This window comes from Scleropages formosus, chromosome 7 (genome assembly GCF_900964775.1).
Source record: "Scleropages formosus chromosome 7, fSclFor1.1, whole genome shotgun sequence".
In the NCBI taxonomy this organism is placed as follows: Eukaryota; Metazoa; Chordata; class Actinopteri; order Osteoglossiformes; family Osteoglossidae; genus Scleropages; species Scleropages formosus.
In genome coordinates this window covers 22,413,635-22,485,334 of record NC_041812.1, presented here as the reverse complement: position 1 = coordinate 22,485,334, position 71,700 = coordinate 22,413,635, and the positions used below count along the sequence as shown (strand labels likewise).

The window sequence follows — 71,700 nt, the reverse complement described above, 5'->3', positions numbered from 1 at the left end:
ATTTACACTGTGATTGCATCCATTACTTATAGCATTTCTGGAGCTGATTTATAATCATTCACAGAATAAATGAATACACATGGGTGCTAAAATGATTAAAAGTAGTCAAGCATGCAAATTTCCTGTAATTGATGGATGGTTTAGGTTCAGGGGTACTTTTCTCTTTGTTTTCTGTGTGGCTCCACATCTGGAGCGGTGACTGTGCCTCTGCACAGTCCTCAAGTACAGCAAGGATATTGATAATCATTCAGGGTCATCATAGCCATTATTGCAAGCATGATATGAGTGAGAAAACATTAAAAGAAAATCCTGTGACCTCATACTGAAGATCCAGGTTGTCAAAAAAAAGGAGTGAAAAATTGTCTTTACTGAGCAAAACCAGCCAAGTGTCACGCGGAACACAGGGAGCCGAGACGGCTGAACCCAAGTGCAAGCGTTGTTCGTTAGACGTTGAGGGAAGAGGCAAGGTCTCAAAACCAGGGACGGGCGAAGGGTCGGTCGATCGACGAACGGGACAGGAACGAGGATCCACGGACGTGGTCGGAGAACGAAGCAAGGAGTCAAAAAACCGGAGATCGTGGAGAGAGCGAGAGTGTAGTAACACGAGGAAGGGCGGTTGTCCCAAACGAGATTCCGCAACGGTACGGGAGCTGAAGAGGGTCTTTATAGGGTGAATGATTACTCATGAGCTAGTGCGGAGTCAGGTGTTGTGGGTGTGGACGTGACACCAAGTTAACTCTCATTTAACACTAGTTTCACTCTGTCTACTCATTTCAGTTATATATATATATATATAGAGATACTGTATATACTGTATGCTGTTATGTTTTCACACTGCCTCCTTTATTATATATCATCATAACTCGCTGCATTTGTTGCGGATTTATACAAGTAAATATATATGAAACCAAGTGCTGGTATTTATATACAGTCCTGATTATCTGGTCATTAATTATTCTGCCTTCCATATTATCTGGGCCCAGACATTTTTCTCTCCTTTGTGGCCAGAAAATTTGCAAAAGGCGCTCTGCAATGTACTGGTGTCCTGTCCAGGGTGTACCCCCTCCCTCAGCCTTGTGCCCAATGGTTCTGTGGGAGGCCACAGTTCACCATGACCCTGATCAGGATAAGCAGCGATTAAAACTGGATGGATGGATGGTTGGATGGATTTTGCAAAAGTTCTTTGACTGAAAACGTGTCCAGTTTAGAACTGGGTTGAATCATGAAGCAGAGAGGTTCACCCCTCTCTGAACCCTTAATCAGTTTGCATGTTTTCTTTGCTTTAATAGTGTGCTCTATTGTGACAATGTGATAACTCTGGTATAATTTTGCTATGTTATGCTTAGGCTGTTATGTTTTATTTCAAAAGCATAGAAATAATGATCACCGCCTCGGGTTGAAAATGAATAAATGACAGATTTTATAGTCTTTACTTCCTTCCTATCAATCAATTTTCAAATACTTCTCATATTGCACGTAATTTGGTATTATCTGCATTTTTTGCTATCCGGTGCTCTGCCAGTCTAGGCCAAATCACTGAGAGTCTACTCCATACATAGAGTATATACTGTATATGTACTCTGCATAAATAAAGTCTCAGCTGTTAGGTCACATCAAAGGAACCGGTGGGGACTCTGGACAGAGAAAGGTGAAGCATCCAGGGGGCAGAAGCCTGGTCTACAGAGTCCAGGGGCAAAGAGGCATTTTGGGGTAGGAGCCCCACGGCCCTTTGGTAGAATGGAGCCCAGTGAGATGGTGCAAGGAAGGGGGGTGGGTGAAGGCAGGCTAGTCAGAGGCTGAGCTGATTAGGCTGATTGATACTTTGCCCTACACACACACACACACACACACACACTCACACACACCCTCAAGAGGCAATACATCACCGGAGACTAAGAGGGCCAGGAAAGCTGGCACAGATGCTGTGCACACCTGTATTGGGGCTCTCATTTCCCACATGAGGTTCTTCTGTGTGTTTGTCACCTCAAACCCCAGCTGCGCAGACAGACACTCAAGAGAACTCATAAAGCCCTAACCACACGAACACTGCAGGTTCTACCAAGAGCTCCATTCCTCTGACACATTGGGCTGCCCTGTCTCTTGAACCCCGATTTTATGGTTCACGGGTTTCATAGGTTTAACCGTCTTGCTGCGTTGCGGTCAAAAATTGGACCAGCTTCGATATTTTCTATACTGTATTGTAGCTCAGTTGGACTTTCCTTTCTTCTGGCCTCCTTCTCAACACGCTTTCTTTCTTCAAACTGTCTCGGGCGGCCCTCCAGGAGCTCCCTTCCTCGACAAACATCGCTCACTTCCCGCAGCTGCAGTGCAGTACAACTTGACGCTCTGCCATAAAAGACCCGCAGCATATTTTCACACAAAGAAAAGATACGATGAAACATCACTGTCCAATTTTTATAACAAATGTGCCAGTGAGTCCAGAATACTTGAAAACTGAAGGACATTTATTGATTTGCCAGAGCCCGTTAATTTTCCATTTGTTGACTGGAAATCTCTTGTTGCAGTGCTACATAAAGTCATATAACATTTATTTAATTTCTAACCTATCTACTTCATCGTTATGAACCATTTATCGGCCTTCTTTAATAAAATAATGAAAACGCGGCGGATCTATAAAGTCGGTTTTTAGCTCACGCCTGGAAAATGTATAATGCAACGGTGCAGCCATAGCGCCACCAAGTGTCAACCTGTGGAGACAAGAGCTAGAGAAGAAGGGTTCTGGTTCACAAATGTCACAGCAGAACCACAGGCCCTGTTTTCTTTAGAGGTTTCAAAGTGACTGACTAATGCAAGACCAATCAGCAGTGAGAATTTCTCAGAACTGGTGTGACGCATGCACACATTGGCTGAAGCTGCTTGTGCCAAGCCAGAGCCTAACCTGGCAACACGGGGCGTAAGGGTGGAGGTGGAGGGGACGCACCCAGGATGGGACGCCAGTCCGTCGCAAGGCACCCCAAGTGGGACTCGAACCCCAGACCCACCGAAGAGCAGGACTCGGCCAAACCTGCTGCGCCACCGCACCCGCCGTGGTGTAACGACTGCATTCAAACACGGATTTCTACACTCCCGGGCACATGCGCTATTTGTGAACGAGTTGAAAAGTAAACTTAATCTTTGCTGTGTCCTTTATGGGATTGACTGCAATTGGAAAAGACTGCAGCTGCTGTTACCATCTGCGGGGCGGTGATGTTGTCCACGTCTAACTGAAAACAGGCAGCGAGATCTACACAAGATCCTTGTATCAAGGTGTCTGCAATAGAAGAGAGATGAGATCATGGAGCAGGTCCATTTCGTCGCGTGAAAAATGCTGCGTGACCCTGTCGGTAGTGACCCGGAGCCGAGACAAAGCGGTAAGCGTGGCCTTGTGTGACCCAGTGTGACACTGTCTGTGGTGTCACGTTGCAGACTGGGTGTTGATTCGACAGGTGAGGCCCTGTCCGTGGTGCTGATCAAGTGTCGATCGGCGAGAAGTGATGCTGTCCAAGGTGTTGAGCGCATGTAGACAGGGCAAACTGCGTAGCCCCGTCCGTGGTGCTGACCAGGCATTGATCTGACAGGTGTGATCCTGTCCGCGCACTTGTCGGCCCTTGTTCTGGAAAATCTCTCTCCATGGTGCTGACCAGCCTACGCCCTGTGAATGCACTGCCCCCTATACCCTAACCCCACTTTATAAGTGTCATGGGTTCCAGCTCAATATTGAATCCTATAATTCAAGGGATAAAGTACCATTCTTTTCAATGGTCAAATTATAATGCTTTTTCAAGTCTGAAAATTCATTCGTCAACCAAATGTGACAAATTATCTCAATACAAGTTAAAGGATGGGGAGTTATGGGCTGCAGTTAAAATATGCACTTTAACGGCATAAATAATTTCATGCAATGCCGCTCATACAGCAGCGGGTTTGACCGGGTCCTGCTCTTTAGCTGGTCTGGGGTTCGAGTCCTGCTTGGGGTGCCTTACGACGGACTGGCGTCCCGTCCTGGGTGCGTCCCCTCTCCCTCCAGCCTTGCGCTCTGTGTTGTCGGGTTAGGCTCTGGCTCGCCGCGACCCCACTTGGGACAAGCAGCTTCAGTCAATGTGTGTGTGTGTGTGTGTGTGTGTGTGTGTGCCACTCACACATGCACATAGTCAAAGTCAATTTTGTCATTCCACCTATAGGTGAGTTACACATGCAAGATAATGAAATTTCATTTGTCTTTGGACCTCTGGTGACAATATACAAAGTACTAATAAAAAGACTTACATTTAACTGATGCTTTTCTCCAAAGCAACCTACGATGTTAAGGTTACAGTTATTTACCCATTTATAAAGCTGGGTAATTTTACTGGAGCACTTTTAGGGTAAGTACCTTGCTCAAGGGTACTAAAGCTGAAGGAGGGGATTGACCCTGCAACCTTCGGATCCAGAGGCAGTAGCTCCAATCACTACACTACCAGCTGTTCCCTCCATCTAATATACAAAAGCAAAAAAGAAAACTGGTCATCTGGTTTACACTATGCAGGACGTATTTACACTAAGAGCATGAGCACTAGAGACAGTAAAACACTAGAGACAGTGGCGTGAGCTATGGGAGCAGCAATAAAATAAAACAGAGGGCAGTGTGTGCCATGACAATTTAACAGTCTGAGTACTTTTTTGGGGGGTGGTGCCCTCAAGGAGCAGATGATTCAGCTGTTTGCATAACATGTGCTAGTTTACTTAAAGTGAGATGTACTATGTTCTACTGATTTGTGTAATCCTTTTCGTTTGTATATGGGAAACAGCCCACTGTTCCACGAGAAGACATTGCTAAGCAGTCGTGTAAATACATTAGAGTACAACCTGGTCAAACAGTAGGTGGCAGTGTTATATACTGTATGTACTGTACATTATAGTGTGGCGTACTCTCCTGCACATGTCCACATCACGGCTGATGAAGGACTTTTGTGCGGAAGCTCCTATGGTATTGTGAATAGTACATTTCTTCTGGTGTGCGTCATATTCCGACCCTCTCCGAATGTATTCCACTCTGCAGTATCCCTCAGAAACACATAAACTGAAATATGAGCGATCAGGAGGAACGGCTGTCAGATCGACAGGTACAACCCGTCATGCACATCTCATCACCTCTGCTAATGATATCAAAAGTGAAAAAAAAAAAAAAACTTTAGTGAAATTAATGAAAAGAAGAGAGGACTTTTCAGCTCCACAGCTAAAGAATCAGAAGTACCAAAGGCAAAAAGGAAAAATGAAACAACCAACACACACTTTCAGAACCGCTTGTCCTAAACAGGGTCACAGGGAACCGGAGCCTAACCCGGTAACACAGGGCATAAGGCCAGAGGGCGAGGGGATACACCCAGGACGGGACGCCAGTCCGTCGCAAGGCACCCCAAGCGGGACTCGAACCCCAGACCCACCAGCGAGCAGGACTGTGGTCCAACCCACTGCGTCGCGTCACCGCACCCCGGAGACAACCAACACCAAACACAAATCATCACCCCAATAAGGTATCTATGAATAGCAGCTTCATCTCTGATATGTACAGCCGTAAGCAGCACTCAACAACCAGAGCTGAAAACATCAACTTTGCCACTCTCACTGCCAGCTGTGACACAGAGTGAGGAGGAAGAAGCGCAACACCAGGGCGGGCGCTCGTGTTCCCTCACACCTGGTGCTCATTCGCTCATGTCTCCCAGGGAATAAGAGGAGCAGAGTTTGGCTGCTGGGGAAGCACTGGTGCACTGTTTGCCTAGGGACAGTGCTTTGTTCCTTTCGTTTTCTTTAGGCAAAGCCCTGGATGCTGATGAGTTTGAGACAACAATGGTCCATAAAAGTTGCAACAAAGAGTCGGGTCTGAACTCCTAACTCCTTTGTCCGCCATACCTCAGTCCCTAAACCCAACTCTGTGTGTATGTATGCGGTATCTAAGTATGTATGTATGTACTTGTATATGTACACTTGCAAGAAAAGTGTCTATGAACCCTTTGGAGTTACCTAGATTTCTGCATTAATTAATCATAAAATGTGATCTGATCTTCAGTCAAATCACAACGATGGACAAACGCAATCTGCATAACTCAAAATACACAAAGAACTGTCCTAAATCACTAGGATTTAAACACACACAGAGTGTCTGAACCACTTGTCCCATACAGGGTCGCAGGGATCCGGAGCCTAACCCAGCAACACAGGGTGTAAGGCTGGAGGGGGAGGGGACACACCCAGGACAGGACACCAGTCCATCACAAGGCACCCCAACCAGGATTCAAACCCCAGACCCACCGGTGAGCAGGACCCAGTCCAACCCACAGCACCACTGCACCGCCGTGTCCCCCTTATGGTGTAAACATATATATATATATTTTAGTTGGTTCCCAGTGGTTAGGGAAGTGTGAAAATATGATTTTTTTTTTTAACCCTGCTGGCTCCGTTGTGGTGGAATGACCTCCCCCTCTCTCTCAGAACTGCTGAAACTCTGTCCACATCCAAGAAGGGTCTGTAAACTCACCTCTTCCGGACTCAACTCACCCATGATCTCTCAACCTCATGTACGGTGTAAATGTTCTTGCACCATAACTTTATGATCATCCCCAGATAGGCCTTTATACAGCCAATACTCTTGTATTGTACGTAAATGTTTGTGTACCTTTAAAAAAAAAATTGTAGGCAGGTCATCAGGATTCATCTATTCTGAGTTTTATGCACCTACTCGTGCGATGAACACCGGTTACTTAAGAGTCACGTGACTGCAGCTATGTCTCTCTTTCTCCTAATGTAATGCACAAATTGTCTTTCTCTTATACGTATGTCGCTTTGGAGAAAAGCGTCTGCTAAACGAATAAATGTAAACGTAACCCGTTGAAGAACAACACTAGCAATCAATTTATGTAGGGGCTCATGCTAATAAAATTGCCTTTAGTAATATTTACTTCACATTTAGAAGATCTTTCCCTACCTTTATGTGGAATCATATGAATTAAACGTGGGATGTATATCCCACATGAAGTCATTGAGCCTGATCCTCCAAGTACCAGCAGGCCGGTATCATAATGCAGACCGTCCTGTAGTATAAATTGTATTTTTACTCATCAGACACATCTGCCCTTCCCACCATATAATAAAACACTAGAATTATTTCTGCTAGCCTACAACATAATATGATTATGTTGTAGGCTAGCAGAAATAATTCTAGTGTTATTATGATTATATCATATTATGATTATATCATAATCATAATATGATTATGATATAATTCAGTGTGCCTAGACTACCTTTGCATCACCTGCTCTAGATGGGAAATGTCACTGCGGTGCCGTTAGGTCAGAGAGAGGCAAGGGAAGCAGTGAGGGACACAGATCTGAATGCTCTTATGGCGTCTTTCCCTCAACATGCGATGCGCTCTGTTCAGGGTACCAACGTGAGTTGGATGCAGCTGCACTTTGCTGCCGAGTGTGCTGAGGTGAGGTGGAGCGGTTTCAGTTCCCTCGTTCCCGTGGTGATGGGCGCCCGGTGCCGACCAGCCCCCGACTGCCCTCGCTCTGCTGGTTAATGAGGCAAAACGGCCGCGGAGGAGGAAAGCCACGGGCGCACTCTCACCACGCTCCATGGAGAGTCACACACAATGCAGTGATGTTCGGTGGGGAGGGTTGGGAGGGGCGGCATGCTAGGGATGATGGGAGTCCAGTCCTGGCTGTTGCAAAGGAGTAGAACAGCCACATCTGCTGAGTTTCAAGCCCTTCTTCCAAAGACACCCTGAGTGGGTTTGAAGGGAACTCAACTGTTGCAGCAGATCGGAGGCTCATTATTTACATTTATTTATTTTGTTGACACTCTTCTCCGTAGCAGCTTACTCTCAGATACCTACTTTCTACGGCAGAGTATTTTTAGTGTATCAGTTCAAGGTAAGTACCTTGTTCAAGTGCGCTACAGAAGGAGGGGGGATTCAAACCTTTGAGTCCAGCGGTAGTGGAGCTATCCACCACACCACCTAAAGTTCAATACTATTACAAGGAATTACACACACACACACACACACACACACACACACACACACACACACACACACATTTTCAGAACCGCTTGTCCCTCACGGGGTCACGGGGAACTGGAGCCCACCCGGCAACACAGGGCGTAAGGCCGGAGGGGGAGGGGACACACCCAGGACGGGACGCCAGTCCATCGCAAGGCACCCCAAGTGGGACTTGAACCCCAGACCCACCAGAGAGCAGGACCCGGTCCAACCCACTGTGCCACCGCACCCCCCCTACAAGGAATTATATATTATTAATTGCTTCTGAATCTGTCTGTAACTCTAATACTGCCTGTTTTTAATACTAATGATACCCAATGAGGGTGTCCTTTTACTTTACACATTTTGATCTTGTGCTCTAAGGTAACTTGTGCCCCAGGAAGGGGCTGGAAGGACTGCTGTTAAAATGAACTCGTTTAAAATGAATTTGGAATAATTTTGGGCAAGGAGACAAAACTTTGCTGTGGGGTATTATTTGAGTTTGCAGCTCTCACTCTGCTCTTTCTGACTGCAGCCCAACTTTGACTACAATTAATGACTAAAAAAGCTGCAACATCTCAAAGCCTCCGGTGATGCTGAGCCCGAGGAACGTCAAAACGGCTCCTTGTGTTGCTTCTTCCGATGCTGAACACACACACGGCGCACCGCGCCGTTTCAGAAAACCGGTAGCAATAATGACAGGAAAATAAAGATGAATGCGGAAAGCATTCAAATTGCTGGGCAATCGAAGATGCGCTCAGTGGTAAGATTAATAAAAATGCAGAATTCATGAAGTCATCCCCTTGCAATGACTAGAAAGAAAAATCCTCAAAATCATTTGGCAAAGAATGCGGCTGAGAACTGGACTCGGGGCAATGTGAACCGCTCTGATGGAACGGTTTGGGTCATGAAGACCAGCTTTGATCTGAAATACCAAAAGAGGCCACTGCGGCGGACAAAAAAAGAGCAAGAAGTGGAAAAAGCAGAGAGCACTGAGCATATAACGAACAGCATAAAGACCGAACTCTCCATCATTACAGTAAATGCAGATCTCAGACTACGTTGAAAATAAAAACAATTTTTGTCCTATAGATAGTTCTGTGCATCTTTATCAATTTAAAGATGGAAATCTAGGGGGTGGGAGGGATTGATTCTTGCTCAGGGGCACCAGAAATCCGAACGCCAGCCCTGTATGAAGCTGAGACTCAGAGTGAAGTCGTGCAATCGCTCGTGACTCGAAAATTCATGTTTTGATGAACTTATGGAATGCAGGCTGATTATTCTTGGCAAGGAAAATGTTTTATTGTTATGGTCCAGTAAATATGTGGATCAACAAAGTGTTTACCTTTCTTCCGCTGCAAAATGTCACATTTGATCTGCATAACAATTCAAATTTCTGAATTCTAGAATGTCCCCCTTCTCGAACGTATGGGAAATATTGCATCCGACCTTTTGCCCTTGCTTTATGCATGGGGATATGCTGTTTCAGTCTCCGTGTTGCTGTGACCCACCGCTGCTCTGTTACTAATAAAAAAGTCAGTGGATCGAAGCTCTTAAGAAAGTATTTATCTACACCGGCACCTAAAATGACCATCTATGTGCAGCATAGCACCCGAAGCTCTCATAGCCATAAATGGAGATCTGTGATCACACTCAGCTCCTCAGAGTTATCTTGGTAACTACAATATTCCCATATGCTTGCATGTGAGCAAAACTTTTCTTTTCAATAAATAATAAATCACCCAAGAAAGTGCTCTGTATTCCCAACACTGCATCTAGCAGCATATTTCACTTTGTAGTTTTAAACATGGCATGAAATTGAACATTTTTTTGCACAATTAACTAAACTGCTGCGAAATGTGGCTTGAGGGGTGAAAACTGATAATTAATTATTTGAAATGAATGAAATACACACACACACACACATTTACAGAACCGCTTGTCCCATATGGGGTCGCGGGGAACCGGAGCCTAACCCGGCAACACAGGGCGTAAGGCTGGAGGGGGAGGGGACACACCCAGGACGGGACGATGAATGAAATATAAGGTGGTAAACGTAAGAGGAATTAACTTTTCCCACAGTCATCCATGAATTAGTGACTGTTTTACTAAGTTGGCACTGCAGACTTGATTTCTTGCTGCCTTTTTCCACATCAGGTCAAAGTTCAAGACCCTTTGCATCCATACAGTACTGCTTGAAAGTATGTGAACCCCTTGTGTCCCTTAGTTTTTCCACGAAATCGCTATTGAATCAGAAGCAGATTCTGCAGCAGAATGCTTTTTGCTACTTGCTTAGAGGATGCTTTTATTGAAAGCAAATCAGACAGATTTCAGTTTTTACCACTTGCATTGGATATTTTGTAAACCAGTTTGTTAAACTCCTTTGCGAAAAGAAAAAAAAAATAACTTGGATACCTTTTTCTTACAAAAAAAAACAATGAATCGCCATCACCTGAAATCGCTTGTCCCATAGAGGGTCGCGGGGAACCGGAGCCTAACCCGGCAACACAGGGTGTGAGGCTGGAGGGGGAAGGGACACACCCAGGACGGGATGCCAGTCCGTTGCAAGACAGCCCCAGCAGGACTCGAAGCCCAGACCCACCAGAGGGCTGGACCCGGTCAAACCCACTGCGCCACCACATCCCCCCACATGACCTGTATTTTGCCAACTAAAAAAACAATGTTGAAACTGATCCAATCAACCTGTTTAGCATCTGACAATTTGGATGAAGTTCCCTTCCAGGTATAAATGTTTGAGGTTGAGATTTGCCAACATGCAATAAATTATATTCTGTTGGAGTTCAACAACTGGCTCTATGAACATGTGTGAAAAAATGATGAAGGTAGAATTCCCTTTAGAAAAATCCTGGGAGCTACAAAGCCATCAGAATGAAAGCTGGCAGTAAACACACTTCCCTCTCTCCTCCTTCTCACCAGCGCAGACCGTGGGCTGCTGTGTTACCTAAAGGTTTAACGCTGGCTCTCATACAGGGATGCTGGAAAAGAGGATGAACTGGGACATTAGCTACACCATTCATGAGGAAAGGTGTTATACTTCATCATACTGGGGTTATACTCATATCTCCTCCCATTCACAGATGGCTGTTAATGTCTATGTAGTTATACATTGCTATACATCATGTACAACAGAGCTGATTTAAAATGTGTTGTTTTCAAACTAGTATTTTTGTTCAATATTTGTAGAACCTACCCATCCCAAAGTGAAAGTCAATGTTCGCTATTATCACCCAATATTATTTTTACTTTACCGGAGGATTCCATAAAGTAGATACCCAAAGCAATATTTGGTTCTCCAGTACAGATGAGCAATATAGGAGTGTAAACAATCTTTGCGAGTGAAATGAGGTATGTTGAATTGCTCCCTTTGGAATTATAAACCGGTGCCAACAGTACACATTCATATCATACTGTTCTTCTAAATACATAAGAGTAAAGCCCAAATGTTTTGTATTGGCCAGATATCTGCTGGGTTCCACTGCGTTTTTAGACTCTTTCCCACGCAGGAGGCCCAGGGATTTAGAAAGCGTGCTGCAGTTTAATTCTTTTGCAGGTTCCCAGGGAGTCTATTTAAAATCATTCTCCTCCCCGTTGTCACATATACTGGGACATGTGTGCTTCTCCCTGGACTGGCTCTTACTGTATCCCTCAGTGTGAGATACTGTCAGCGCTGATTAATGTGCTGGCAAATAAAGAAATATATAACATGACTGTATGAAAAATGATACCCCAGAGTCAAAATGAAAATTCAAGGACAGCGAGAGTCGCTTATAAAAATGTGTGAGTGTTCGGTATGTCTGCTATATATTCACTTTGCAGCAGTAAAACTGATTGCAAGAAGTTTAGAGGAAACACTGGCCTTGTTTCAGAAGTTGGGACAACTGCAGTTTTGCAAGGTTTCTGAGAAAACTGATTTAATCAGTGAATCCATGTTGATGTAGTGTACTCAAGAGTCTGTTCTTCTACAGGGGCGGGGGGTTTCCAATAATGCTCTGCTCTAAAATAATGTTCTGAATGAGCACCAGTTGTCACATAGGTGTTTATCCCCAACCACACCATGTAATACTGTAATAAAGAGTAAAAACAGGTTTACTAAATATGTTTTAAGAAATAATGGATTACTTCCACCTCAAGAATAGCATATCAATAGCACAGATCATTGCTAACAGCTAATTTTTCCATGGTAGGGGTAGCAAAGGGGGTACGACACGGAAATTTTCTCTCCCCAAATTTATTTACAGAGATGGGAAACACCCTAAGCCAAATTCTTCTAGAGGGTGGTGTCAACATACCGTAGATGGAAAAACCCTACACATGCAGCTTTTGCTGACAATGTAACCCTGATTTCTTGAAACCCATCAGACTTAGAAACACAAATAAAATTAGCTAAAATTTTAAAGAGATTGGACTGAAAATGATTCCTGAAAAAAGCACATGGAGGAGAAATGACCCATGTAAGGACTACACCATATACTAATATCACTGTGACACGCGGCCTTGAAGAAACATAGATGGAAAGCACGGGTCCATTGAGCAATCGAGTCATGGGTACAAATACCAACAGGTCAAAATTGACCACTTGGATGGTTTTCAAGGAAGAGGGGGGTACAGGCGTGGTTTTCCGCACAAAGACTGTGTTTTTTTGGACTGCGGAAGGATAAATAGACGAAGAGAAGGAAAACAAATTTGAACGAAAATCTGAAAATGAGGTGTGAGGCACCAGCGCTGTTTGCCTTTATAGATGTTATGAGGCAAGTACAAGAAACGTACTGACATTCATTCATTCAAGATACACAGGACAAGATGTTATACCCTGTAATATGGAGTGATGATCCAAACGTTGATAGAACTTTTCTGTGAACTCACTGGTCCACATTGTACAGTTGGAGTGTGAGCTTCATCTCACTGCCAGCTGGCTCTTCTAGGCTGCGCCAGGCCTCTTGATCCCAGATACATGTGCCACCTCCTCACCGAGCTGCCTGGCACATTCATGGCGCCTGGGACACAACTGTGGCTTTTCCTGTCACCTCTTTGTATTTGATTCTGAGCACGACCAAATTACTGTTAAAAACATTAAGGTACTTACACTAATTTACTTATTTATACAGCAGGATAATTCTTACCGTAACAGTTCAGGATAAGTACCTTGACCAAGGGGACTAAAACAAAAGGTGGGATTCAAACCAAGATCCTTCAAGCTCAGAGACAGCAGCACTAACCACTACGCCACCTGCTGTCCCCGATCTTTAAGCACCTTACAGCGTGGGAGCAGCTTCCCAACAAGCTTTGCCATCCGCAGTTGCACCCTTCTGGTCGCCATCGTTGCAACCAACTTTGCATAACTTTCTAAAATCATATATCTGTATCGATTGGTGCTTTAAGCACAATGACAGTGCTTGGGTACTGCTTGTGTCCTCTGTAATCTGTGAGTCAGCATGCATTGTTAGGGTAGCATTATCGAGTAGATAATGGTAGGATTTTGATGAACGAAGACATGCTTCTCGTAGAAGGAAATGACCAAGTATTAATTATCTTATTATAACAGCATGGACAAAAAATGGGCCCCAGACTCTAGCACTGTTCACCCAGAACACTTTGTAAAAAAAAAATCATTGAAATCTTGGCAGTTAATTATAGAGTAGATATAATAGTAAACGCATCTTACTCATTACATCAGTGTGACGCAGGAAAGAGAAGAGTCCACATGTACTACACAGCTGAACAAGGCACCGGTTTATGACTGGTGATGAGTGCAATGGACAACTTGTTTGTTTCTTCTCTCCATCAAGAACTTCTCTCTGGGGCCTTACAGCTGTTGTGTGGGCTGGCCTGGAGGAGCTCTCTGTTTTGTTCCTCCCACCTGAAGGTCAGGGCAAAAAAATTGGCAAAGATGTGAATGGATGCGAGCAGTTGAAAAGTAAAAGGACAAAAAAGCATCTGAGGCTCCTTCAGAAGGTATCCATGATGTATTCATGTTACGAAATTAATATCATATATAGAACAATACAGAGATCAATATGTGGTTAATGGAAATGACATATGCATTTATGCAATATTTAAAATCTCCTCCTAAATGTGGGGAACACAAAAGAGCTTGTCTGACTTTTTGAGCTCCATCCTCCACACCCCCCCCCCCGTCCAGAATGACACCAGCCACTTTAAGACGGACTGTAAAGAATGTCTTTTTTTTTTTATGCCACCGACAGTTTCTGCTGAAACCTCACTTAAATTGAGGTCCAAGTACAGCGGCCGTATTTCTTAACCCTCTCAGGCCCAAATTAATACTAGCAGTAGGAAATGCTAGTATTAACAGGTAATTAGTGATTCGAATTTGCAATGTCTGCCTGGGGAAGGTTAAATACATTCGATATCGACCTACATCAGATCACACTACCGCTCATTTCCTCACACAATTATTGCACAAAAAAACCAACTTTTTTTTCCACTATCACCTGTAAAATCTGTTTACATTTCTATTTATCGAGCTGAACATATCACTGCACTTTATCCCAGAGTGATTTAGTTTTGCAGCTTGTTATTGTAAATTACACACACACACACATTTTCAGAACCGCTTGTCCCTTACAGGGTCACGGGGAACCGGAGCCTACCCGGTAACACAGTGCGTAAGGCCGGAGGGGGAAGGGGACACACCCAGGACGGGACGCCAGTCCGCCGCAAGGCACCCCAAGCGGGACTCGAACCCCAGACCCACCGGAGAGCAGGACTGCGGTCCAACCCACTGCGCCACCGCACCCCTATTGTAAATTATTGTAGTAGTAATAGTACACGCAGGGGGTGCGGTGGCACAGTGGGTTGGACCGGCTCCTGCTCTCTGGTGGGTCTGGGGTTCGAGTCCCACCTGGGGTGCCTTGTGACAAGACTGGTGTCCCCTCCCCCTCCAGCCTTTTGCCCTGTGTTGCCGGGTTAGGCTCTGGCTCCCCGTGACCCCATATGGGAGAAGTGGTTTCAGATGATGTGTGTGTGATAGTACATGCTGTCCTCTGCATTCACACTGTGGTCCAGGAGAAATGCAAATTTCACTCCTATGTACGCATGTCCTAAACATATTGTGGGAATGACAATAAAATTGAGCTTGACCATATTATTCTACTCCATACATTTATGCAGTATTTCACAATACTGCCTGGTGTTCTGAATCCATTAGCTGTAGTTACTGTACATAACTGAAATGCATAACAGGGCACTCTAAAGCTTTTATAATCAGTTATTTTGAGAACTTCAGTATGGTGAAAATATTGCAGGTGGTTAAAGAAATGAACCTTAAGGTTGTTGGTTCAAGACCCACTCTCAAGTGTACTACTATTATTAAGTACCCCTGACAAGATTGAAGTCTTCAATCAATGAAGATACTTATACTAAGTGCAAGAGTGAAAAAGCGACAAAAATAAATAAATAAATAAATAAATAAATGAAAACAGTACATACATAACAGCCACTTTGTATAAGCTCATCGGCTAAATATCAGCGCATCAGGTCTGCACAGCAGCTGTCACGTCCACCGATATGATCTCTCTGAAGGTCTGACTCACTGTGGTCACCAGATAACGGCAGATGGGCTTGCAGCCCGCCTCAGGTTTCAGTAAGCATGCGCAGTTACTGCGCTTTTGTGACACTCTTTGATGTACCTTTTGTGTGGCTTCTGTGCCAGACAGAAAACGCATATGCGCCGGCAACATGGCTCTTGGGATTGCAGTTCTTACACGAAGACATCCTATACTAGAGACGTACGGCAGAACTACACTACCCAAAAGTGCGTTCGGCTTCAAGGGACTTTAAAGCTTTTGTTTTAGCTATCTTGCAATGTTTACTTCTTTGGTGCCCGGCGTGTCATCTTCTGCACAAGCTGCCATTTAACACTGTCGGCTCGATGTCGTCTGCAGTATTGATGATGCCGCATTAATACTTCATCGGCGCGCCACTGATGTGCATTTGCGACGTAGCTGCCGAAAGAAACGAACGTTTGCGATTACTAGCTCGTGGCGGGATCGTGCCGCCGAGTCCGAGATGGCCATGTTCCGCAACTTCGTGTCGGCCGCCCAGCTCAGACAGCACCACCACCACCACCATCACCACCATCACCAGCAGCAGCAGCAGCAGCAGCAGCAACAGCAGCAGGAGCTTCAGCAGCCGCAGGCCTCGTGCGACAGCATCGAGAGCCAGTTCTCGTGCCCCATCTGCCTCGAGGTGTACCACAAGCCCGTGAGCATCGCGAGCTGTGCGCACACGTGAGTAGCCGCCTGTGCTGTGCGGTCGCATCGGGGCGCGTTCCCGTCTTTGTTGTGGTTCTAACGGTCGGGCGCTGAAAGGCGCGTCGCCGTTATGTTCCAAACGACGTGCCGCGGCTGTTGAAATGAAAGGGCGGACGGGCGCGCGCTCCGTGGCCGTCAGCTGCGTCTGTGCTTCGCGCACAGTACAGCCGCGTTCGAAGGATTTATTATAAATACGCCGCGTGAGACAGCTCGTACTAGGCTGCTAGCGCTGAAGCAGCAGTAGTTAAATTAATTTATTTTCTTAAAATATATTTTTTGTCATGCTTGCTTCACTTAGAGCACCAGAAGATGTGCAGCAACGTTGTTGAACGTGAAAGTGCGACGTGCAAATGCGCGCCACTAAAGCCGGCGCTAAATTTGAGCACGCAAGGTGATTAATACAACTAAGACTTGTTATTATATTAATAAATAAGCGCTTAGTCTAAGTGCTTATTATTTATTATAATGATGTCGGGCAGCGTATGCTTAGCTACTGCTTTGGACCTGAAGGTGCAAGGTTCTAGTGCTAGTGGAAAAAAAATAATAAGTAGAAAACGACCCGTGTCACGTATCTATCTATCGTGCAAGTATTAGCTTAGCATAAATAAGCCACCAATGTAAACTGCGCAAATCAAAATGTACACCTGTGTGTGCGTGGGCGCGCAGTACGAGTACACCAAATATTATTATGTGCCAGATATAATAACGTGAGGCTGTGGGATGGGAGCCCAGGGGGTTCGACAGCCTTCTCTCTCTCTGCTGCTGAAATGAGGAAGCCGAGAGAAGAGGAAATGTGAGACTAAGTTGAGCAAAAAAAAAAAAGAGCGAGTTTCCTGCTCTGCAAAGTGTGGTAAAGGAGTGTGGTAACGGAGTGCGGTACAGAGCTGTCCCCGTGAGCGCCCTGTGAAACGCTTCGGCCACTAGCAGTACTTAATTATAATTGATAAAAGAAAGGATCCTTGTGACAAGGATTACGGCTGGGCCGTGGGGTTAGGGTTAGGGTTAGGGTTAGGCTGGTGGAGAAACAGGAGCCTTTCTGCAGTTTGCCTCTCTGCTCTCGCGGCCTTCGTGACCTCGGCGCCCTGGGAGGCGACGCCCTGCCCTGGCCGGAGCACGGCGGAGACCCGCGTCGCCTCCGTGTGTTCCGACTATATGCGGAGGAGCGGCACCTGAGCTCCGCCGCAGGCCGCATCTGGGCCACGGCTGGCGGCGTTCGTCTCCCCTCGCGACCCCTCGCGGAGACGGGCCGGACGCCCCGGACGGTCCGGCGGACACCGAGACGGCGAGTGACGCCGTGGGGGTCTCCGCTCCACGCTTCTGCTCGTCTCGCCGCAGCTCTAGAGTCGCCCGGTGCGGTGTTCGGAGGAAACCGTGTAATTAACCAAAGAATAAATTTACATTCGAGGCAGCGTGCAGATAACGTATGACTTCCTGCTGAGATGCTTGGGGGGAGAAAAAGCACCTGCCAAACCGCAAATGTTAACATTAAATGTGTCGCTTGTGTGTGTTTTCGATTTTCGCCGAGCAAAGAAAAAAAAAGAAAAAAAGAGTCGTCGTATCGCTGTGACATTTTAATGCACAATTTATGTACCGAACACTCTATCCGGTCTCCAGTGTGGAGGAAGCCTTCTGTGCGGTCTTGTAATCTTTGGGCCAGCAGGGGGTGCAGCGGTTAAAGCCGCCACCTTGCACTCAAAGAACCGAGCTTCAAATCCCACCTCCCTCTCGAATACACTTGATCGAGGTATATACCCTGAATTGATGTGGTAAAAATTAGCCAGCTCTATAAAAGGGTAAACAAACCTATGAAAAGCCACCCAGCCCTGCAATGGTTATAATACGTAGTCAAGTGTTTCTATAAAAATCCTCACTTTGTCGCCAGAAATTCCTGGAAAAGTTTCTTCTTTATATTTCCTTTAAATTTTGGTTGACGAGCTTTCGCTTTTCACATTGTACGTTGCTTCGAAGAAAAGATTCAGCTAAAAGAGTGAATTAGTAGATAGGTCTTCGTAACCTGTGATTTCTGCCCCGCCCCCACCGAGTCGTACCCGATGCCGGTGTGCCCCGGGCACTCCCTCCCTGTGACACGCGCACACACACCGTGCGTGGTCCGTTTCCACGGGCCCCGTTTGCGTGGCCTTTTGGCCTTCGTGCACACGCGCGGCACGGCGACAGCAGTGTTCCTGGCGCTTTTGCTCAGCTGCTTCCAAAGCCTTCAGACTCGATCCCGCACAGACGGAGCTGTTTGGCTTTCGCAGATGCCGGGCCCTTCTGTGCCGTTTATTCCAGAATGCTGAGCCTTTTTTCCTTGCTTGACTTCTTGTTGTGTTATTATTAGTTGTAAATGGACTTAAAAGTCTTTTTCAATCTAGAATTCCCAGGAGGGGTGGGCAGCCGCTGGCACTTGGACCCCCAGAGGTTTTTTTTTTCTCCCTCCCTTAATGTTCCCTTAGGAGTTTTTTGTTCCTTTCCTCCATGGCCAGTAGGCTTACTTACAGCTTTAATAACTTTATGGATAATATATTACTCTAGTATACAGTCAGCTGTCTTATTTGTTTAATTGTGTTCTGCCTTTGTTCAGCGCTCTGTAAAATTCAGTTGAACTGAATTGTTAGATTTGTTGAAAAAAATCCGGAAAAATTAACAAAGTAATGCGTGATTTCCAGGTGAAATTTGGCAGACAGGTGTTATGGGGGGGGTCGAAGAGTGAGGACATCGGGGACGTCTCCAGTGTACGAGTCCCCTTCCTCTGGGGCTGATGGAGCAGCGATGCTATAGCTGTGCGCAGTTGTCTCCTTTAAACAGGCCGGTCTCATTGTTCCCCTTTTCTCAGTGAGGTCCGCACACACACACAGCTCTTCACAGCTAGTGGGTCATGGGTAATCGTGTACTGAACGCACGTCATGCTTCCTCTTTGGAAAGTTACTGGCTTGTTTAAATAGTGTTTCAGGTGAAGCGGTGGCTCTAAACTGTCCATAGTGTGTGTGTGTGTGTGTGTGTGTGTGATTGCTTTGTGATTGACTGACATCAAATCCAGGATGTACCATGCTTTGCACTGTCTCCTTACGGGGTAGAATCTGGACCGCTGTGGCTCTGCACTAGACAAGCAGTTATTGATAATGAATGAATGAATAAATCAACGAATTAATGAACGAATGAATGAACAAACTCCACATTTCTGTACTTCTTGCAGCTAATGGTCTGATACGTATCTATTTTTCCGCTATAATAGTGACTGTGAAGACATTCAGTGAAAAATTGTGACAAACACCTTGGATGCCCCTTCGGTTGCGTTTTTTTTTTTTTTTGCTTGCATTTGTCTGTCCTACTGGTGTCCCGTGTCAGTCAGCAGTGTTGAAATATTCAACGCCTGTATCCTTCTGAATAAAGAAGTTGCAGCACGCATTCTGCAAAAATTGCCAAATGTTGTTCCAGATTTTTCCGACAGCGTTCTGCAGTACAGCACCATCCAACCCGGGGTTCTTTACTCTTCTTGTTAGTTTTGTTTTTGAGTAAAACCACCTAAAAGATCAGTACCTTCAGAAAGGAAATAGACAAATAAAGACTACTGTTCGGTGTTCAGACATTTGTATGTTTCCAGTTGGTTCTTTTATCAACTTTTAATTAAAATGTGCAATTACTTTTAGGATTAATACAGTTTCTTTCTGTCTGTCTCCATGTTTCCTTCTTCCTAGCAGTCTGAACAGTTATCATTAGTATCTTAGTAGTGCATGAAAGGCAGAATTTAATAAACAAAAAACTGGCAGAACATTTGAAATGACCACCTTTTGTGTTCCCACAAGGTTGTTTTTTTTTCTTTATTTTAATTAAACGAAGCACATTTTCCTGTTTTCGCAGGGGGAGCCACGGAGGGACGGACCGCTGGTGTCGGGTCGCTCCCATGCACCAGTGTGAGCAGTGTGAGACGGGCGAGAAGCCCGGGAGAGCGTTGTGTATTTGGGTCACATGTGCTGTAAGCAGAGGAGTGAAGGTACCGCAGGGGTCCAGCACTGGTCCGTCCCTCATTAAAGTGATGCACAGTCAGTCATCTTCCAGCACCAGTACAGTTTGCCTTTAATTCCTCTCTCTTTTGTAACACTGTGGCTCAACAGAAGAAAAGACTTTGAAAAGCTAATTTTATTTCTTCATCAAAATTTAATGGGAACAGCGGCATTCTCGGGCAAGGGTCCCTTTGGGCATTCGGCGAGGACTTCTGCTGCGACTATACCATAACATGCCAGCATCCTGCAAGGTCGAGGATACGTGTACCAGGTCCACTTAGGTACAGGCTTAGCACATGGGGTCACCGAGTGTCACCAGTACATTCAAAAGAAGTTCATGCCAAGACCCCTATTAATAATGTCTTCATAATCTGCCATCGTTGTTACATTCCTTTTACTTTTAAGCTCTGATTTTAGGAAATCTGAAAAGTTCCTATACCGAGGGTGCACTTCAGTATCATTATCTATACTAAATATGACCATGTATTTCTGTTTTTACCCACACTCTCTCACTAACTGCTGTTTGGCATTAGTTCGTTGGTGAAATTCAGTCATCGCTTCCTAAAATATGAAATTTATAGATGACTTTGAGAGGGGGAGCAGTGGTGCAGTGGGTTTGGCTTGTGCCTGCTCCCTGGTGGGTCTGGGGTTCGAGTCCCGCTTGGGGTGCCCTGCGATGGACTGACTTATGTATCATATACATATGAATATAAATGTTTGTGTACCTTTAAAAAAAATTGTAGGAAGGTGATCAGGATTTGTCTATTCTGAGTTTTATGCGGCTACTCGTGCGATGAACATCGGTACATAAAGTGGAAAGAAACAAACTAACTACACCTAAGAATCACACGTCTGCAACTATGTTCCTCTTTCTCCAAATGTAATGCGCAAATTGAATTTCTCTGAGATGCACGTCGCTTTGGAGAAAAGCGTTTGCTAAATAAATACATGAAAACGTGTATAAAAGTTCAGTTAAATGCATAGATATGTGACTGAACGTTGAAATATATGCAGCATATGAATAACTTTTTTTGCCTCCATTATTGAAGTACACATTTGTATAAACCTTGCAACCTTTCGGAAATATAATGGCAGGTCTCTGTGAAAAGTTTTCAAATTCACTTGACTTTAAATTGCATTTTCATTGAAAATTAGGGAAGTAGTTATATCCCCCCCCCCCAGCCCACTTACAGTATGATAAAGTGTATGCAGAAAGGATGTAATAACTATGTGCGTAGATAAGTATGCCTTCCTCTCCCGTGTTACTGCAGTACCCTTGTTAAAGGTACTAACCTTGTAGTGATGCAAAGAAAATTACTGTATAAATGGGTCAGTCGGTGTAAGTTGCTTTGGATAAAAAAAAAAAAAATTAGATGAAGTTGTAGACTCTTAGGGAGCTCGAAATTGTTCCAGGAGGAGTATAGTCGGTTTTGGCAGGACTTTGCATAGTTAGTGTCACTGATCAGTCGGGCATCCTGTGTGATCGAAGGTCTTTCAGTTATTCACCTTCTGAAGCTGGTACCAAGCCACAAGCTCCCAGGTCTCTCCAGTGCTCTTTCTTCTGGGAGATTGTGGAGGAGAGGAGAGGAGAGGAGCGTGAAGAAGGGCATCGCGCTCTCTGGTGTATTAGATCCACCATCCCCCAGCACCTCATGCATTATAAATACAGCGGTGCTCACTGAAAAATGGAATGGGAGTGTATTACGAGTACACGCTGACTTATGCTTATGAATGATGGGAGGCGGCGGAAGTCTCGTCGGCATCTCTTGCATATGTCGAGAAAGCGAGACGAGGCGGCACAAATTGGTCTTTAATGCATCCAGATCAAAACGGTTGCTGCATTTGGACACTGGAGGCAGAGCTTGTCTGGGGATTTAAATGCTAATAAAGAATTCCTTTTCTGCTCAAACTATGCATCCAGTCTCCCTTCCCCCTGCACCATTTCTTTTTGGAGCTTTCATGTTGGCATTGAACTGGAATGTACACTATTTTTATACCCCCCCCCCCCCCCCCCCGTCCATGGTTTATTTATTACAGGTTTGAATTTGAATGTTCGCACAGTGCCGAACGGCCTCTACCGCTGGCCACAATGGGTTGGCTCAGATAAGGATGTGTCCATCACCAGTAACTGCTTGTCCAGCGCAGGGTCCTGGTGGTCCAGAATCTATCCTGGAAGCACCTGTCCATCACACTGTGGACAACTTGGAGTCACCAGTCCACTTTAAATACATGTCCTTGCACTGTGGGAGGAAAACCCATGTGAACGCTGGGAGAACATGCGGACCCCACGCAGACTGAGCCTAATCAAAACGTATCAGAACATATGTCCAAACTTGTAGCCCAGGGACACCTTGCTCCTCGGTTTCCTGACTATTAAACCTCACGACAAGTCCCAGTTCAGGCATTTTGAAGTGCTTTGCTCTAATGAACCACTTGTGAGGTTTGAGGCCATACCCTGTATGGTACATGAACCAATATAGGACATATAATGACACCTTTGTGAATAAGAATAATGTAGGTTGTGAGGATAAACGAATGAAGTGTAATGAAGGGCTGGATTGTTTGAGGGTTAGGGTTAGGGTTGTATTATATATAGGTGTCCTCGGTGGCTGTAACGCTCTACCTGCCTTACAAGTAGAAATGTAGAAAACCATGGTGCTTCTAGAGGATTCCAGGGTGTTGTGTTCTATCTATCTGATCTTTTATTCCGTTTTTATCCGCTATCAGGGTTTTTGAACCTTTACCTCCTGTGAGTAGTGTAAATATGACTCAGCTTCCTGCAAGCGGCGTCTCCTTTGTCCTCTGGCTGCAAAACGCTTTGCTCTCAAATGTGTCCGGTTCAAAGGATTATAAAGCGGCCTGGAGGTACAATAAGCTGATTCTCTTCCAGGTCAAAGAGAGAGTGAGCCGCTCCCTCCAGTGCTGGGTTGGGGTGTCAACTAAGCACGTAGAGTACAGTGCGGTACCGGTGCTGCTGGACACTCATTGTCTTCCATTCATTCTGTGTTTACTGTATTCACTTATTTTTTTTTTTCCAAAGCATTAAGCCACTTACAGTGTTTTAACCATTTATACGAGTGGGACATTTTTACTGTATCTGTCAGGGTAAATACCGTGATCACAGGTCCTCCAGCAAAAGGTAGGATCTGAACCTGGCTCCTTCAAGTATAAGGCAGCCGCTCTAACTGCTACCCCTCCTGGCGCCCCCAGCCCATCCGTTATCAGTCACTGTTTGTTCAGTGCAGGGTCGCAGTGGTCCGGAGTCTATCCTGGAAGCATGGAATGAAGCACTGCAGATGTAGAGTGTGTGTGTGTGGCAGGGTATACCCTGGACCAGATACCAGTCCATACACACTGGGGAATGTAGAGTTACCAATTTACCCGAAACTCGCATCTCTAGACTTTGGAAAGAAATCAGAGTTACCTTTTGGTTATGTAGTTCATTATGCAGTGCTTTTATTGAAAACTGCTTAGCATTCTACCCGTTTATAATGTAGAGCTGGGTAATTTTACTGGAGCCTTTCAGGGTAAGTGTCTTTCTAGGCAGGGGTTGGAACTGGCACCTTCACACGACCCTTCTCGCGCTGTTAATCGCTGCGCTCTTGGCTCATAGCAGCTGGTGCCTGTTAAGTCCGAACAGCTGGGTTCCTCAGCAGCCTTTTACGGGGGTTACCGTTCCACACTTCGTTCCGGTAAAACTGCCCGTGAACAATTAACACGCTTCCATTAAAAGTCCAGGTCCGCTTACGTTTGCCCCGCTTCGCCTGCTGAGCCAGCGCTACGTGGGATGAGGGCTCTTCGTCGGTCGAGGAAGGTGGGAATATGACTGCGTGTTGTGTGTTCGCTGAGAGTGAGCTGCAGCACTCGCACCCGGGCGCGCGCACATGCACACGTGACGCGTGTCGGTTTGTTCCCCTAGGTTCTGCGGCGAGTGCTTGCAGCCGTGTCTCCAGGTGGCGTCGCCGCTGTGCCCCCTGTGCCGCATGCCCTTCGACCCAAAAAAAGTGGAGCGCTCCTCCAGCGTGGAGAAGCAGCTGTCGTCCTACAAGGCGCCCTGCCGGGGCTGCGGCAAGAAGGTGGATCTTCCAGACGCCGCATCTCCCGTATCAGGATTTATAAAACTCCCGACTTGTAATCTGGTCAGATTCGGCCCCTTTAAACTTGCATGTGTCGTAAATATGGTTTCTGTCATTCGATCGCCGTAAGGCTTCATGACATCATCCGTACTGTAAAACTAACGATTACCAGTTTTGATGAATTTTAAGCGTTTGATCGTTTTGTGCTTGTGTGGTGTGTGCAGTCAGGTCTGGGCAGCTGTAGCAAACGAATGGGCGAGAGTATGATAAAGGGCAAAGAGTGTGTCGGGTGCCAGATTCAAGAGTTTATACACACACGCACACGCAAGCAGAGTGGTACCATTTCAGGTAAATGAGGTCTACAGAGCATAAATTCCAAAGAGAAGTGTGGGCCTTGTGATTATGACCAGGAGTGGAGTTGCTTGAAAGGTGTAACACAACGTTAGGTGATTGTACAAGTATATGCTTTATTATTGCTATATTAACAATTGTAATGAGCCACCCGGTTTTGGATGGGAGCACCAAAGATAGAAAGCTGTCTGGAACACCGAGGTCATTCTTGCTGTCAGCTGCTGCGTCTGTGTTCCCACCTGAGAAGGGTTTCATAACGACCGACTGGCAGCCTGTCTGCTCAGATGAGGAGCTGTAGTCCCTTTGCTTCCGAATCGCTCTCTCGCTCACATCGCTGCCTCCCCCCCTCCCCCGTCTCCCACAGGTCACTTTGGTGAAAATGCGCTCCCACATCTCATCCTGCACGAAGGTCCAGGAGCAGATGGCCAACTGCCCCAAGTTTGTGCCGGTTGTACCCACCTCACAGCCGATTCCCAGGTAACGGTCATTGCTTTTTTTTTTTTTTTTTTTGTCTTTGATTCAGACCTGGAACTGCGTTTAAATAACTGGTGGAGAGACAAACACTGATGACGGAACAGAACGGCACTGGGTCACAGCAGCGCATGAACGGCACACCGACAAATTGCAAATACATTCTCGTGTGCAAAACGAGGGTCAAAGGATACAATATTTCACAGCTTTGACCACATACTGTTGGAAATGAGCTTTTTCAGACAATTCTTACTTCTTTGGAGTCTCACTGATGAGGCACAGTAAAGGTTGAAAAGGTTTAAATTCCGTTACTGCAGAAGTTCGCCAGATGTTAGCCATTATTGACGAGCGCAAACTCTTGCAAAGGGTGTGTGATGCTGATGTACCCATGTGTGTCTCTGCCTTTTAACACGCCGTGAGACTTACCTACTGGTGCCCAAAGCAAGAACCATCTGAGGTCTTTTGGCACCCAGTCTCTGCCTCTGGAGTTTCACCCCTTACAGGGGTGTTTGAAGGCTAGAACTTTCTGGAACTTTCTGCAGTATGCAGTGTCCCAATGATATGTGATGAGTAAAAATGAATTATATACCACTTGGGGTAAACAGACGTGCATCAATAACAGACTTGTATGTACAGACACATGACATTCACAAAGCAAAGTGAGTTTAAAACCACCATTTTCCTGCGCACATTACTCTGGTAGCTGCATATGGAATTGGTAGGAAATACATAGGTGATCATGACTGAAGATGTGATGAAACTCTACTGATCAGATCAGATCAGGTCAGGAGAAAAAGTGGGTCTGAAAGAGATATGTTTTGAAACCCTTTTTTGAATGGTGAAAGGGATTCAGCACCTCTGAGGGACAGAGGAAGCCCATTCCTCCACATCGGTGCCAAAAGTGAGACACTTTGCCTTTTTGGCATAACATTGCAAATTGCTTTGGAGAAAAATGTTGCCTAAATAATAAATGTTCATGTACTTGTCAAAGGAGTGCCCGGTGGTCAAACAGTGATCAGGCTTTCTATAAAGAGGCTTTAATTTGAATGAGAGGTGAAATCGATGGAAACCCCAGCAAGCTATGGCGTAACTTGTTGATGGTTTTTTTTTTTTTATTTTTTTTGTTCACACGCTGCTGATTTTTTGTATTTTCTATTTTTTGTATTTCATTAATTTCTGTACTCACACATGTAATTTTTTTGTTTCCAAAAATCCAAGCGAAGCTAAAAGGAAAGAAAGAAACCTGATGACATTCAAAGCATCCATAGTAACGTGAAGGCAGGACTTGGCCAGATCACAGCTGAAGACTCGCAGGTTGTCTAGCAGAGACTGTGAGACTCATGTTCACGCCCATGTTCTCACTGCCTTTCGCCACCTTGCCCGCAGCAATATCCCGAACCGCTCCACCTTCGTGTGCCCGTACTGCGGGGCCCGCAACCTGGACCAGCAGGAGCTGGTGAAGCACTGCATGGAGAACCATCGCAACGACCCCAACAAAGTGGTGGGTTTCTGGGGGCCGTGGCAGGGCTGGGGAGCTGGGCCGCTGGCGGGGAGCTGCACCTCAGTACGTTCGGTCTGGGGAACTGCCAACAAGTGTTGAGAAGTCACCTAGTATCGCAGTGCTGTACCATGTAAAGTTAGTTTGCCCTTGCGCTAAAATGTTTTGAGTCCGCTTGCCGGAAACTGGTTTTTTTTTATGTTGTTTTACATGGGCTGATTGAAATGTTTTGAGACTGTACCTGTCATTCTGCATCCGAAGGTTCCTCGGGGTTCAGGACCTTTTCGTTTCCAAAGTACCTTCCCTAGCACTATGGAGACTTCTAGCAGAGCTGTGAAAATTCCTCAAAAGATGCAACAGCATCTTTTTTTTTGGCATCGTCTTCAAGAAAGCGGCTGCAGCTCAGATGAAAATTTCCTTCCTCGCATTTTTTTTTTTGATCTCCAATCCATATGCTTGATTTAATAGACTTTTAACCACTTTTCCCAAGCTTTACCCAGAATTCGGTGTCTGTTGATGCTTCTTGTCGTAACGTTAAAGAAACTGGGTGTGACGGCGGAAGGGCTAAACAGAAAGAGGCCCTGCTACCGGTGTGCAGGCACACGGCCTTGAGAGCAATTCCTCCACAACTGCGCAGCCGCAGCAACACGGCACGGTGGAGTACGGTCGCTCTCCAAAGCTCTGAATCATCCATCATACTATTTTCCACAAAGTACTGATGTGCCATATCCTCCCGGCTCTTCCGCTGGAGACCCCACGGACGTAGGACGCTTGGGTTGCTTTGCTTTCGCTCTTCTGTCCACTTTGTCCCCTGCGGCGTTCGCTCAGGTGCGCTCACGCTTTTGACTGCTAACGTACCTGCGCTGCTTTTCTTCCAGGTGTGCCCCGTGTGCTCAGCTATGCCCTGGGGAGACCCCAGCTACAAGAGTGCCAACTTCCTGCAGCACCTCCTGCACCGGCACAAGTTCTCTTACGACACGTTTGTGGTAAGGAATCGAGGTGTGGTCGCCTTCTTTTCCAACCGCCAGCGCTGCTGTGCTTGTCCTTTTGTCTTTGCTGACACTTTTCTCTGTAGGCAGCTTCCACACTTCACGTATGTACCTACTTTCCACATTTAAAAAAAGACGATTAACTCCACACGCTTTAAATGTATTATTCAAGGAAAGCAGCTGTTTATTCCCACCCAGTTCTCGGCCTTTGATCCCAGTAATATGGCCAGTAAAACTCCTTTCGGTCTGTTTCTCACATTTATTAATTTCTAACAAACTTTTCTCCAAGTGACACACAAGTTAGAGTAAAAAAAAAAAAAAAAAGTACACTGACAACAAGTGAAGAGTAATAGCTGTGCATGTGATTGCGAAGCACAGTCATTTTCTGCAGCGCCACCATTTTTGCCTGCACACATTGCACTGGTGGGCTGAATATCGAATTGAAAATCGAAACATCACTGGCGAAATGGGTCCAGAAGAGATGTGTAGCGAGACCCTTCTTGAATTTCGGGAGAGATTCAGCTATTCTGAGGAGCAGAGGGACCATCAGGGCTAAACCTGAGAACCTAGAGACTTTCCATTTTGAACCCTTTTGAGCGGGACCACCAGGGGCCAGAGGTGGAGAGTACTGCTCTTGCTGGGGCGTCGGCTGCGATCGGGTCCTGTAGGCATCGGGGTGCAAATCCTTTGACTGTTTTTGTTGGCCAGGGGGGCAACACAAGGGAGTCTAATCAGCAGAGCACCCGTGTCTTTGTGTTTCCAGGACTACAGCATTGATGAGGAAGCGGCCCTGCAGGCGGCACTGGCGCTGTCGCTGTCGGAGAACTGAGTCCACACCCCGTCCACCCACCGTCTCTCCCCTCAGATCCACCTGTCCTCAAACGCTAAACTGCTCACCACAGCTGCTGAGCCACTTCCCCTTCTGACCCGTAGGGGGCGCGGCCGCCGGCGTCAAACGCTGCAATACAGAAACGCATAGAGACGCGGGACCGGGGTCCGAAGAACAACGCCCCTTTTTTTTAGCATGAGATCTCGAGGTGAAAATTCGATGCATTATGCGTTTCACGTCGACGCAGTTTGTGTAACATTTTTTTGTAACGGACCAAATTGCTGTGTCCTGACTCAACACGAGGGAGCAGTGTAACGTGCGTGTGTGTGTGTGCGCGTATGAATGTGGTGCACATCAGGCAGGGTGTTGCTGGGCCAGTCAGTTCAAATCAAGCACAGAGGGTGAAGCGACACACACCGCACACATCGTAATGCAACAAAGATCACGACACGAAGCCTCCGAGCTCCCTGTTTTCTACTAGGGTTCCTGACTACTTCCGCCGATCACATTTTTTCTACATGATTAAAGTGTCGTATGGTTCTTATTTTAAAAGTTAAGGGGAAAAAAAATTGTAATAACATTTATTCTTCATACTGCTGTTACCTGATTAACTTGCTACAATAGTATTTTTTTATGAAGCAGATACGATAAAGATATATTTTTGAAGAACCTTCAGTTCTAAATGCTGCACTTATAGCATGAGAGTGATGTGCACATCTGACACCTGTAGAGATGTGTTCCTTGTTTTTCATTGTTTTCTCACATATCTGTCGGTGCAGGACTTCTCGGTTGTATAGGTGTCCCGGAGCTTACGGTGGCCTCGTGTGTGGAGTTTAAGGACAGCAGCAGCGGCAAATGGCGACTTAATCTGGAAACGAGTACATTAGCGGGGTAATTCAGTTAAGGGGAGCGGCAGGATTTTCACTGGTAGGGTCTAATTAATAATTTAAAGCTTGCTGCATGTTTTCTGCCCATCTGTGTAGTAGTGTATGACAGTCGTGTGTGTGTGATGTTCTCCATTTGACAACGAAGACAGGCATCCCTCTCTATATACAGTATAAGATTGGTGTATTTGGAGGGCCAGTACATATCGTTTAGGGATAATAAAGACAAAGCAATTTCCTGAAGTCATGTTTTTAAGCCAGTGGCTTTGGTGTGTTTTGGTTAAATGGCCACAGCTGTGTGGGAGAGGGCATGCTTCTTGCCAGCGGATTCTGGGTACAGCACATCTGCATTGAGCAGGACCTCGATGACAATGTGGGTGGCTGTCCCATAAACCCCGTTTTACAAGGTCCTCAGATTGCTGCGTGTGGTTGTACTTACATGACCGAGTGAATATCGAATGCTGAGCCATAGAGTTAAGATGGGAGGGCATATGTGTTGCTTATGATACGTGCATAATGAGCATTTTGCACCCTTTTCAAATTCCCCCAGAAAATTTGGGACATACAACCAAATAGCAGAGCAGCCTGGAAGTCCTACTTTTCTATACCATTGTGCTTCAACTTTTTGATCTCAGTGATGAGCAACACATGCAATGGCTTCAGTTAGCAATAGATCAAACATATTACGCTGTTCTCAATTAATAAATCCAGTGAATATTTGGATCTGCTAAAGGCATCAGAAAATGTGAAAATGTTGACAAAGCTAAAGATATGTGTGCATACTCTGGTGGAATTTTTTCCTGATCAAATTTCAGATACCTATGACCACTGTAAGACAATGGCAGATGATATTTAATAGGTAGTTCTGTGTGTGATTTCAAAATACCATCTGCCAGACAAAATTTTCCTCCTGTTTTGGGTGAGAAGGTACAGATGAGCTGTATACGTCATTACACTGGCGTTTTTACCCATCCGATAGCTCTGATAGTTTTACCTGTCGGGTTGCACCTGCTCTGCAGACATGTTTACTTGCAAGGGCTGCTGGGAAATGTAGTCTGTTTCAGTCAGAATTTCACAGGATGTGCGTGAGCTTTGGGGCATGCAGCGGAGCTGCGGACTCAGAACTGCCCCCGGGGGGTGTTTTTCATTGCGATCGCTTGGTGAAGGAGAAAAAAGGGGAAAGCGGAGTTAGGGAGAGCGCTGGAAACATAAAGGCATGATGTACAAACACGGGACAATACTGTGGAAAGCCTAAGGTTTCACCCAGGCCTGATGAGCCTTTTTCTTTTGCCTGGGCTGCATGATGATGATGATGATTAATGATGGGTCACTTTCCTTGACCAACAGACCTGAATATATACAGTATATAGCACTTTAGTTGAATAATTTCAAAGTGTTTTTTTCATTGAAGAAAATATGGAATATTTTCTAGATTTTTTTACTCCGTTTAAAACCGATAAGTGTATGTATGTCAAGTGATTGTTGATGCTGTATGTTACTGTGCAAGAATGAGGGTAAAACCCTTTTCTTCAATGTAACCGAGGAATGTTTCGACTTCACGGAGGGAGCGGTATTCCGAAGCGTATGTGTATATTTGTATTTGCTGTGGTTGAATGTGTTTGAAGTTACCAGACATTTAATGCTAACATGATTGCAGGAGTGGAAGTGCTAAATACACTGGCATTTCGAGAGCTGTACAAATCCAAAGTGTTGTATGACTCAAGAAAGCAAAGACCTGTAGAGAGCTCCTGCTTTTTCCACTTGGTGGGAAGTTTTTGTCTCTGGTATTGGCACTGTTATTCACTGTTTAATGCAATAACTATTGAGAGTTTAATACCTAAACTGGAAAATCTGTCAATACAAAAGCACCATTAAACGTGTTCTTCAATTTCCTAATTAACTTTTTTTCTAAGAGCTTCGTAACAATCCTGTTTTGTACATAATTGAGCTTTGAGTGGTTATCATGGACGTGGCTATTTCATAAATATGTGGTTTTAATTTTTTAAATTGTATTCCTTTTTTCCTCAATCTTGCTGCATAAATCCAAAATTCATCTTTGGTTTTTGTCATTACAGCCAAGCATCAATTGTGATACTGCTCCGTACCACCACGGTGCACGGCATACATTGTACCTGGACATCCAACACAGGCCAAAGTCATTTCTGCAACTAATACTATTCCAGGCTGAATTCACATGGAGCAAAATATATATTTGCATGTGATTCAACCTGATTGTGAATAAATGCAAAGGATTCAGTTGCTCGAGGGCTACGCAAGAGACATGTCTTTAAAAGGGACTAATGCGTAATGAAGTGATTTGAGTGCAGTATTATTACTCTGTTTGGAAAACGCTTGATGGACCAGTGAGCAGAGGCCAAGTTGGCCAGATTGCAGAATATAGAATCAAAACGGGGGGGGTGGGCAGACAAAAAGCTCACTGATGATGTGAACTCCTCCCTGGACTGTGTCGCCTGACGTGCTCTCGGTGCAAAGAGCAAAGTGTCGGAGGTGGAGCACCGTTCCACAGCACTGCGCAAACAGGCTCGCCCCCATGTGGCACTGGGGTTGCTGGGCAGTGTGCTCCGCTCCGCCTTGGCCTCCCTGCCCTCCATCAGGGCACCTTACAGAGACTTATGCATTTGTAATAATAATAATAATAATAATAATAATAATAATAATGGCAATGTGGGTTTTAAATTTAGTACACTGTTTCAGGTTTAATAATACCTTTATTCTGTATCTGTAGCAGTTTTTTTTTTCCCTCAATAAACACTGACCCATAAACACCTTGCTTGTCAGTCTGTTGCTAGTACAGAATTTACAGTATTGGTGGACAGGGTAATAAAACTTAGTTTTCTTTTTTAGGGCACTTAATATATTTCATGATACATTCCAATTACAAATCTCAGTTCATTCACCGCAAAGTACTGCACGCACACATAAGGCCTTAAAAATAGTAGCATTTAAATACTTATGTTTTAAAACACTGTAAATTCTGCAGTGTAAATCCATTCTGAATCAACAAAAGACTCTTTTCTACATATACCAATGTTATTTATATGCATGTTAAAGTATTACACCATATGCCTACAATAAAGTTTTCACAATTCCAGTGTCTTTCTGGAAAAGAGATTCTGAACAAACTTATATATATATATTTATAACTTTTAATTTGACTTCTAGTGTAATATTTGTACAATGGCCAACCCATTTTACACAGAAGGGTGTTTTTACTGTATCTTTTCATGGCAAGTACCTTGATCAAGGGCATTACAGCAGATGGTTGGATTCGAAACATGAAGTGTCAAGCTGTTAACGTTTATGGGCCACTAGAGGGTGTAATGGTTAGAACCGTGGCCTTGCTTTTACCTCTGGACAAATTACTACTACGTTCTGTTCAATAATGCAGTGTAAACACTGACTGTAGCTAACTGTGTGCTTGCTTACATGACCATTGTAACCCGTTTTGGTACGATCTCTTAACAGTGGTTTCATTTTTATTTACCTTTTTAACAAGAAAACAATACTTTTTGATCTATCACAGTTATTATGATAATTTATCGTGACAGTATGGGGAAAGTAAAAATCGTAAGCCACCCTCCTCGGCCCGAAATAACGGTTGCGCCTTTTGCCGCCTCGTTTGGACGGCGTGCTCGTTGGCACAAACGGGACACCGTACTTTTCCCGGAAGTTTTCTCCGTACTGCAATATTTTCGCACGGCGCTGCTCGCCTTAAGTACAGCCGTACTGTACGGTCTGTGTTCTTTAAAGGTTTGAGCTCGTTACGCTGAAGATGTCGGGGAGCACCCGACTGGAGAACGCAAACCCGCTCATCTTCGAGCGGAGTTTGGAGCGCGTCGTGACGGCGGAGGAGGAGGACGAGAGCCTCGCGGACCCCATCGACGACAGGGAGATCTTCGATATCCTTCCAGCTGCGTCACTTGTCAAGTGACTTGACTCCCCGCTCCGTGTCGACCAGCCCAGGCGCCCTAACTGTCACTGTCCAGTAATTGTCCTGATTTGTGTCCCGCCGCTCGCGCAGTGAATGTTTTTTTCTTCCATAACTGCCATTCAGTACATCTTATCAGATCCATAAACGACCCCGAGCATCCGCTGTCCCTGGAGGAGCTGAATGTGGTGGAGCAAGTCAGAGTTCGCGTGCGTTTTTTCATTCATTCTTCTTGAAGTTCTTCATCATTCATTGCCGCCGCCGAGCACTAACTGTCGCTAATTAACTAGTAATGAGAGTTGTTGTGTTTGTTGCGCAGGTTAACGACCCGGAGAGCGCGGTGTCCGTGGAGTTCACCCCGACGATCCCGCACTGCAGTATGGCCACCCTCATCGGCCTCTCGATCAAAGTGAAACTGCTGCGCTCTCTGCCGCACCGCTTCAAGGCGAGCAGAGTCTCCTCTTGCTCTTCGCTCTCATCTTCTCCTCTCTTCATGTGGCAGACGGAGCACACCGGACGCCTTCTTCTGCCTCTTACTTATTGTGGACTGGTGGTCCCAGGCAGCTCCCTCTGCAGCTTACAGTTATTACAGGATTGCAGTTATTTACATACATTTATTCATCAGATGCTTTTCTCCAAAGCAACTTCCAATGAACTGTATGTAGTGTATCAGCCCACACACCTTATTTACCACAGTGATATACACTGCTAGACACACTACTTACAATGGGTCACTCATCAATACATCAGTGGAACACACTCTCTCTGTCACTCACACACTATGGGTGAACCTGAACAGCATGTCTCTGGACTGTGGGAGGAAACCAGAGCACCCAGAGGAAACCCACACAGACACGGGGAGAACATGCAAACTCCACACAGAGCGGGGATCACACCCACATCCTCTCACACCACCCCAGCACTATGAGACAGCAGCACTACTCACTGTGCCACCCAAATTTACCCATTTATACAGCTGGGTAAATTTTACTGGCACAATTTAGAGTAAGTACCTTGCTTAAGGGTTTTACAACTAGAGGTTGGATCAAACCTGTGACTTTCAGGTCCAAAGGCAGCAGCTCTAACCACTACACTACCAGTTGTCTCTGGTTATTGTTGTTATTATATACTATATGTTCTTCCTCTGAAGGGGGCGCAGTGGGTTGGACCGGGTCCTGCTCTCCAGTGGGTCTGGGGTTCAAGTCCCACTTGGGGTGCCTTGCGGCGGACTGGCGTCCCGTCCTGGGTGTGTCCCCTCCCCCTCCGGCCTTACGCCCTGTGTTGCCGGGTTAGGCTCCGGTTCCCCGCGACCCCGTTTGGGACAAGCGGTTCAGAGAATGTGTGTGTGTGTGTGTGTGTGTGTGTGTGTGTGTGTGTGTGTGTTCTTCCTCTTCTTCTTGATAATAATAATAACTGGTTTTTAGCTGAACTCATTTTCCAAGATGATTTATCTGTCGACTTACAACACACTGCACTAAACACCCTAGTCATTCACCCATTATACACCTAAGGAATGTAACACACATTCATCCACTCACTCACCGGTATATGCTTAACGCTTGTGTTTTATATTTGCCGTGCACCTAGTAACTGTCAAAAACGGTTTAGTTTGTAATCTTTTAAAATATATTAGTCAGATGTTCCTGAAGTAAACAGAAACACAATCATGTACTGGCATTTCCCAGTGGTCTGTTTATTTTCAATGTTTTCTCCTCCAGATTGATGTGCACATCACGCCAGGCACCCACGCTTCAGAGGAAGCAGGTAACTTTCAGGCACTTTCAATTAATTGGCGGTGTAAAATGAACCGGAGCTCTCTGCTGCCTTTACGCATGTTAGAAATCTGTCTGACACACACATTCACACTCCATCAGATATGCTACCTGAGTGTTTACAGTGTTTTGTGCACAATGACTCAACTTTGCAGTGAACAAGCAGCTTGCAGACAAGGAGAGGGTGGCAGCAGCTTTGGAGAACTCTCAGCTTCTGGAGGTGGTGAACCAGTGTCTGTCTTCCAGGACTGCATGACCTGCCTAAACTGCTCACTTTTTTTTTTTTTTTTTTGTCCCAATCTGAACTCATTTTGTGGACTGTTTTCTGTTTTTTTCCACAAACAGAGCCTTGTTTTGTACAGTAATTATAGTAGCTGTGATGCACAAGACTAAGACTAAGTAGGAATTAAAACAGTGTTTTCCCCACAATAATATATTAAAATGTCACTCTTTCACAATGATATGTGTACTGTTGTCATTAACAGATGTTATTTAGAGAAGTGCTAAAAATGAAATGTGTTGAGGTTACCAAAGGTCACATAAATAACTGCTTTTTATAGATTTTAAATCTTCCTGCATTTTCATAAATGTAATGGCAAGAGGAATACAAGTAAAATAATAGTACAATTAATAATTTTCTCTACTAATGAGCGATGAGGTAGGCAAGTGCATTTAACTACACTGAATGCATCAAATTATGCAGTATAACCTATTCTATAATGATGAGTCATCAAGATAGTTTTGTTTATATCTGTACTTTTTTTTCTCTTAAAATCTGGCTCAAGTGCAGTTTTGTGTTCTAAACCTGTGGGGTATTAAGCAATAAGAAAAAAAAAAAACATGAAAAATAAGAAATGAAAAATCCTGGAGGAAGTTATTTACAGAGCATGATCAATAGATACTGTAGGTGTTTTAGCCCCTGTAGTATTTACAAAAGAACCAAGGACAAAGCGGAGACAGAGTACCAACAGCCTGGGGGGTGTTTTCCACACCATAACTCTGTTATTAACACACTATACACTTGAGAGATAACGTTGTGTAGTACTGTATTCTGTGCGCTTTAGCCTTCTATCCAGTGAGCTCCCTGATATCGAGTTGCTTTTTTTAAGAGTCATTCATAACCCCGGTTGCGATGCGTCAAATGCTGCATCCCACACATTTCTGTCATTTCACAGGACAATGTGTCTGTCCATCAGCATCAATGTCCCGCAATGTCCTTCAGTGGCCACTCATCGGCGGTTCGCCCTCTGCTGGTGGTACTTAATATTGCCTCGCTTATGACGAGCTGTATTGGACTGGGTAGTCGCTCACATGCTGAATATGAATTATGAGGGGCTGCACGGTGGCTGCTGAGTCTTAAGTCTTAAGGTGGTATCACCCAGCTGTGGCACATTTTCCATAAGAGGAAAACAAGTCTCAAAGAGCAATGGATCGTGAGAAATTGTGCTAAGAGAAATAAGGCGAACGGCCAAGACAGAGCAGAAGTGTTTCGATGGAGTTCAGGGTCACCCGTTTCAACAGTGAACAAACAGCGCCGATGACGTCATGATCAGCCTCTTAATCATGATACATTATCTTTCATTTGATTCCTTTAATGTTTCTCTAACAGAATCACTCAGTGACCCGATGTCGACATTAACCAAGTTAATTTCAATTTCAAAAAAATGTTTTATTTTAGAGGGGATGCGGTGGCGCAGTGGGTTGGACCGCAGTCCTACTGTCCAGTGGGTCTGGGGTTCGAGTCCCGCTTGGGGTGCCTTGCGACGGACTGGCGTCCCGTCCTGGGTGTGTCCCCTTCCCCCTCTGGCCTTACGCCCTGTGTTGCCGGGTAGGCTCCGGTTTCCCGTGACCCCGTGAGGGACAAGCGGTTCTGAAAATGTGTGTGTGTGTGTGTGTGTGTGTGTGTGTGTGTGTGTGTGTGTGTGTGTGTGTGTGTCTGTGTGTGTGTGTGTGTGTGTGTGTTTTATTTTAAGGGGGGCGCGGTGGCGCGGCGGCGCAGCGGGTTGGACCGGGTCCTGCTCTCTGGTGGGTCTGGGGTTCGAGTCCCGCTTGGGGTGCCTGGCGGCGGACTGGCGTCCCTTCCTGGGTGTGTGTGTCCCTTGCGCCCCATGTTGCCGGGTAGGCTCCGGTTCCCCGCCACCCCGTATGGGACAAGCGGTTCGGAAAGTGTGTGTGTGTCTGTGTGTGTGTTTGTTTTGTTTTAATATTTTATAACATTTTTGTTTTCTTTTAGGCTCAAAAAAATGTACGCTGTACACACTCTCGTGCACAAAGATGCTCCTTATATAATTTATTGGCGATACATATTATTTGCTGTATAAATAAATAAAGGATTGTGACAACTCTTGAGTCTTGAATACGGCAAGTGTGACAAACGTCAAATCTGCATGGATTTTTGAGACACCCTGTACCATTTGTGTACACTGTAACAATATAATACTGTACATGTTGTTCACATCGTTTGACACAAGTATGAATCGAGAAGTGCGTCTTGAAGCGAAACAATGTATCACGTCGCATAGCGGGAACCGTTTATGTGGGTATGTGTAAGTTTATCCATACTGTATATAGCCTACATAATAATAATAATAATAATAATAATAATATATGGGGGTTCCCTTTATACCTTATATATAATTTCAGAAGACAATTTAGAATGGATATCAAAGTACCTTGCAGAAATGGCTGATTGTACTGGTTAATAGATCCTTATGTAAGCAAATGTGAACCGAATGCTTTTTGTGTATAAAAAGTAAAGCGCGTATATCCACATTGATGTATAACCGCACCCCACCATATTATATTTTTTAGTATATAAATCCGTCTTTGATCGGGAATTCCGCATCTCGCGTACACATATTTTGTCGGCCACTGCGAAAAAGATAGCAGAAAATGTAGAGAAAAGCAGAATGCACCGATGTTGTGGTAACCGCAGTTGAGCGTTGCGCTCGATGTCCTTGACGAGACTCCGCATTACGTCATTGCAATAGGCTTGATGCGGGAGGGGAGTCCCCGCCACTACACCCCCCACCACGAGGCGGGTGGCGCTGTGTGTGAATCACGTCTCAATGAAGCGGTGCGACAGTCCCCCTCCCTCCGTCCCTTCCGCCCCCGCCCGCTCCTCCTCAGCGGGGTATGATGTCATCACTCTCACCACTGTCATCATACCCCCCCTGCGGACGACGTCAGTGGGCTCGCGGCTGCATAAATGTGGAAAAGTGGGCTTCTCTCCCATATTTAATCGCGCGGGCAGGACAAGCAGCACGGGAGCGGGGATTTTTTACCACGTTGTCTGCGGGAAAGGTCAGACGCCGTTTTTTTCTCGGAGGAAGAAAGAAACCAGGAAAAAGCAAAGAACAGAAAAACTTCTTGGATTAACAAAATGTTGTTTCGTGCTTGAAGAACGTGCGTCTCACAGATTTGCCTTTATTTCTTATTCTATCGCTTTGCTCTAATATCCACTCTGTTTTTTAACACCCGAGCAGGCATGCACATTTTTAACTGCATTTCTTGGAAGACGTCAACGAAATTTGCAGTAAGTGTCACTTGACTTGTTCAAAGAGGCGGCGCACGTCGTTTGCTAGCGGTGTTGGTTGCGGGGCTATCGAATTATACTGATCAATAACACACTGTAAAGTTCTGTAAGTAACAGATGTGTCAGCTGTGTGCGCGCGTGTTCGCTAATCATGCGCGCGTGCGTGCCTCGCAGATCCAGGGAATCATGACTCTGCGGAACTCGGAGCGCGCGCGGGGCGGCGGCGCGCACAGCCGACACAAGAGAAGCCTGACGGCTGACGGCGCTCTCCTGAGCTGCGCGCTCCCGTCGCCGGAAACCGCGGAGCCGCCTGATGGCGCGCTGCGCCCGCCGCGAGACGGCGCTACCCTCGAGCCCCCGGATCCCTCCTCCTCCTCCTCCTCGTCCAGCTCGTCCTGCGCGAGCCACTGCGAAGGGCGCGCGCACAAGGTCGTCGTGCTGGGCGAGCACGGCGTGGGGAAGTCGAGCCTCGCGCAGATCTTCGCCGAGGTGGAGGACGGGCACGAGAGCGAGGAGAGCGGTACGCTGATGTCCGCAGTTTATGAGCAACTAATGATGTTTCATTATGTCAGACACTGACAGCAGCAGCTTGAAAGGACCGTTTAACTTCCAATTAACTTACACAATTTCTTTAATATAACTCTTCTTCGTAATGAATAAATGTCTCACAGTGCAATTATTATTATTATTATTATTATTATTATTATTACAGTATTAGTAGTAGTAGAATAAAATGCAATAATATTTCCAGCCTTGAAAAAAAAAAAAGCATATTTAAAAAAAATACTTTGCTGACATCTGCAGTGCTGTTTTGCTATTCTTGCATTTTTACTCTGGCAGAGATTGCCTCAGTTTCACAAATTATTATGTATTATTAGTCGGCCGATGTGTGACTGGTGCAAACAAGGTGCCTGCAAGGTCACAGGAGAACCAGCGCTCAGGGTTTCTTTCTATGAAAAACCGAGCGAGGAGATGCCCTTGACATTCGCTGCCTTTCTTTTACATTTACATCTACATTTGTTACAGGGAGGACATACAGCCGCTCCATTGTGGTGGACGAAGAAGAGGCTGCCCTTGTTCTCTACGACGTATGGGAGCAGGTAAATAACTCTTGTTACTTTTCCCACAGCCTGAGACATGTACTGAAAGGCGTTGCCATGGAGACGTGTTATTGATTTCCTTCAGAGAAGCGGTGCGCCAAGGTGCTGTGCTCTGTAACCCTGCAGGAGAGCAGCCCAGCCTCGAGGGAGCGCTGCATGCGCATGGGGGACGCCTACGTCATCGTGTACTCGGTGACGGACCGGGCGAGCTTCGAGAAGGCGTCGGAGCTGCGCATCCAGCTGCGCAGGACCAGGCAGTCGGACAACATCCCCATCATTCTGGTGGGCAACAAGAGTGACCTTGTGCGCTCCAGAGAGGTCTCTGTGGACGGTAAGAAGCCTCCCGTTGATTCGCTTCTCCCTCAATCTCCCAACAGAAGAGAAATATTGGGAGCAAGAGCACCTGGGGAACTTTTGTCATTCTGCTGGCTCAAAAACCGTATTTTGCAAATAATTTGTCGCCACCATTGATCTGATTCAACACACACTGGCGAAAGGTGTATTAATAAGCTTCATATCTACAGTACGTTAACAGGTAGTGTTAATAAGCAGTGCTTTTAGTGGGGCAGCAGGTAGCACAGTGGTTAGAGATGATACCTTCTAGTCCAACGATCCAGGTTTGAATTCTCCTCCAGCTGTAGTACCCGATCAAGGTATTTACCCTAAACTGATAAAGTGAAAAAGCTCCCTGCTGTATAAATCTGTAAATGACTGCAAGCAGGTCAACATTGTAAGTGATTTTGGAGAAATATGTCGGAGAATTGACTAGATGGAAATTGTTAAGCATGACATAGAACTACAATAGGCAAAAATGTCTGTTGCTGCCCTAGTGCACAAACCATTAGCTTCACGTTATTTTATCATGCAGCTCAAGTTGCGCGTGGCAATATGTGAAAAATCATATGAAGTTAGAATAACTGGAGCGAGAGTAGCGTCAGCTAAATATATGTGAACGTAGGTGCATGTCGATGTCTTGACGAGTTTGTCTTGTTTGGATGGATGTTACCGAACCTCCTGGTTGTAATTTGATTTTAATCCAACTCCGACGATAAGGGTCAGGTTGTGGGAGGAGTTAAACTGCGTTGTGAGGGGAATGTCGGGAGACCAGTATGTGCTGGGCGAGAAGCTCACCAGAGTCCCTCTCCGTGTTACTCCTGGCAGAGGGCCGCGCCTGTGCCATGGTGTTCGACTGCAAGTTCATCGAGACGTCGGCCTCGCTGCACCACAACGTGAGCGACCTTTTCGAGGGCATCGTGCGCCAGATCCGCCTGCGCAACGACAGCAAGGAGCAGATCGCGAGGCGGCAGGCCAGCCTGAGGCGCCGCGAGAGCATCGGCAGGAAAGCCAAGCGCTTCATCAGCCGCATGGTGGCCCGCAAGAACAAGAAGATGGCCTTCAGACAGAAGTCCAAGTCCTGCCATGACCTGACAGTCCTTTAGAAGTCCGTCCCGTCCCGTCCCGTCCCCCCCCATTGACTGCTGCTTTTAATAACATGACCAAATGCTGTGACACTGATTTGTGTTTTTAACACTATCATCAGGACCGACAGAGCTTTACATAAACATATTTACTCTGGATCTTGTGAATTTAAAGAAATAAGGATTTTACAAACAATACACTTCTAGGCTAATTTAATTGTTTTAATGATACTGTATTCATTTGTTTGAGCTGATTTGACCATGTGCAAAATATGAGCTTTTTGGACCATAACTCAATATAGAGTACCTTCACCGAGGATTGTTGTAATCATACTTGAGCTTTCTATAAGAAGGTCTCTGAAAGAAAAATGAGGTTCTTTGTTCATCTTCGTTTTCGGTCACAGAGCACAGATGTACATTTTACTTCTGACTGATTAGAAGGTCAAAAGGAATACCACTGCTGATTGTCCGGAAGGTGAAGTTTCATTTCCGTTATTGTGAATTTAGATGTCATTTGGCATCATGTTTATATGACATTTTTCTATGAGGGTGTGACCAGGATACATGGTTGTGGGTGGTCACTGGGTTTTAAAAAAAAAAAAAAAATTCTTAATGCTGTCAAACATGCTCAGTAGGAACAAATAAAACAAGCAATAATGTATATTTTTGTTGTGAATTCTTATTTTAATTTTTTTTTTTTTGGTTTATTGGTTGAATATTTTTTATGCTGGTGAAATCAGGAATTTCATAATAAAAACTGGAAACAGATTAAGCACTCAAGTAATTATTTATTTAAGCTTGTTAAAACAGTAATAGGTTGTTTCAAACAAGGTTTTTGCCTTTTTCTTGTTCATCCATAGTCGTAACTTCTTTGTAAATACAAGTGCATATCAACTAATGGATGAAATACAAATTTACATAAAAAGCACAGATTAGCAGGGTAGTTGCAAATCTGCAACAATCACATGCCTCTGAAAAGTACAGAAGAAAAAATTCTTGGACAATAATTACCATCCAAAGAGCAAGCAAATCATATTTTCACAAGATTTGCACCACTGAATATTTTTGCACGGCTCTTAGCGTGGAAATAATTGGAGAATTAATGATTACAACATGGGAGTAATGAGGTCAGTGGTGGGGTAGCTCAGGCTCCCACAGTAAACATTCCTGTCTGGGACTTGTGCTGTTACTGATGAGTGGCTATGAAGTTGATGTTGTGTAATATCATGACACAAGACCATGTAGTGCTGGCTTCCTTCATCAGCTGTGCACAAGGCCTGCTTGAAACCACACACACACACACAGTCTGAAACCACTCATCCCAAGCAGGGTCACGGCAAACCAGAGCCCACCCCGGCAACACAGGGCACAAGGCTGGAGGGGGAGGGGACACACCCCTGATGGGACCCCAATCCGTCAAAAGGCACCCCAAGCGGGACTCAAACCTCAGACCCACCAGAGTGCAGGACCCGGTCAAACCCGCTGCGCCACCGCACCCCCCTGCTTGAACCACTAGTTCATTAAGCAATGAATGTCATATAATAACACACATTTCGAGCTGTCAATGGTTAGTGATGGACTTCTATGTAACAGGGTGATGCTAAACTGGTATTTGTCTCACACACACAAGGGGGTAGAGACAGGAGACAGAACCCAAGTGCGGGATCAGCTGTACAAAGGGCATGGCAAGATTCGTGGTAGAGGAGAGGTGTGGGTAGAAGAATTGAGGAGCGAACATCATCCTGAAGGATGATCCAATGACAAAGTCGAAGTATGAAGCGAAGGTCGTAGACGATGGCTGCAGCACTTGGGGACGAGGAATCGGGGCTGGGGAGATGAGACAGGCATACGGGGCAAGGGATGAGCAAGGCGAAGTGGCAGTTATCAAATGCAGAAGGGGACGGTTGTCTTGATGGTGATTCCCCAACCTAGGAGCGGTGGTGTGGCTTCCTGAGGACACAATATCTGGTCAAATTAGATATATTTCTAACAGGCTTTGATAATAAAAGTGATTTACCGATTCGTGGCTTTGGTAGAGTTTATTAATAATGTGCCTAGTCTGAGGGATTCTTACTGTTAATGATGCAGCTGAACAGAAGAAGAGAAAAGAAGGCAAAAAATAGAAATAACAGAGTACAACCAGTCCACCTCACAAACGCCCAACATCATGGAGCGACATCATCATAATCTGACAGTGTTCTTTTTTTTATGATTGGCTGCATTCAGAGAATGGTTTACACAGTTCACTTCAATTCAATTTATTTTTATAGAGCGCTCTTCTTACGCAGCGACACCAGCAGTTAACTGAGAGGTGACCGTCAATCACATTGTCACTTCTTGCATTTGGTCTGCTCAGAGCTGTCAGATGACCGTCAGATGTGGTGAGACACAGAAAAGCCTTAAAGGCAAAAAATATCATTAACACATCTATGGTGCAAACAAATGCAACATTCTGAGCTGTGCGAATTCAGACTTTTGTAATAAATCACTGCCTGATACTTACATTTAGCTCACACTTCTCTCCAAAGCATCTTGCAATGTTAAGCAACCTACAATTATTTATGCATTTATAGAGCTGGGTAATTTTACTGGAGCAATTTAGGGTAAGTACCTTGCTCAAGGTTAATACAGCTGAAAGTGGGATTTGAACCTGCAACTTCTGGGTCCAATAATAGCATCTCTAACTAAAATGATTGAAAATGCTGATTTGAAGTTCTTTAGTCTAATTTAGCCTTTTGGTTGTGATATATTCTTTGCATTGCACCGTATATTAACATTTTTCAGATGCTGTGTTCAGTGTTACCTAACATAACATATGTCTGTCTTGACATCGGAGACTTCTATTTATTCACACCTTCATTCATAAGAAACAGGTACTTGTCTTTCTGTGCATATGTTCTCAATCGAAAGGGGAAAATTATGAGAAAATAAGACAACCTTTAGGTAATAGAATTGTAGCTATTTGGTTCCCACCAGAATTATGATTCCTCAATTTAGGGTGTGATACAACTCTTCTCATTTTCTCTCTTTTGCAAAAAGCCAAAATGATTTTGCCTGTTTTGTTGACATAGATTTCTCACAATAACCAAAGGAAGCCCTTCTTTGTCCCTGATCTCAGTAAAGGGAAAGGATGATCTACCTGCCAAATGATCAGCAGAAGGAATATTCTGAAACAGAAATCCAATACTCATCAGTTCAAATAATGATTCCAATCAGTCCTTCTATTGCTAATGCAATATTCAGCAGTTTCACACCGAAGCTGAAGTGGACAAGTTTAACACAGTTAGAACTTTCTCATAAAATAGTGGATCAGGAAGAGTGATGCAGGCAATGGATTTAGAAACATCTTTAATGCCTTTCGCGTCATTCTGCTGGAACTCACGTATTGCGATGATATGCAGTATCGGCCTTGTTCGGAAAGACATGCGTAGTTCTTTCGGCAGTTGCTGCTGCGTGGTTTTATTAATTTGTTGAACGTACTATAACCTTAGAAACAGTGAATCAGATGTTACTTTCAGCTCCTATTTTTCACTACATTTACTCACCCAGCTGACACTTCTCTCCAAAGTAACTTTCATGTGAAGGTTATGATTATTTACCCATTTGGGGTAAATACAGGCAGGTAATTTAAGTAGAGAATTTTTTTCATTATAAGTACCCTACACAAGGGTGCTATTATCAGAGATGGGTTTGAATCTGCAACTTTTGGAAGCAAAGACAGCAGTACTAACCACTGGACTACCAGTTATCCCTCCAACTGCTGTTCTCATGCAGGTAACAATAAAATGGTATAATGTTTAGGGCTGTCACCTCGCAACCAGATGGTCCTCGGTTCGAGCCCCCACTCCTGCTGCAGTATCTTTGATCAAGGTACTAACACTGAATTGATACAGTAAGAAAGCCGTTCTGTATGAATGGGCAATCACTGCAAAGTTGCTTGTATAACATTAAGAGTCACGTTGGACAAAGGACACGAAAACTGGACATTGTAATGAAACCGAGAAAAACGTAAAGCATGAAGGTAGGCAAAAATAAGCATGTATTCAGTTATTGATAGAAAAATAAAACAACTTACCTTGGAGACATACTGGTATGAAGACACAGCACAATAGTGTTATAAAAATAGAAGCTGCTACTGAAACAGGAGCAGATTTTCTTGCTCTTTAAACTGCACATCAGACAGTTGAGGACCTTCCATTTCTTTGGGGTTGCATAAGTTTTTAGAATGTATCCAGCAATTAGCTATATATAGTCTCAAGGCCAGCTGTGCAGATATGACGATCATGTATAAGAATTCTTTTTTAATACCACCTATTTTCCAACAGTTAGTCATGTCTTTTTGCGGACAGCTTTCAGATGCACCGCCTTGTCAATACTGCGGAAGGGCCGGAGTGTTTCGCGTCAAAGATGATTCAAAGCACCAGTTTTATTTCACAGAGCTCCTTCATTGCTGTGTAAAGTGATGGAGGTTGTATGTGTGTGTGTGCGTACATGCGTGTGCTGGAGTCACAGATTGGATGGATATCTATAGATAACTGCTCAAAAAGCACAGAGGGGCTTAAATTAAGATTTAGTCAGTTCCTGTTTGCAGTGTCAGTGTTATATTTACATCAGATTTCAATGGTCACTGCAGTAGCAAAGGTTCATATTTGCATTTGCAGTTGGTTTTACTTTTTACATTATATTGCTGTATGATAAAACCAGCAACCGATGCCTAAGTTATAAAGGAATCACATCTTTGCAAAGTTGTTGAAGAGCACCCGTGAGCCTGAGGAACAGAGGTGATGCTCATGTCGTCTGTGCCCCTGCTGACGGAATAGATGCTCGTTGATGCCTGAGCAGGAATTTGAAATGAATTATGGAAAAGAGGTTGGAAGTGGTATCGGGCATGTCGATCGGGAGCCGCTGTGAGCGAATATGTGAGTTTGCAGAATATTTATCAACATGAGAAACTAGAGAGGCAGCATTGTGGTGTGGTGGTGCAGTGGGTTGACCCAGGTCCTGCTTTCTGGTGGGTCTGGGGTTCGAGTCCTGCTTGAGGTACCTTGTGATGGACTGGCATCCCATCCTGGGTGTGTCCCCTCCCCCTCCAGCCTGTGTTGTCAGGTTAGGCTCTGGCTCCCCGTGTCCCCATATGAGACAAGTGGTTTCAGACGGTGTGGGTGAGAAACTACAGGTTTAAAATGACCCAAGGGCTTTGAGTTGCTGTGAGACCCAGGGAGTCCACTTCAAGTGCTTGCCCTGCCTGGTGAGTGGCACGGGATGAACATGCTATGATTTCATGTCTTGTTCAGGCCATCAAATCGTAGTGTAGATAGAGCATGAGATCTAAAGTGAGTTGTCATGTCAGTTTAGAAATGAATGCCGCTGGTCTTTCGCATGTTAGTCGCTTTCAAGAACAGCAGGAATGACCTGAACTGTTGATTTCTGACAGCAGTGCCAAAATAACTGACTGTATCTTTAGTAAAATGTCCAAAAATATGCACAAATGTATTTATGTACGTGCATGTTTCTACGTATGTATATGTATATGAAAATTGCATTTGCTAAACTGCAAATTATTATTAGAATTTAAAATGGTATGTGCTGTACATAGCAGGATTACCTGTGGTGGTAGCAAATATTTTTGAATGATAGAAGCAAAATAATTAAGACAAAAAATATTAAAGTTTTTTTAGTAAATATGCACCTATGGATGGGCTCGGCAGCCCTGTTTCTGCAACACACCGAATTCTGTGTTTCTTTTTTCACAACCACTGATGCATAAAAACAAAAACCAAGGTGGTGCAAATAAACGTTATATTAAAGAGAAATGATTAGGGCAATACTTACCATCACATATCTTGTCCGTACTTTTTTCAACTAAATTATTTCCGTTTACTCTCACAATTTGAACTGACCATCCCCTTTTACGTCGGAACAGATGACTCTGCGGAATGAAGTTACTTTTTTAAAGAAAAATACAGTTTTAGTAAAATTTCATTCAGCAATTCAGGTGAAAATATTATTTCAGCAAAGGGTTTATCAAGGAATGGGATGTACAAACATAGGGTAATCTTTAAAATCCAATAGTTTTTTTCTGACAAAACCCATACAAAGTGTGTTTTTTTTTTAGTATTTATTGTACTTGTACTGTATCATCTTTTTTACAACCCAACACAATCCTTGGTTTGTGATTTCCCCACAAGCAAAGCAACTCCAAGCTCTCTCTCTCACACACACACACACACACACACACACAAGCGCACAGATTCTGGTCATGCTGTCAATCTCAGGTTAGTGATGCTGCTGCTCTTGGAGACGGTTGTGGAAAGGTGACCCTCATCACGAAGTGGGGTGGGGGTGGGGGGGGGGGGGTCCACTTGACAGGAAGGGGCCGCTCGAAGCGAGAGTTGCCGCCGCCGACAAGGACCCCAAGGGGCCGATTAAAGCGCTCAGACTGAGCGGAGGTGTGAAGGAAGGTCAACAGCACAGGAGCAAAAATAGCGAAGATGGACCTATTATGGCTCGTAGCGCTGTCGGAGAACCAAAACCTCACGAACATGTGAATAGCAATTCCGAGAAGACCCTTTCAAACCATTCGCTTCTTTCCAGACAGACTGATTGATTTTACACGTCCCGCACTTGCTCGGAACAGGTGCTTGAGCAAATGTCGTTAAACTGTAGTCGCGCGGCGGGTAGGATGAATAGCCTTCCTATGTCCCCGAAGACGGCCTTAGACGTTGGAAAGAAAAAAAGTGAGGGTTATCGCCGAACTGAGCCATACTTGCTTTCAGCCATGACTCACGCAACTCTAAAATAACCTCTGTGCGTCTTTTCCTCTCATTCTCTGCCCTCCCCTCCACTTTGCGCTCCCCATCTCGGACCCCGCGCTCCTCCGCCACCTCCCTTTTCCATTACCATTTTCCATTACGTCACTCGCCGCATCATCGTCGATGCCTGAGAGGACATTAACTCTCTGCGGTGAGGGCACTGGTCTGCTCTGAGGCCAAGTCATTGAAGATGATAATTAATTATGTGTGTTGCTTGAGCAGACCGAGACTGTGTGCATCGTGTCAAGAAGGTCGTACGGGGACCAAGGACACCTCAGACACATTTTCAGGATCTCATCTCTCATCACATACAAAGAGCTTGAGTGAATGAGTGAATGAGTGAATGAATGAATGAATGAATGAAACTTTGTGAATCCCAGAGGGAAATTAACTTTTTTTCAGCAGCAGCTGGCAGTATACAATGTACATAAATATACACGTACCGCATATATGTGCCTATATGCACACCTGAAGTAACCAAGCATATGGATAAGTAGAAAAATAAAAAAAAAGTTAGCATGCGAATGGAGAGACTCCCTGTAATTCCGCCTGCATTTGAAATCACACCACGAATACAGGTCACTTGTTACATCCTCCAGGAGAATTTCCTCCCACGCACCTGTCCCAGGGTTGCTCTCCGGCCCATCCGTTCTCATATTCAGGTCATCGTGCATCATCATCTCTGTGAATCCCACCTCCAGGTTGCAGTCAGTGGGCCCTGTATTAAATATGCAGATCCATTAGATCAGAGGTTACCTGGAGAAATACATCGGGTTTGTGTATAATATCCAATTAAAAGTACAGTTTTGTGGCTGGGTTGGCACATAAAAATGATAAATGGTGCCAAATTAAGGCAGCACAGGGCTGTTCCTATTTTCTGCTGGTCCGTGGGTGTTTGGAAGAACTAATCGGCATGCATGTAATCCATAATTCATGGAGACGACGCTGGGAGAACAGGACACATTCCTCTGAATGAATTCAGCTCAAACCGGAGAACAAAGGTACGGCCCTACAGGACGCACCGTACACCCTTTTACCGAAATCCCTTTTCAAATGTGTTTCTTAGCTGATAAATAGACTGCTATATTTCGTCTCCACCCCCGTCATAAGTTTCCATTAACTCCTAACAAAAGTGTCGACATGCATGAGAGATGTTAAATTAGGTTTTAAACATTTTTTTTTTTTTCAGATGTAGGCAACAAATTAGCAGATGCCATTTTTGACGGGCAGCTGAATAAAGCAGATGCGTTTCCCAGTAAAAAAAAAAAAAAAAAAAAAAAATGCAGTCAAGTGAGGGGGGTGCGGTGGCGCAGTGGGTTGGACCACAGTCCTGCTGTCCGGTGGGTCTGGGGTTCAAGTCCCGCTTGGGGTGCCTTGCGGCGGACTGGCGTCCCGTCCTGGGTGTGTCCCCTCCCCCTCCGGCCTTACGCCCTGTGTTACCAGGTAGGCTCCGGTTCCCCGTGACCCCGTATGGGACAAGCGGTTCTGAAAATGTGTGTGTGTGTGTGCAGTCAAGTGAGCTGATGAGATTCTCCGGTGACACTTTATAAAATTTTTATAATTACAACTCAAGGCATCTCCAAGGTTTCACCTAGACAGAATAAAGAGCCTTGGCTCAGTTTCGGCCAAGAGCTTCGCTACTCGCAACGAGTTAATGAGTGATGCTCCTGCACGATGCTGAAGAATCTGCCATGACAACCATGCCACCCTCTGACAGTTTGACTCCCAGTTGTCAAATGTGTGAAGGCATCGCCATGCGCTGGGTAAACTGCATTCTTTCATTCAGCAGGTAGGGCTTGGCTCTAGGACAGAGAAAACTTATTATTTATATGACGGAAGAGCATCCAGTGTTAAAAGCAGCTCTGTGATTATAAGTTCATGCTTTCACATTCAAACGACCTCGCCAACCAGTCCCGTAAGTACAGGACTACAAGAGCGTGATCCGTCGATGTGGATTCAATAGGCAAATACCGAGAAGAGCACAGAAAAACAACAAGATTGATTAAAAGGAAAAGAAACATTAAAGTATAACTGTCAACAGAATGAAAAAAAGGAAGGACAAGTGGAAAAGATAATTTCAGAAAGAAGGGGTTCGGAGGCAATATGTTAATGAGCAAGATTTTAATGAGTTTTCTCTCTTTCGGACCATCGGCTGTTATCAGGACTGCACATTCGTGCGTGTGCACCTCCGTTTGTCTCCTTTCATCAGGCACATTTTTCATGAAAATGCATTCAGCACTTGACTAAGGACTGACATAAAATGTATTGCTTTAAAAATAACTGTGAGTCACAGAGTAATTATGGTAATTGTTTGCCTGGGTTGTTAGATCATGGAATGCGAGCGTTCGGTTCACACTTCCTGAGCTGAGCGGGTCATCTCTCTAAGCAGCATCGCCAGCAGCGGTACACTTTACTCTCTGGTTGCAGGTAGAGAGACGTGCGCTTTCTCCCAGTTTCTGGGCCGAGTAATTAAATGCTGGACATTGAAGATCAGCTTTAGCGTCATTCAGGGAAGTTCAGAGAAGTTGAAGCAGACGAGTTTTCGAACCTGCAACCTTCAGATAAAAAACGGTTGAAGTTTTTTATCTGAAGGTTGCAGGTTCGAATCCCACTTCCCCACCTTCACCATCCCACCCTTGACCAGGGTACCTAGTCTGAATTAATGCAGCAAAAATGACCCTGCTGTATAAATAGGTAAATTAGTGTAAGTACCGTAGCACTGCACGCTGCTTTGGAGAGAAGCGTCAGCTAAACAAAAACATCATCTGAAACCGCTTGCCCCATATGGGGTCTCGGGGAGCCGGAGCCTAACCCAGCAACACAGGGCGTAATGCCGGAGCAGGAGGGGACACACCCAGGACGGGACGCCAGTCCGTCGCAAGGTACCCCAAGCGGGACACGAACCCCAGACCCACCGGAGAGCAGGACCCAGTCCACCGCACCACCGCACCCCTGCTAAACAAAGAAAAATATGAAATTTGTTCTCCATCTATCCTACCTCTGCTTTCATTAAGAACACTAATGCACCTGAAATCATTTTGTTCTCCTCTTAAAATATCTTTGCTGATTGAGAACCATTTGAAGGTGACGTTTGGGGCATGCGTTCATGTCATTTAAATGAAACCAACCACAGGCTCTAGATAAAAGAAATCCAGACAAAATTAAGACAAAAATTAAAATTGAAGAAAAAGTTGTTCCTTCTTCTAAGAAAACTGTCACATTCACAGCCTGCTGTTCTCAGTTCCCTAAACTTGTATGTGTTTATATGTCACATTAACATTTTACATTAACATTTCTTCATCTAACTCACACTTTTGTTCAAAGTGACTTACAGTGTTAAATTACTTACAATTATAACCATTTATACAGCAGGGTAATTTTTACTGGAGTAATTTAGGGTAAGTACACAGATGGGGGCTCCAGCATAAATGCATAATAATAATGTGATGCCATCTCTAATACATTTTACATTTATTCACGTAGCAGACACCTTTCTCCAAAGCAGCTTACAATGGATACTGTATGGTGTTATCAGCCCACACACCTTATTCACCAAGGTGACTTACACTGCTAGATACACTGCTTGCAATGGGTCACTCATCCATACAACACACTCTCTCTGTCACTATGGGGGAACCTGAACAGCATGGCTTTGGACTGCGAGAGGAAACCAGAGCACCCAGAAGAAACCCACACAGACACAGGGAGAACACGCGCATTCTACACAGACTGAGCAAAGAGTGAATGCATGTTCTCTCGCACCACCCAGGCACTGTGAGAGAGCAGTGCTGCCCACCAAGTGTGTCAAGTGTTTGTGTGTGTGAAGTGTATGAGAACAATAAATGCGGGACTAGGGGTAAATGAAACACACAGACCTTAGTGTCTGCTTTAACTTGTGAGAACCGCTCCCCCCAGCAGTCCATCTAACTGCCTGACCAGTTTCCATTACAAAAGCAGGTTTACAGTACAATAGGCAATAACATGGTGTATCCAGCACTAGTGTAAACTCAACGGCCCGGTCCATGCCGTCTCAGTTGCTTTAAACTAACAGCTGTGATGTGGACTGTTCCAGAAAGTTCCCAGCTCTGTTGCAGATCAGTGGGGGAGGGCTGGTTTCACCGCTCTGCCTTGAAGTGGTACAGCACAGCGCGATTACTACTTTGTCTTACAGAAACGTCTCTCAGAACATCTTCTCTTTATATGGTCATGTTCTCAAAAGGTAGAACCACGGTAACGCTTCTACTTTCGATGCCCCTTTCCACATCTGGGCGTCCCATTATGGTTGTTTATAAAGCAGTTATAAAACACAGATAATCACCTAATGTTGTGTTACACCTTTTAATCAGCTTTTTTCCTAGTCTTTACAACAAGGTGTAGAGTCCACTAAAACAGGATGAAATGTGAATTGAAACACGATTAATACAGAAACATATGTATTATATACAGTGCTGCCTGAAAATATGTGAACCATGTAGGGATGGCCATTATTCTCCTACAAAACATTAAGACAAGCTTGTAAGATCTAAATTTTAAATCTTAAAATAAAACAAACTAAAATGAATGAATGGTTGTGATTTGTGATGGATATGTATAGATGAATGTATATGTATATCTGTACACAAAAGCCACCATGTCTGTATAATTATTTAAAAAAAAAAATTGTTCAAGATAAATGCTGATGAAAGTATAAAATCACATGGAACAAATGGAAGAAATGTATTGAACAATATATAGGCTAAGATGGAGATACAGTGTCACCAGCCAGGTTTGAAGATAATGAGCTGGAAATGACGACCTGAACTAAAAATGATCTGAACATGGACTCACACTGGGAAACTGATAATCATTGAAAATTTGCTCTTACGTACAGATGTCCAAGAGTTTTAGTGATGAGTGCGGGAAGTGGCATTTCAAATTAAGAAAAACGATAATTACATTATATAGACAATTTGACGAAAAAATTAGTCATTTCCTGAACAGTCAATTTTCATTTCATTTTCAAAACAGCCAGTGTGTTACAGGGTTCAAACTATACATGACGTGAATAAGGAATGGTAATTATAGTTTTTTTCAAAATGGCATTGTATAGATTTTGTAATTTCACTTCTAAAGAAGGTATGATTGCTTGGCATTTACATCATGATTGCCTGGCATATGACTGCATGGTATTATGACTCACAGTAAATAGAAAAGGCGTAATAAAAAAGGGCATTGAAAAACTGTCATGGCAACAATATTCCATTAAATTCTACAATATTTTCACCATTATGTTTTATTTGGGGAGGGATTTATATGTTTGACAAAGACACAAATGGCTAAGTCTATGTTACAGTATAAAATCATATGCTACACTCTTTTTTCCCTGTTTCATTTACAACTACTTGTTATATTATCTTTTATTAATTGCACTTTTTTTCTGGGTTGCGTGGTGGTGCAGGGGGAATTCTAATGCCTCATAGTCTGTGAGTTGGGACCTGTCTCATCTGTGTGGAGTTTGCATGTTGTCGTGTTTGTGTGAGTTCCCCCTGGGTGCTCTGGTTTCCTCCACAGTCCAAAGATGTGTGTTTAAGGTGGATTGCTGACTCCAGATTGCCTGCAATGTGTTTGCTAGTATGTGAGTGAAAGAGTGAAGGAGTGTGTGATTTCCCTGTGATGGACTGGTGAAACCTGTCTCATGCCCTGTGCTTTCAAGATAAACTGTGGACCGCCAGGACCCTGCGCTGGACAAGCGGTTACTGGTGACGACAGATCTTCATCAGACCCAACCAATTATGGCCGATAGCAGAGGCCATTCAGCACTGTGTGTAATAAATAAACCATAGACATGGGGGGGTCTGGATTCTTTATTAGCACGATGGCACAGTAAATAGTGCTGCTGTCTCACGGCGCCTGGGTGGTGTGAGAGAACATGGGTTTGATCCCCACTCAGTCTGTGTGGAGTTTGCATGTTCCCCCCGTGTCTGTGTGGGCGCTCTGGTTTCCTCCCACAGTCCAAGCACATGCTGTTCAGGTTCCCCCATAGTGTGTGAGCGAGAGTGTGTTCCACTGATGTATGGATGAGGGACCCAGTGTAAGTAGTGTGTTTAGCAGTGTATGTCACTGTGGTGAATAAGGTATGTGGGCTCATAACGCTACATAGAGTTCATTGGAAGTTGCTTTGGAGAAAAGTGTCTGCTGAAAAAATAAATATAAATACCTGAACAAGCTCCAGCGTCCGATAACAGCGACTGTTTTTATCTGGATGCCCTTAGAGTATGCTCATGTTTGAATGTGTGTGTGTGTGAGATCCTCATCCAAAGAGTACTGTGCTTCACACCCCATATTTCCAGGATAGGCTCTTGGCCATCGTGACCCTGCTCTGGACAAATCGGTTATTATCGATTGTTTATTTCATACCTTTCACCTGATAAAAGGAGGGTTAATTCCTTTGTTGAAATTTCTTCGGTAACACTATGAATGATCCTTTTAAAATTTGATTGCATTGCGTTGTAGGATGTGGGCAGAGTGAACCTAACGCCGTAGATGCGTAAAACGTGAACCCAGGCCTCAGTGCTGCACGCCATACCCCTGCTGACTTGTGCGCGTCAGTCTGGGGAGACAGCCCGTATTAGTCATCCCCTTCCCCACTGTCCCCCATGTGGCCCCATGTTATTCACACCTCCCAGTTAGTCAGCCCAGTGGGACCCCTGGGTAGAAGGCGATCATCCAATCGAATCACTCCACGCTGACAGCCCACAGTCTGATTCAAACACACCGAGACATTGCTGTTTGTCCACCAGAGGTTTCTACCTCATTTATAACACCGTAAGCCGTCATTTTTCAGACTTGCATCGGCATCATTCGCAACTGGTGATGCTTTTCACGTTTGCTGTCATTGTCTGCGGAGAGCTGCACCGCGATAAATTAAATTCACTGTGTTTGGATGTTGAACTTTGAAATCGGAAGGTGAACTGGAAGTTAGAGCCTAAAAAGACAGACACAAGCTGGGCCGAAGTATTTTGACGTTATATGAATCATGAGGCCAGTTTCCCATCGGACGCGGATGGCTCATGGGTCATGGATGCATGGATGGTGTGCTGCACACTACACAACTGTTACTGACAATACTGGGTACCAGTTATTGACACAAGTCCAATAAGCTTCGTGCCCAATCCTTCTATTCATCATACTGCATGCCGTTAACTTGACAGGCTGGCAACCCGTATTTTGCCAACAATATTTTATTGAGAGTCATATCTTTTTCATAGCATGTGGATTCTGTATGAGAAATGTCAGTAGATTGTCTTGGCACTCTTGGGTCTTCTGTGCTGTCTGGACTTTAGGAAACCAGAGCAGATCACTCTTATTAAGCCTGCGAGCATAAGGTCCTGACCCTCTATTAATGAACAGCTCGTTCAATTTGAAACAAGGCTCATCGTGATTTTACAAATACATAGAGGCAGGTGTTTGAGCTAGTTTTTCAAAGTCATTAACCAATGGTGGTAAAGTAGAAGGGGACCCTATAAAAACGATATATGTATGAATTTATGAAGTGACTTGGGCTATTTAATTCATATGTAGGATCATGCATTTTAGATTAGATTGCTGGGTACATCAATAAACTGATCTGCAGCAATTTAATACTGTTTAACATTAAGTCCTCCAAAGTTTCCAAAGTCAGGTTCCAGTTTTTTTTACATTATATTAAAGTATTTTGCAAATATATATATATAAAGACTTAGCTGTCATGGTTGTGATGGGGGTGTGGTGGCACAGTGGGTTGGACTGGGTCCTGCTCTTGGGTGGGTCTTGGGTTCGAGTCCCGCTTGGGGTGCCTTGCGAGAGACTGGCGTCCTGTCCTGGGTGTGTGTCGTCCTCCCCCCGCCCAGCCTTATGCCCTGTGTTGCTGGGTAGGCTCCAGTTCCCTGTGACACTGTGTGGGACAAGCGGTTCAGACAGTGTGTGTCATGGTTATACAAAGGTAACCACATATGTTTTTGTCTTTTATAGTACGATGACACACTTAATTTACATCGTTACATTAGAGCTACTTAGAGTTATTTATCCATTTAAAGAGCTTGGCGATTTTTACTGTATTAATGCAGGATAAGAACGTCGATCAAGGGTATGACAGCAGCAATGCAGTTTGACCCTGGAACAGTCACACTAAGCACTACACCACCTGCTGGCCCATGGTCAATGTTCTAAAGAGTCAGGTTTTTCCCTGCTATAGGTTCTGGTATAGGTTACTGCTCACATATACCTTATTGTTGTTAGTCTTCAGTTTTTTTCAAGTTCGAGCTTAGTTCATCTGGTGGAATGACACCGCAGAGCAGTTCTGCAAGTCCCAAACTGTACGCAGCGGAGGAACGGCGACTCGGGTTGCGCCTCGTGGGTAACGCCCAGCGGTGACGGGGATCTGATGGAGAACAGGCCCAGCAAGATGAACCTCGCAGGCCGCCGGCTTGGAAAGAGCTTGGAAACAGGAGCCGCGCATCAGCAAAGGTGTAAACAAACAGAACATACCGTGGTCAAGTGTTCCCGGCAAGGCGCAGGATGGTTTCCTGAACGCTTACGGGACAACGGGGGACAGATCATTTATTCCACTGGACCAAGGCTTGGCACAATAGCCATGCAGGTTCTGTCTCCGAAGGATAGAAAAAAATGTAAACTGAACGAAAGGAAGACCGATGCCGCTTTACTCTGGTCGCAGCGCGTGCTCAGTTGTGGGGCAAAGTGTCACCGGTGTTAATGTGCTTCGTCTCAGCTTCAGACTAATGTAAAAGTCGTCTCTGTGACGCCTGCTCTCCCCGCCTCGGGCGTCAGCTCCCTGTCGACCGTGCGCAACTTCGCTGTGGAAAACACAAACTTAGTTTATATTAGCATATTTTAAAGTCCACTTTTCAGAAACCACTCAGAAGTCATATGTAAAAAGTAATATGGAAAAAACTCGTCTTGCTGCAGAATTTCTCTTTGTTCAGTGTACTTTTTTTTTAACTGAGATTTTCCAGTTTTTTTTCATGATTTTTTGGTGACTCTGAATCGTCTGTAGTTTGTGACTGAATGAGTGTATGTGATTTCTCTGTGATGGACTGGCATCCTGCCTCATGCCCTATGCTTCCAGGACAGCCTCTGGATCACTTTGACCCTGCCCTGGACAAGCAGTTCTTGATGATGTGTGGATGGATCAGTTTTAATTTGTTTCTTAACCTTGTATACAGTGAAGCAGGGTATGTTATTCTTTGAGTGGCTTGGAATAAGGAAGGAGATCATGTTTCTCACACATCCTCATTTCAAGTGGCTCTGATGGCATATGGCAGGAAATGCTGCTCTCATGTGGACATTTTTTAGCACAAATGCGCAAAAGCAGCACTGTGCCGATATTTCTTACATCTTTTTCATCTCCTGTTTTTCCCCAGTTTAATCATTATTCAGTCTGAAATAAAATTGCTATGTGCCCAGTGAGGATGACTCGGGTTCCAGTTGAGACAGTGCCAAAATAATACACACAATATGATTTATTTTATACAGACTGCAGGCAGAGCAGAACTATAAAAAAAAAATTTATTTACGGATGAAACTCATGAGTTTGCATGTTCTCCCCATGTCTGTGTGGGTTTCCTCTGGGTGCTCTGGTTTCCTCCCACAGTCCAAAGACATGCTGTTCAGGTTCACCCATAGTGTGTGTGTTCCACTGATATATGGATGAGGGACCCATTGTAAGTAGTGTATCTAGCAGTGTAAGTCACCACAGTGAATAAGGTGTGTGGGCTGATAACACTACATAGAGTTCATTGTAAGTTGCTTTGGACAAAAGCGTCTGATGAATAAATGTAAAGTGTGTTTTGCACACATAAGAAAAGTTATGATATATTTCCATAGGTAGGTGGCGCTGTTGCAATTTTTTGGAATCATTAAGTCATCAAACCCACCTGAATAGTTCCATACATTTGGGCTTTAAAGGGCGATACTAATTTGTACACTAATATATCCACCTGGCTGATGGATCCCTACAATTTTTTTTATTCAGAGTAAAAAACACTGAAAACTAGTTGTTTTAGGATTACATTGAACAAATTTGATTAAAAGCCTTAGCAAAAAGTGACACTTTGAGAATTTGTGCATGTTAAACTTGAACACCTCTAGATATTTTCCATCTTGTCTTATGCAGAGTTAAAAAAAAAAGCTGTAAGTAACAACACATGGAAGGGGATCTCTTTTAAATCAAATGCAGTTTCTAAATTCCACAGCAATAAATAAGTCAATATTCTCCTTATTTTTTCAAGTGTGAAAGTCCTTGGCAAGGCTCCGAAGCATCTGGATGGAAATACATGTAAATGTAGAGGCACATTTAGCAGACTGACCACTGGATCTTATTAGATTTGTTCTGCATTTTCTTGCACTGCACATTTTGTCATCCAAAGCTCACGGTGCGAATCTTATTTCGCTCCTCCGGTCTTAACTGCAAGCACTCATCACGACAGCGCCTGTGAAGCGTTCCCATCATGGGTATTAGGAGGCCTGGGCCAGATGTTTTCCAAATCACAGCATACACAAGTTCAAACTGAAAATTTAAAATTTGTATAGAATAATTAAAATGATGTAGTTCTTCAATAACATGTTTTATGTGTTAATGCACTCTACAAAAAAACTAAATGTTCTTCTTGAACAGAACCACATGGCACTTCACATCTGTCTTTGCTAAAAGAGAGAAAAAGGTATTTTGCAAAAGCAGGAAATATTCCATACCAGGATTCACTGCTGCTGAACACCATGTCACTATGAAATACATAAACATAAAAAACAGACATGTGGAAAAAATGTTTTCAAATATGCTTGAATTCCCAAGTCTTTCATTATGCCTGGGAACCCAGACTTTTGACCTTGAGGCTGCAATTCAGAAAGATAAACATGGACAGTGTCAGCAAAATGAATTACGGCCTGGAAACAAAATATCCCAACATTTTTTTTGCATTTAAAGAGGCACTTCATCCAAGACTTGAGATTCCTCCGAGAACTTGTATTACAAAACAACAACCAAACCGAATCATATTATCAGCTTACAATATACTGACCTCAATGATATATTTATATTGTTCCATACAGTATATGTAAATCCGTGTAATTTATTCCTCATAGAAAAGAGGAAATGGTTGTTTTCTAATATAACTTTTCCTTTACACATACTCTTTACACATCTGCATTTGAGCTTCAGAATGTACTCTGATGGAAGGATGCACAGACACACACACACACACACACAGAGGCTATAGATAAAAAAGCAGTATTCTTGTGCATTCTAAACATTTGAATGTTTACTGAATAGAAACACTGGGGGTATACTGATTCCTACATAAAATATACTGTAAATTCAGAGATGTACAGTAGATTAAAATTATTTTCAGCCTTTTACTGCTTAGAATTACTAATATTAATCTATGCTCTTCAATTGGAAGTATCTATCTATCTATCTATCTATCTCAACAGAAAATGGAATACCTAGCTAATTAAATTTTAAGAAAAAAACATTATAGATATGCATAGCTGGATTGCATCGTACGTTTGTACTTTGCATCGAAGCTGCTGCAGTTAGTACAAGCCCGCAATCAGCCGTATGCCCAGCAGCAGCTCCAGGGCTCAAGAGCTGCAGTGGTTTGTTTTTTACAGGTGCACATCTAATTGCTTGACTGAAGTTCTTCATGCTAGAGGCCAAACAGATCCACATGGCAGCGAGATCTAATTTAGAGCCAAATTACATGTATCTTTGACAACAGCACGATTCTGGGGCCTAGGCTGCTGATCAGGGTCTGCGGAGAACTCTTCTCCCGCCATAGCCCTGCAGGCTTCCAATAGGCATGGTCCAGCACATTGGGTCCAGTCAATGGTTGGGCCTTGTAGCAGGAACCCTGCAGTCCAGGCCAAGAGGATCAGGATTCATGATGACCAAGACTCTTGAGTGACAGCATGACCTGGACTCTTGAGTAACAGCACCTTGATGCTCCTGAGAATGCATGATAGTTGTCATGTCTCTGTTGTCATGCAACTTTACCTTTGGACCACTGCTGAGAATGGGTACTAGGAGGTGTACTGGTTGGAGTTGTTGCCTTTCTACAAGGACATTACAAGTTCATATCCCATCTCCTGCTGTAATACCCTTAACCGAGGTCCTTACCCAGGTTTACACACACACAGTCTGAAACCACTCATCCCAAGCAGGCTTGCAGCAAACCAGAGCCTAACCCAGCAAAACAGGGCGTAAGGCCTGAGGGGGAGGGGACACACCCAGGATGGTACACCAGCCCATCGCAAGACACCCCAAGTAGGACTCGAACCCCAGACTCAACAGAGAGCAGGACTCCGCCAAGCCCGCTGCGCCACCGTGCCCCCCTTACCCAGGTTTATTACAGTCAAATTAGCCCAGCAATGCCAGTGAGTACGTTATTCTACGTAGTTTAACAGTGCAAATTGTTGCAGAGAAAAGCACCAACTAAATGAACATATCGTGCAAATATGTGAGCCTGCTTTCTCCCAACTTTGCAATACCCATTTGTAAGTGACTGACAAAATCCTAAAAAGTAGATCCTAATGAACTTCAGATAACTGTTGTTACCTTCGAAATGTGCTATCATGGGGCACAAAGTGACGGTACTGCTGGAGAAAAACTGTAACACAAACCATCTGGAGGAAGAAGTGCGTGCTTTCCTAGTCCAAAGTTCTCCAACCATGTTTTATATTTCTGCTGCTGCTGGAAAAGAAATGTTGTCTGGTTTAAAACATCCCTCCTGTGTATCACTAAAGCAGTCTAAAGCAATCCTGTCCTTTCCCAGACTGAAAAACGCCTGCATGTCCCTTCATTTACACTTCCTCTTAAGAGTCTTGCGGGTCCAGAGTCTGTCTCCAAAGCACAGTGCACCAGGCTAGACAGTGTTCACCTTAGACAGGATGCCACACAAAGGATTATTCAAACACACGCTACATAGGCCACTCGGCGTCACCAGTTCACTTGACGCACGAGTCTTTGGATTTAGGGAGGAAACCAGAGCACCTAGAGGGAACCCACTTGAACATTGAGACAACATGCAAACTCCACACAGAGTAAATGGAGATCAAATCTATACCCATCTGCACAGTTCAGGAGCTGCGAGTCACTAGTGCTACCCGCTGTGCCACCAAGGAGTATCTCTGTTGAAGATGCTCTGTGCAGCTGTTACAATATTTTAACAGTGAAATTATATTCATAAGATAAAATTACATGTTTAAGGAAAGTGGATAAGGAGATGTTCACAGAAACTGTAAAGACTTCTTTGACTTCCGAACCATTTGTGAAAGTTAAAAGTTGTGTGCAGTCAGGCTTGGGACTGCAACCACACCCCTGCGGGGCATCATGCTTCATGGATGAACTCCAGAGTCCAGGCCAGCAGGTCTCAGGCAATCAGGAATCAAGTGCTGTTTGGCTCAGGAATTCAAGCTCTTTATTTAATTAAATTTTTTTCCCAGCAGCTGTCACGAGAGCTCAAAGAACAGCTGAGTTCTTGTATCAGTGGTCTGCATCTCTTATAAATATCCATCCATCCAATTTCAATAACTGCTATCCTGAGCAGGGTCGTGGTGAACCAGAGCCCATCCCAGACACACTGGGTGCAAGGCTGAGGGGCGCTACACCCTGGGTGGGATGCCAGTCCATCGCAAGTAATCAAAGACACCCACACACAGTAATTCACTCATTCACACACTAAGGGCAATTTAGAGTCAGCAGTTCACATGGATTGCATGTCTTTGGAGTGTGGGAGGAAACCAGAGCACCCTGAAGAAACCCACACAGAAATGGGGAAAACACATAGACTCATCCACCATTAAATCTAAGCACGTTTGTACGAAAAAGGCACTTTATAGATGATTAAAATACATAAATTGAACATTTTCATATTTTATAACGCAGAATTCTATTAATGTAATTTTAACGACTATTCCTGCATTCAACGCGAAATTAATATTCATACCTGCAAAGATGTGACACTGATTCTGCTGCACACTAATGACTTCCTTTCAACACTCTCAGTTAAACCCCGTCGGCACTCAAAAGCAAACCACCTTTTCCCATGGACTGAGAGGTGAGGATGTTAAACCACAGGAGGACCCCAGCAACCCCTGCAGCACTCCAGAAGGTTTCCAGAGGACCAACCAGCTGAAGAAACACCAGGCCTGAGGTAGGGGCCTCTGTCTGTCAACATTTTCCATTCATTTTCCCCTTAAATCGCATTTCTTTCGATTGCTTTTCATTAGCCTGCCCTCTTCTTATTTATTTTTGCATTCTATAAGGTTCAGCTGTTGCCAAGAATTGAACGTATTCACAAAAACATTTTATGAATACGGCCTCCTGGAGAGCTACCATACTTCTACGGTGGCATCTTTTTATTGAGCCCCAGCTCTATTAAAAACACGTCTGGGTAAGTTTGCTATTGAAAGAAAGACGGAAAGAAGGAAAGTGGAAGGAAAATGTTTAAGGAAATGAGATCAGATGGACAAGATCTAAGGGTAAAATACACACACACACACACACACACACACACCTAACCCAGAAACACAGGGCGTAAGGCTGGAGGGGGAGGGGACACACCCAGGACAGGACAACAGTCCACCGCAAGGCACCCCAAGCAGGACTCGAACCCCAGACCCACCGGAGAGCGGGCACAGGCCACTGTGCCCCTGTACCCCCCGATGGGTAAAATACCTTTATTGAAAAGTTTGAGTTTTACCCTTGTGTTTTCTTGTTAACTCACAATTCGGATTCTTTCTTTTTTTAATCAAGTTTTGAAACGTAGGTTGAGTCATCTCACATACTCACTGAACAATTTATTAAGAACACCTGTACACCTGCTTATTCAGGTGATTACCTAATGAGCCAATTATGTGGCAGCAGCGCAATGAATAAAATCATTCAGGTACAGGTCAGGAACTTTAGTTAATGCTCACATCAAACACCAGAATGGGGAAAAAGTGTGATCTCAGTAATTGCGACTGTGGCATGATTGTTGATGCCAGACAGGCTGGTCTGAGTACTTCTGCAACTGCTCATCTCCTGGGATCTTCACGCACGACAGTCTCTAGAGTTTACTTAGAATGGTGTGAAAAATAAACTTCCCGTCAGCGAGAGTTCTGCGGATGGAAATGCCTTGTCGATGAGTGATGTCAGAGAAGAATGGCCAGACCGGTTCGAGCTCACGAGTTAATATGTGGATGACAAGAGTGTTTAATATTGTTCTGTTAGAAAATCTAAGTCGTTATTACAACTATTTTTAATGAAAGTATTTAAATAATTTATCTGTTTGGCGGTTGCGGGGGGTTTGACCGGGTCCTGCTCTCTGGTGGGCCTTGGGTTCAAGTCCTGTTTGAGGTGCCTTGCGATGGACCAGCGTCCCATCCTCAGTGTGTCCCCTCCCCCTCCAGCCTTGCGCCCTGTGTTGCCGGGTTAGGCTCCGGCTCGCCGCAACCCTGCTCGGAACAAACGGTTTCAGGCGATGTGTGTGTGTGTGTGTGTGGCAACAGAGGGTACAAGGCTGGAGGGGGAGGAGACACACCCAAGACGGGATGCCAGTCCGTCACAGGACACCCCAAGTCGGACTCGACCCCAAGACCCGACACACAGCGGGACCCGGTCAAGCCCGCTGTGCCACCGAGTCCCCCATTACATGATCTAGTGGAAAAATTTGTCCTAATAAGGTTATAAATGTGGAGGCCATTCTGGGTAGGGGTGTGGCAGGACTGTTTGGACCAGAAATGATCTGGAATCACGTCCAATGCCCAGTATCACAATAAGACTCCCATCAGGTCAGTATCCCTGGAACCAGGCGAGTTTAACCTCACTTTCCCACTGCCTGCCCAACAGTATCCCTCTCTCCAGCATACGTGGCGGGCTGTCTGATGGCACTGTTCCATTGTGAGGTCTTCATTCTCAGGCACCCTAAATGGTAAATACCAGTATGTCTATTCTCATTACGACTGAGAAGTCCAAGTGACGAGTCAAGTTGAGGAGCAGAAGGCAAAAATGACTGCGTTAGTGGTCTGCGTAAGAATAAGAACCCACAAATAACCCATTCGATACCAAACCTCTTGCACAAACAGCGAAAGATATTTTCTTAAGCATAGTTTAATCATGTATTTAATTTCTTGCCAGAAACTATTTGTAAGGCCAGTACAGAGACCTTCGAAAAACTACTGAAATCCCAACTAATACGTGATTGTTAATGCGAGCATGTGGATCCCATTAAGTATTCAGAACTGGACCGCACTCTGCTGTCATAACTTAATTTGCAGTTCTAGCTTTTATTTTTCTTTCAGGAACCTGGGAGAAAAACAGAAGGCACGGGATAAAGAGCGCTTAGCGGAGACAGACATCAGGATTGTGTTTCAGCTGCATTTCTCTGCGCTAGAGAATTATAATTATCAGCTGCCTACTTTGGGGCATCGCGTACAGAAAGCCGCATTGTGGAAACGGCCACGAGGAAAAGCAAACATATGCAGAACGTACTGATCCTTAAAAACCTCTGCTCCGCTCTCCACTGCTCAGTACAGAACACATACACACTTGTAGAATCCCACTGTCAGAGGCAGAGTAACCCAGAATCATATACTCGAGCCATAGGCATATAAGTGGCCCCCAGTGTTCAAAAAGAATAACACAAAATCTTATTTTGTCTCCTTCTAATGTTCGTATGTAACTCCATTAAACAGTACAGATGATGTTTTCCGGATCTCCCGGCGTCTGACGTTTTGTTGCATAAATACGCCTCTGCAAAGCTGGTTCATCTATATTTCTGCAAAATCTGTTCGCGTTTGTTTGTAGGTGAAATTATTGTCACTGGAAATATAGCAAAAATGAATTATTTGCTGGAACTTGCGAAATATTTTTCTCGTCCTTTTGGACAGCTGCGTGAGCATCGCGCTCTTTGGCGAGCAGACAAGTTGTTTACTATATGTGCCCTACAAATAAAATCTGCACTTCATGATTGGAAATAATAATAATAAAAAAAGAAACAGGAATTTAAAAAGCATCCATGCAGATGAGCAAACCAGCTGTGAAGACCCCAGAGCTGAACCCCTCGTTCTTTGTTTTGTCGGCGGTCTTTGAAGCCGCTCTTGTTCCTTTCCTCCCCCGTGTGACCGTAGCCTGGCAGTTAGCTCTGAGGAACGCCACACAGCTGCCACTGCCGCAGCACGGTGCCCCCGGTCTTGCTCACGGGCACCATTACGCACACCAGCGTGGTTCCACATCAACACACTAAACTCTGTTAGCACAGTATCCCAGAGCAGCTTCGAACCCGCGCCAGTGGCTCTCTCTGCAACTTTGCCCTAGTGCTGTTATCGCAGTCACGCCTCGCATTCTTCCATTACTTCAAGGGAAATAAAACAGCTGCATGGAAAGCACTTGGTTTACATCAGTATATTACATAAAAAAACATTAAAAGCGAGATTAAATAAGTAATTATAAATAAAATACATTATTGTAAAATGTATTATTTTTTAAATTAAATTAATAAATTATAATTATATATATAATTATGTAATATATAATTATATACAATATTATATATAATATCTAATAATATTAGGGGGCGTGGTGGCGCAGTGGGTTGGACCTGATCCTGCTCTCCAGTGGGTCTGGAGTTCGAGTCCCGCTTGGGGTGCCTTGTGATGGACTGGCGTCCCTTCCTGGGTGTATCCCCTCCCCCTCCAGCCTTACGCCCTGAGTTGCTGGGTTAGGCTCCGGTTCCCTGCGACCCTGTATGGGACGAGCGGTTCAAAAAATGTGTGTGTGTGTGTGTATTATAATATTATATATACACACACACACACACACATTTTCAGAACCGCTTGTCCCATACGGGGTCACGGGGAACCGGAGCCTACCCGGCAACACAGGGCGTAAGGCCAGAGGGGGAAGGGGACACACCCAGGACGGGACGCCAGTCCGCCGCAAGGCACCCCAAGCGGGACTTGAACCCCAGACTCACCGGAGAGCAGGACTGCGGTCCAACCCACTGCGCCACTGCACCCCCTATATATTATATATAATAATTTATAATTATATAAGAAATAATTTATAATTAAATTATAAAGAGTGACAGTTTACTTTTGTGCTCAGAATTACAGAAAAAATATTTCTGCTGAATGTGTCTGTAGTTTTTGGTTGTGCAGAAATGTTTGAACGTGTGCGTTTGTCTGCACAGGTTACATGAACCACTGAAATAACTGACGCTCCTCGGACCTGTACTAACATACTAGACTTCACAGGCCTTTCGCCCTGCTTGTAAAATGTTTACAGCCTAATGAAATCTGATTTCTAAACAGAGTGTTTAGTCATAGGTAGTTTGATATAAAATCCAACAGTTAACACCCTAACTGTTAAAAATGAGCGCAAGGCATGGTGTCCATTTTTTCCTTTCTAGTTCCCCGTGACCCCGTAAGGGACAAGCGGTTCTGAAAATGTGTGTGTGTGTGTATACCAGCTGACCACCAGATGTGCGAAATTAAAATACCTACAAATACCCTGAATTCACTTGGTGCTGCAGCAGGTAGCGCTACTACTACTACTACGAAGTGCATAGGCTGTTTGGTCTTAGTTTTGATTGTCATGACTCAGACCCAAGTGCAACGCAGGGCTGCACAGGATGAGGGGATGATCCAAGAGTCATGGTCAAGAAACTAGCGAAGGTCACCGAGGAGCAGGCATCGTTACGAGGAGAATCCGAAAACCGTGAGTCGAAGATCAGGCAATGGGTCAAGGGAGACGAAGAGGATGAGGAGGGTCAGGAGAAGGAGGGTCGAGGAAGAAAAACAGGAACAAGGACAGGAAAGAGGTAAGCAAACAATTCGATGAGCACAAGCCAAGAGTGAGGCTGAACGAGGTTCTACATCTTCCTGCGGTCTGGCCTGTCCTTTTATGTGCCTGGACCCTGATCAGCCGCAGGTGTTGCTCGTTACCGAGGTGGAAGGCATGACATTGATCTTTGCTCAGTTTCTATAGAGTTTGCATGTTCTCCCTGTGTGGGTCTCCTCTGGTTGCTCTGGTTTCCTCCCACAGTCCAACAACCTAAAGTGCCCATAGTGAGTGTGTGTTTATGTGTCTGACTGCCCTGCATTGGACTAGAATCCTGACCAGAGTCTACCCCCCTAGCCTTGGGCTCATTTTTTCTTGGAAAGGCTCCAGATCCCTGCAACCCTGACCAGGTCAAGTGGCTACGGAAAGTGAGCGAGTACCTTTGCATCATATTACTATATTTCATATTACAGCTGAAAAATGCCTTATTTTAACAAGGTTGTAGAAACCCCTGTCTCCTATTAGAGCCACGTCACATTTGTTACCTTGCTAACCATTTGACCTTGGAGCAAGGAAGGTCAGGTCATAATTCATAATTATATAGTTTATCATTTTTTACAGATTTTGCCTGCAAATTGCTGTTTGTTTTGCCTCAGTGGCATAAGTTGCGAATTCAGTCTTCAGTTCTTATTTTCTCAGCTACTGGAGTTTTGTGCTGCTGTGCCGTTATACTTCACGGAACATTTTCTTTTATACTTAACAAGGCCAAAACCACCGTAGCTGAAAAAATTTCTCTGCACTAGTGTTTTCATATTTGAAAACCAGTACGTCCTCTAAAGGCTTCCGTCAATCACATTGCAAGGACAGGAATGTTACACGTAATTCTTGCTCAGATTTTAATGGCAAAAACTCTTCTAATTGATTAATATTTGAAATTCCCTTCTGAAAAAGGCACGGAAAATAAAGGGTAGCTCACAGTGCGCAAAAGTCTACGATGTGTGAATCAAAATGAAATTACTGAAATGGCGCTGGGTGAGGGCTTTTGTACTCAACTGAAAAAGTCCATTAAAGCTGTGGTAAATGCGGTTTGTGAAACTGCCATCCTGATTTGCTTTCCTACGCAAATATGCTGCCGTGTTCCAAGGACACGGAAGAAAATGCAGCTAGGAGCGTCCCGTCAAATGCTTGCTGCTGCCGTGGTCAACTCCGCGTGGATGGATGGAAGGTTGCCGCACAAAGCGCGTCGTGCCTGCAGACACGTCGTTGTCACTGCAGCGACAGCCTGCGAACGCGCTGGGACAGCCGATGCAGAGGACAGCCACTCTCCCTTCCTCGCACCGTCGTTTATGTAATTTATAAATAATTCAACACAACGGCCCTTGGGCCCTTTATGTAACCCTAGGAGGTGATATGGCAGTGTCACGGCCACGGCTCCAGTCTCCCCCAGCCAAGGTCATCTCGCAGCGGAGGGATGCTGCGCTAAGGTACCCACAGATCTGTTTCTGCAACTTGGTTTGCTGCCATGCTGAAATCCTCAGCTTTGTTGAGATTCATATGAAATGGTACTTTCTGAAATCTAAATGAAACTGTTTTTCTCACTTTCTTGATGAGGAGGTTAAACAGGGAATATCTCAGTACAGAAGCTTATTGGAACTGTGTTCACTGAAACATTCAAAAAATTGTAACAGAAAGTTTCATTAGTTCCCCTTTATTTTCTGGTTAAACCACTACCCAAATTATTATTTTGGGATGCAGGTATGGAGGGTAGGCTCTGTAAATAAATAAATGAATAGATAGATAGATAGATAGATAGATAGATACTTCCAAATGACGAGCATAGCTTAATATTAATAATTCTAAGCAGTAAAAGGCTGAAAATAATTTTAATCTACAGTACATCTCTGACTTTTTAAATTGAAAAACAAATGAAGAGAGCAGCCATTCCTGAAGATTTCAGAAAAATGACCCATCGCTGTGTCCAGTTCTTTGGTTGTCAATGTGCCAGAGTATTTAGAGGAGTCTCCCTCCATCGTTTTTTTACAGTCACTCTGGCAGCAATGTTGTTTGGATCAAGGTGACTGACACACATGGTGTTACCCTGCCTGACTACCATGGTTCGCGTTGCAGTTAAACCGCCACTGCAGTTCCCTTCCGAAAGCAATGAGATAATAAGGCAGAAGCGGCAACTGCTCCTCATAGATACAGAAAACTGATTCATTCATTGCTGTCTAGTAACATCAGACTGCATCATCATATCCTGATGATACGGTGGCTCAGTGAGCAGTGCTGCTGTCTCACAGTGCCTGGGTGGTGCAAGAAAAATTGGGTTTCATCCCCACTCAGTCTGTGTGGAGTTTGCATCTTCTCCCCATGTCGCCATAGGAATGCTCTGGTTTCCTCCCACAGTCCAAAGACATGCTGTTCAGGTTCCCCCTTAGTGTGTGAGTGATACAGAGAGAGTGTGTTCCACTAATGTATGAATGAGTGACCCATTGTAAGTAGTGTATCTAGCAGTCTAAGTCACCTTGGTGAATAAGGTGTGTGGCCTGATAACACTGCATAGTATCCATTGTAAGTCGCTTTGGAGAAAAGTATCTGCTAAGCGAATAAATGTATATTTCTTTCTTTATATTTTCCCCAACAAATTGCTAGATGTTATGTCACTGTATGCATTAGCCTCATCCCATTAGATGTCATTACATACTGGTAAATGACTGTGTTTCCTTTGTATAAACTGCATATTAGTGGTTTGGAACAAAGGAAATTCTGAAAGCCATTTGGAAAAAGTGTGTCTCCACACAAGTTTTTAGGTTTTCAGATTCTTCCTATGTTTACTGAACCACAGACTCAGGATCTGACACAGCAACACCATCACCTATCACAAGCACCTTTCTCCTTTACAGTTGATCTGGTGGTGTCCGCTTTAAAGGTGCCCCTTTGTCCTCCTGTGGATTGTCAGGATAAAGTCAATGGCCGCAGCTGTTGCTTGGCCATTAAGGAGCTCCTGAAATCAATAATGTACCACCATTAGTTCCTGTCTAATAGGCCTCAGAGCCCGCCTGGACAGTAGCTGCTAAAATGCCTTATGGTCCAGGAGATTCCCATAAGACGATGACTAACAGAAAAGTCAGCAGTGAAAAATGAACATGCATTGATTAACACACAAATTTGTTTTCCATCTCTTCTAACTGTTACATGCATTGAGACAATTTTGTCAACTTCCTGAATGTAAGGAAAAAAATTTTCATTGGTATCAGGAAAATCTTGATGAATTCTGGAGTTTTTTTTAAAATCAGAAGTTTCAAATTTTCAATCTAAATTACAGTATTCACTGCAAGATTATCACTACTATGTTTATATCCAATACCTATTTTGATATACCCAGACAACAATGATCCATTTGCGCTATGGCCATCTAATGCCACCGAATGTTTGGTTCACTGACAAGAACACGCTGACTGATAATGTTTTTGACCATAGAATTATTTTCTTTAAATTTAACATTGTGTTTTTATTTTATATGACCAGAAACACCCCTCTTCACCTTAACAAAAGAGGAATAACTGATGTATTAATTATACAACTGATGTATTAATTATTAAAATTGCATTCTTCTTCAGTTCTTATGTTCACTTGTTCTAATTTTCTTAAAAGACTCTTTGATCTTGCCAATTATACTCTAACTATGGTGCCACCGCATTTAGGAAATGATCCAGTCATTGCGGAGTCACTAAGCATCACCAGCGGCTCAGTAGCTCTTTACAGGACTCATTAGCATAGAGCACATAGAGCTATAGTAAGCAGAGCTACAGCTGTGCGTGCAGAAACATGAAGCCTGCATACTCTGTTTGAACCGAAGTAAGTGGTGCCTCTGTTCTGGCCTGGATCTCAGGCACAAGAGGCCTCAGATTCCAAAGACAGGAAAAAACTGCATTCAGGAGTGGAGGAGAATGATTGGGGCTCTTAATCTGCCCTCTTGAAATTCTATACTACACATTCCATCTTTAATGGCAAATATAACCTGAAACTGGCCAATTCATCAAACCTCTAAAATTACTGTGAAAGAGTGAAATTCCTGAAATTAACATTGACTTTTTGCTTTTGGTTTCATGGCACTTCTCTGTCCCTGGATCACACCATTTGGTAATGCAGGCCTGTCAGAGAACGTTAATGTCACCTGGGTGCTCTGCAGCCATCAAGAAAAGCTAACTTTTCATAGACACAGCATTTGATAATTTCATGAGAAGTGAGATGGTATTTCTCTTTGCTTCTTTAAAAAACTGGGAGAATTTTCACTGCAATTAAATATATAACAGATATGATTTTTATGAGTCTGGAACGGAGACTTTGGAACTGTAGCACACACAGGTGTTTTACATGTTTCTTATGCCTTATAAAAATGAAATTCAGGTAAAATACCCTTCGTAACATTTTGCGAGTCAACAAAAAGTCAATACAGGTGGAAGACATCAACAGTACACAGCAAAATCGTCCAAATTCTGAACATTTGTAGTTTGATCCATGAGTAGTAAGCTACAGTGAAAATCCCACCATTTTCAAAAATCCAAGATTCTCTAAAAATGGTTTCAAGAAGCATGTAGACATCAAGTGTTTTGTTGGAAACATGCAAATGTACTTCAGGCGTGTATGACGGCACCATTTTTCATATTGTAGAGGACTGTCAATTTTAAGACTTTTTGGAAACATGCAGCCAAAGTGATCATAATGAAAATAATAACTGTGGCAACACTGTCATTTTAACCATAGGTGCTTTTGTTCTGGATCTAAAAATACAACAAACAGAAAGGAGTCACTTTCAAGCTGTAACAATTTATGTTTTATTGTTCTCAGCCATGCCACGAAGTTAACATTTCTTTTTATGATTCTTCAGCTCTGAAAATATGCAAGCTTTCC

General features: G+C 44.3%; 3 protein-coding genes across 4 annotated transcripts; all 3 read left to right on the top strand.

Moving 5' to 3' along the window:
• The first annotated feature begins 15,842 nt into the window (after nt 1-15,842).
• Nucleotides 15,843-32,240, top strand: LOC108926344 (RING finger protein 166). 2 transcript variants are annotated; one of them, XM_029253681.1, is made up of 6 exons: nt 15,843-16,281; nt 24,226-24,382; nt 25,098-25,210; nt 26,591-26,705; nt 27,581-27,688; nt 28,455-32,239. In XM_029253681.1, exons 1-6 carry the CDS (start codon nt 16,061-16,063, stop codon nt 28,518-28,520), a joined length of 780 nt encoding a protein of 259 aa, XP_029109514.1. In that variant the 5' UTR covers nt 15,843-16,060; the 3' UTR covers nt 28,521-32,239. The 2 variants fall into 2 exon arrangements, with proteins under 2 accessions (XP_029109514.1, XP_018594523.1); XM_018739007.2 differs by lacking the exon at nt 24,226-24,382 and having other exon boundaries at nt 16,211-16,281; nt 28,455-32,240.
• Nucleotides 32,241-33,065: 825 nt separating this feature from the next.
• Nucleotides 33,066-35,575, top strand: ciao2b (cytosolic iron-sulfur assembly component 2B). The gene is made up of 5 exons (XM_018738879.2): nt 33,066-33,324; nt 33,483-33,562; nt 33,673-33,798; nt 35,072-35,117; nt 35,281-35,575. Exons 1-5 carry the CDS (start codon nt 33,198-33,200, stop codon nt 35,379-35,381), a joined length of 480 nt encoding a protein of 159 aa, XP_018594395.1. The 5' UTR covers nt 33,066-33,197; the 3' UTR covers nt 35,382-35,575.
• A 2,768-nt stretch (nt 35,576-38,343) lies between these two features.
• LOC108926226 (GTP-binding protein RAD-like) lies at nt 38,344-41,824 on the top strand. The gene is made up of 6 exons (XM_018738817.2): nt 38,344-38,428; nt 38,611-38,660; nt 38,835-39,180; nt 39,687-39,760; nt 39,887-40,091; nt 40,922-41,824. Exons 2-6 carry the CDS (start codon nt 38,613-38,615, stop codon nt 41,197-41,199), a joined length of 951 nt encoding a protein of 316 aa, XP_018594333.2. The 5' UTR covers nt 38,344-38,428; nt 38,611-38,612; the 3' UTR covers nt 41,200-41,824.
• Nucleotides 41,825-71,700: the final 29,876 nt, after the last annotated feature.

Excerpts from the sequence above, each read along its gene's own strand:
- LOC108926344 (XM_029253681.1), top strand. The coding sequence starts at position 16,061 with ATGGCCATGTTCCGCAACTTCGTGTCGGCCGCCCAGCTCAGACAGCAC. Across the intron at positions 25,211-26,590 it reads ACCTCACAGCCGATTCCCAG|CAATATCCCGAACCGCTCCA; the intron begins GTAACGGTCATT and ends CCTTGCCCGCAG. Across the intron at positions 27,689-28,454 it reads TCTCTTACGACACGTTTGTG|GACTACAGCATTGATGAGGA; the intron begins GTAAGGAATCGA and ends TTGTGTTTCCAG.
- ciao2b (XM_018738879.2), top strand. The coding sequence starts at position 33,198 with ATGTCGGGGAGCACCCGACTGGAGAACGCAAACCCGCTCATCTTCGAG. Across the intron at positions 33,799-35,071 it reads CTCTGCCGCACCGCTTCAAG|ATTGATGTGCACATCACGCC; the intron begins GCGAGCAGAGTC and ends TTTCTCCTCCAG. Across the intron at positions 35,118-35,280 it reads CCACGCTTCAGAGGAAGCAG|TGAACAAGCAGCTTGCAGAC; the intron begins GTAACTTTCAGG and ends TCAACTTTGCAG.
- LOC108926226 (XM_018738817.2), top strand. The coding sequence starts at position 38,613 with ATGCACATTTTTAACTGCATTTCTTGGAAGACGTCAACGAAATTTGCA. Across the intron at positions 39,181-39,686 it reads GCACGAGAGCGAGGAGAGCG|GGAGGACATACAGCCGCTCC; the intron begins GTACGCTGATGT and ends CATTTGTTACAG. Across the intron at positions 39,761-39,886 it reads TCTACGACGTATGGGAGCAG|GAGAGCAGCCCAGCCTCGAG; the intron begins GTAAATAACTCT and ends GTAACCCTGCAG.